Source organism: Saccostrea cucullata, unplaced genomic scaffold, assembly GCF_032062105.1.
Source record: "Saccostrea cucullata isolate Sc308-1 unplaced genomic scaffold, CSIRO_AGI_Scuc_v1 ctg2004, whole genome shotgun sequence".
In the NCBI taxonomy this organism is placed as follows: Eukaryota; Metazoa; Mollusca; class Bivalvia; order Ostreida; family Ostreidae; genus Saccostrea; species Saccostrea cuccullata.
Window position 1 is genome coordinate 10,738 of NW_026938441.1, and position 72,089 is coordinate 82,826.

Sequence of the window (72,089 nt, forward strand, 5' to 3'; positions counted from 1 at the left end):
TGCTTTAGACTATGCCCAACACATGTCCTAATTTTCTCCGCACATCAAACATGTCAAAGTTTCTCAATCAGGATTGGATGAAATATTTACCTCATTCTTCAAACATATTAATTTCATGTTTATTGTGCGTTCTTGTTAAACATTTAGACACTCTTTTTAAAATACTATTGTATAATGTTACGTTAAATATTTTTTATTAAAATTGTTTTAACTCCGCAGAAACGCACAGCGACCTAAAACTTTCATATCATATAACCGACCGCCTCCTGGCGGCCGGTAATTAACATGTTAGTTTGAATTTAGACTTATACCGAGTACCCGGGTACTCTATCGGAAAAACGTCCGAGTAACCGAGTATTAAAAATTGACCGATTTGACATCCCTAATATATATATATATATATATATATATATATATATATATATATATATATATATATATATATATATATATATATATATATATATATATATATATATATATATGACTCCAAAGTGCGATGGGACTCCAAAGTCCGATGGTCACGCCAAACCCCGATGGTCTGCGCCAAAACCCGATGGTTTAACACGCCAAAGTCCGATGGTTTGACACGCCAAAGTCCGATGGTGCTGGAAAACGATACATGTTTGTAACCTCATCATACTATGGCTCCAAATTTTGGGTGTTGAGTCATGCAATGGTACAATGAAATACGAAAAAAATTAATTATAATGAACAACGGTCGATCTAAAAAAAATACAAATATCAATTAATACCAATATTTAATCTAGATCCAGAATAATATAAGCTCCACCTTAATTCTCTTTGCTCCCCATGCGGAATTTTCTGCCTTTAACTTGCATATTTTCTCGACATCTTTCATAACGGACCAAAACTGCTCCGGACTTGGGTCATTTGTCTCCGGCTTCTTCTTAACTTTTTCAAAGATATATCCGTCATCTGGAAAAACTGCCGCATCCATTTTTTTCTTTGGGTTTTGATTGATTGTATACTGTTTAACATCCCTCTCCAGAATATTTCACTGATATGGAGACGTCACCATTGCCGGTGAAGGGTGCAAATTTAGGCGTATGCTCGGCACTTACGGCCTTTAAGCAGGGAGGGATCCTTATCGTGCCACACCTGCTGTGACACGGGGCCTCGGTTTGTACGGTCTCATCAGAAGGACCGCCCCATTTAGTAGCCTTTTACGACAAGCAAGGGGGTACTGAGGACCTATTCTAACCCGGATCCCCACAGGGCGTTTTTGAAAATTAGAAGATTAACCTCAGAATACTATGACGTCATAAACGTTAATAGCTATTCCCGCACCATCGGACTTTGGCGTGTCAGACCATCGCACTTTAGCGTCGCGCGTCTCATAGGAAACCAACCATCGGACTTTGGCGTGACCATCCGACTTTGGCGTCCGTAAAGACCGCGTGCCATCTGGGTTTGGCGCAGACCATCGGGGTTTGGCAAGACCATCGGACTTTGGCGTCACCATCAGACTTTGGAATCTTACATATATATTTGTGTGAAATTAAAATATATAAGTCGTGATATTATACAGAAAATTATTATTCTTAAATTTGTGTCCATGCACCTTTAATGGACAATGATTAAGTTCAAGTCAATTTATTCTTTGAAACCAATAAATGGTACATGATCATGATGATTTTTTTAGTTTATTGAAACGTGTGTAAACAGCTTTGCAAGCACAGTTTGCTTTGCTTTTGTAATGTATTATATCCATAGTTGGGCTTTTGTTATTGAGCCTTGATATTGTATTTTTGACTAAGTCTTCACGGGGCTTTTGTAATGTCGCCTTAATGGTGCATTTTTCACTAAGCCTCTTTAGGGATTCTGTATGTTAGCCTTGAGTGGACAATTTTGACTAAGCCTTATTGGGACTTTTGTTATTTAGCTTAAATGGGCCAATTTTGATTAAGCCATAATGGGGCTTTGCATTTTAACCGTGATGAAGCAATTTTGACTAAGCCTTAATTGGACTTATAGAATTAGCCTTAATAGGGCAAATGATTTAATGTGAGTTGGTCCATAAGGGGCGTTGTAAAATTAATAGCCTGAATTACGCACTGAGAATAATTTTAAACTGTTTAATTACATGTCATAATTATCCGGCACAGTGTTTTAAGATTATATGCTGTATTAATTAGTTTAGGTTAGAACAGCCACAATTTGTTTCGATGATTCTTTTCACTCTTTAGTAATGTACTTATATCTTATGAAATAACTTTATTATTTTTAATTTTACTTCACACGTAGCTTTTCGCATTGGAAAGAAATAAGAGATTCAGGATCCAAGACTTAGGGACATGGTACTCAAAATGAAGGATTTAGTATTGCATTTAAGAGTATAAAAAGCATACAAATACAGAATCATTTTTGCAGTTTTATAAGTCCAAATTGTTTGTATTTTAATACAATTTGGAAAATTAAAAGAGTCAAAGAAACATTTTATGTGTGAACAGAAGTTTATGAACCTTAATACAAAAGCAATCCTCTATTGCATCGTAATTAATAAAGCTAATTATAGCATTTAATAGACAAATACTACAGAGTCTGAAACATCTGTTTCATTTTGGATATTTTACTTAAAAATTAAAAACAAAAAAGCTCTATACCATAAACTTGATGAATTTAACTTTTCTATCCGTCAACTTCCCTTACTTATGCAGCAATATACCTTCATCACCTGCATACGACGTTTAAATATCTCAGCTGATTCGATACGCAAAAGCATGCTTTACGTATGAACAATTTCTAAAACAAGGTAAATTATTGACAAACAGGTTGATGAAACAAGAATATCAGCAGTCTCGTTTATTCATTTCTTAAGTACTATGGTCGATACTATGACCTTGTCAGCAAATACAATTTATCATTGAGTCAAATGCTGACTGACATTTTTTATACTTATTGTTAGTCCCATATTTATACACTGAATTGACGACGGATTTTCCCGTTATTTCCCGACCAGAAGCGGGTGTGACCAGTCGGCAGGGGATGCTCACTCCTCCATGGCACCTGATCCAGGTGTTTTAGAGGTCCGTGTTTTTTTTCTCCTATTTTGTATTCTTTTATGGACAGTGATATTGAATACTGTTCGTTATCTCCATATCCTTCACGTACAATATTAAACCGGGTATTAATCCTTGTAATAATCGGTGTTCTTACAGTCTTCTGACTTTGATTAAGAAGAGGAAAGAACCTTTTTCCAAACCTCTAGTTGAGAAGAAACCCAACACATACATTCCAGTTTCGAATGATAATATTTTTACTGCCGAACTTCAAATATAGTTTTATCTAATATATCATAACGGGTTACTTCACTTGTGTTTTAGATAGCTTAAACAACAAAGTTGCTGATACAGCTGTACTTTGATTCTTTAATTATAATTTTTTCAAGATCTTTAGTTAAATGCATTCAATACCTTAGTTTACCTTATATATGTGTTCTGTTGTTTATTCACCAAGATGCTTATAATAAAAAATATGATATGTTGGGATGAGTGAAACGAAGAAAAAGATTAATAAATTTCTATTAGTTGTATTGTTTGAACCATAATGGAATGTGCAAGTATAATGAAAAGTAGTTGTTAGGTCATACTATATAAGGTGCTGGTCAGGCGTAAAGTTGTCATCGACGAGCAATCAACCAGTTTCAATCAGGCTTATTAAAAAAATTTATTCAAGGAATCACTAGTTTGTTCGGTTTGCCAAGACATTATTGACAGTTGAGAACGTGGAATAATTTGGCCATTTAAGGCCTCCTAAGCTTCTGACCTTTCGTTTAGTGAAATTTACATTCCAGTAATTTTGACATGTATATTTAATATTTTACCTTGAAGTTTGTAAATACTTCTTGGGATAGGCTTTCAGAGCATCTCTGATAATTTTGCGTGTTTATCACACATACGGCGAAACTGGTTGATACCCGCTCAACATACACATTCTTAATCTGTGTTCTGTTGTTTATTCACTTAAATAGTTAAAATAAAATTATTTTATGCTTTGATGAGTGAAACGAAGAACACAAATAAGCCATGCAAAATATTATTCATATTTTAATGTATGACTTGAAGGTTTCTGTATAATATCATCCAGAAATGAAAGTGTTACACGGTATCTCTAATGAGACTGTAGCTCTACTGGTCTGTACATATAACAAAGGATTGATTGATTGGTTGAATATTGTTTAACGTTTCTCTCGAGAATTTTTCTCTCATATGGAGACGCCACAACTTGCCGATGGAGAGCTGAAAATTTTGTCATATACTCGGCACTTAGGGCCATTGAGCAGGGAGGGTTCTTTTTCGTGCCAGCACCTACTGCGACACGGGACCTCGGTTTATACGGTCTCATCCAAAGGACCGGTCTCCACGTTCCACAGTGGAATTCGAACCCGCGACGTAAGGATTGACTCCTTACTTCGCGACTCTAGAGCAGACGCTCTAACCACTGCGCCACGCGGGCGACTATAACAAAGGAAGAGTAGCACTTGGATTTGTAACTTTGCAAAAGGCAGTAATAAATACAATTATGTATCTAAGTGTAGTCTACTTGTGTACTTAGTTACAGATGTACATTGAAATCAGACCACAACTACAGGAGAAGTGGCGTTTTTAAAAAAAATCACCAAAAAATCTATTTTTAGTAACCATAGCAACATCATTTATCGAAATCAAAAAGCAATAAATTAAATCATGTATCTTAGTGTAGCTTACTTGTGTGCTAAGTCAAATTGAAATCAGACCAAAACTGTAAGAGGAGTAGCGTTTTAAATGAATTTCACAGAATATTTTTAGTAACTATGGCAACACCGTATATCGAAATCAAAAACCGATGCACTAAATTTTGTATCTTAGTGTAATCTATTCGTCTGCCAAATTATATTGAAATAAGACAAAGAGAGTAGGAGGTATAGCATTTTGAAAATTTGTTTACAGACTAACAGACGGACAGACAACTAGACAGGCAGACGGACAGACAGCTATTCAGACAGACGGATAGCTTAATAGACGGACGGACGGACAACGGACACCTTACTTTCGCATAAGCTCTGTTGGTCTCTGACCAGTAGAGCTAAAAACTAGTCGGATGAAAAGACGGGCACACGGACGATCAAATAAATATCCTTCACTTTTATTCAAAGCAATTTTTGCCAACTTTTAAAGACATTGTTTCCTGTATCAATAATCACTCAATTACATAAAAAAGGAGAATATTATATTGATTATATCCCGATTAAATTGATACTGAAATGTTAATCTAAACATAGTAACGATTAAAAATCTTCAAAAATGTAAGTATTTGTAACATTAACTTACAAGCATTTCCGGTATACCCTGTGACACTCAAAGTATATAGAGTTTCAGGGCCACCAACAGAGAAGTGGGAGTACTTGGCATAACGGTATTCTCCATTTTGGTCAGTTAAATCAATTCTGAGCTCGAAATTTCCTTCTCTAACTATTTCATGTAGAGCCTGATTACCTGAAATACAAGAGAATAATCACATTTAACATTTTTTTTTATCAACTACAAAATAATTTAATTATGTGCACAAGAAACCAAAACTTTCTAGCAATTGATAAACACTTTACAAACTAAATGATAAAAAAAATAATTTTACAAGTATATCAAAGGTTCTTAGAGATTCATAACACCGTTTATCAATTTCATCATCTTAATCATATAAAAACACTTATTTTTCGTCCAAATGAATATTGTTTTTTTTCAACATGCCTGGCAATTTTTATTGGCATACCATCACATTAGTGATACATTAATTTTGGAAAGACCGTTAAGGATCATTCTAAAAAGTAAGATTAAAAAAATAAATGAAAGAAAAATTGATCAAGCTCACATACCCCATGCTCCCCCAAAATTCGAAGTACTGAAATTCCCGGTAAAAAATGGAATTGGAATGTTTTGGTAATATGTACACCTATACATTAAGTTTTAAATATCTGCAAAGTTTGACGACATTGTGTTTAGCAGTTTATGAGGAGTTCAGAAGACAAACTGTTCCTCTTTATATTCAAGGTATGGCCAAAAATCTTTGTTGAAAAGTGTGGTAATTCCCGGAAAAAATAAAGGAATCGGAATTTCCTGGTAATATGCACATCTACACATTGTGTATGCAGTGGTTTAAGAGGAGTTGCTCTGACAAGAAAACAGGACTGACGTACTGACATCCTGACTGACTGACGGTTGGGTCAATGAAAAAGAAAATTGAGCAAGTTCACATACCCCACGCTCCCCCAAAACTCAAAGTGCAGAAATCCCGGAAAAAATTAAGGAATCGGAAATTCCCGGTAATATGCAAATCTACACATTGTGTCCTAAATATCTGAAATGTTTGATGAAATTCTGTGCAGCGGTTTATGCGGAGTTGTGCTGACAAACTGTTCATCGCTATATTCAAGATATCCTCCAAAATCTAAGTTGATTAGTGCCGAAATTCCAAGAAAAATAAAGGATTCGAAATTTCCAAGTACTAGTAATATACACATGTATACATTGTGTCCAAAAATCTGCAAGGTTTGAAGACATTGTGTGCAGCGGTAATCTCTTTATTCAAGGTATGGACAAAAATCTAAGATGAAAATTGCCCAAATTTCCAGAAAAAAAAGGAATCGGAATTCCCAGGTAATGTGCACATCTAGTCATTGTGTCCTAAATATCTCCAAAGTTTGACGAAGTTCTGTGCAGCGGTTAAGAGGAGTTGCGCTGACAAACTGTTCATCCTTATATTCAAAGTATGGGCAAAAAACTAAGTTAAAAAGTGCGGAAATTCCAGGAAAAAATAAAGGATTCGGAATTTCCTGGCAATATGCATATATACACATTGTGTCCTAAATATCTGCAAAGTTTGACGAAATTGTGTGCAGCGGTTTACATGTATTAGGAGTCGCGCTGACAAAAAAAACCAGGACTGACTGACTGACTGACACTCTGACTGACGGAGGGTCAGACACATTATACCTCACGCAACGTGTTGCGTGGGGTATAAAAATGACTTGATTTTATAAGCTTTTAAAACACTTGTACGATCGTACAGCACAAACCTTGCTTCCAATTTATAAAATCGCCAAAATATGGCTGAAAAATTGCCGACTCGGCGTTAAACGATAATAATCAATCAATTTATAATAAATGGTTTTCCCTGTCCCTAACTGTAGTCACATCTCTGTAACTATTTTCATATTGAAATGAGTGATATATTTGGAATTTGCTGTATATACCTAAGTAGAATTCTGTATCCAAACTTCCAAATCCGTCGGAATACTCATTCCAGTTTCTGTAAAAATCGACACTTCCGTCCATACGCTTTTGAAAGACCTTTTAAAGGAATGTTAAAAACATGTTTATAAGAATACCATGTCTCGCATTGCATATTTTGGAGATTAAGTTTAAACTGAACACAAATTCGACCAAATCCTTAATGTTTAATTTTTTCATTTGATTTCATTTCCATAAAAAAGCACAGACGCAGATTTGCGGATTTGCGGATTTGCGGATTTGTCAAATATTCTGTGTAATATCACGATTTATACATTGCAATAGCATTTCACATGAAAATATATGAAAAATTTTTTTTCCTCTAAAAGTTAATTGAAACTTTAAAATTTCAGGACGGGTTTAATTGACACATCCTTGAATTTTCACAAATTTTGATTATATTCTTAGTGCTTATAATAAGTGGTTATTGTGTTGTGTATTAATGAAAAATGCTTAAATTTTGATCCAGAAAAATAATTCCATTCAGAGTATAAATGTTTGAAAGCAAAACTCCTTCACAAGTATCGTCATTCTGCACTTAGTGTTTTGTATAGAGTTTAGCAAAATGAACACACTTGTGAAACATACACAGATTTTGTAAACAGGGCATGAGGTCGGTTACATATATGTATTGTCAAGGTTTACGATTCACCGGGTGTTTTCGATTATTAAAGTATATTATATATTTAGACAATTTACTGTGTGAATGTTTTACTTTCGAACATTTATTGCTCTGAATTTTCTAGATTATAGTTTTAATATTTTTCTTAAAATCACAACAAGATTGCCACTTTTCCTAAGTATTAAGAATAAAATTTGAGAAAGTGCAAGGGCGTGTCAATCAAAGCCGTCCAGAAATTGAAGTTTCAATAACTTTTAGATGTAATAAGGTTTTTCATATATTTTTGTGTGAATGCTATTGCAATATATTAGTCGTGATATGATATAGAAAATTTTAGAAAATATTAACATAAAAAATCTTAGTCTAAGCACCTTTAAGGTTTCATCAAAGGTCAGCATGTCCAAAAATTTATTTTTACAATACTAGTAGCTCCAAATTATTTGAGGTATAAACTTGAAACGTTTACAGTGTAGAAATATATCATTGATTAACAGATAGAAATCAACTATCATATCAAAACAAATATTTAAAAAAAATATTTGTTGAGAAAAAATATATCAAAAATTTTGGGTTTTTTTCTTAATTTCACCTGTTTAATGCTGTACTTTAAGTGAAAACCATCATTGTAGAAATAATACGTTTATCAATGAATGGCAAGTTGTACGTGAATGGTCTCTGAAAGGCTGTTTTTGTAAGCATTATATGTACATGTATAAAGACAAGACAGTTCATCATTTGCATTGTACTTTCGGTTTCAAGTCTTTTGGAGAAAATAAGCAGGGAAAAGAACTTTCCAGAGGCTATCGAAGTCCTTCTTGTCCTTCATTGGTAATTCCACCACGATTATTGCCGAAATGAAAGAAATTTTGCTGTAGAATAAATACTTGTTTAGACCACATCAATGTATCGTATTTAGCAGTCTAAACACTGTAAATTACATCAAATTGTTGATGAATTTCGGTTTTTATAGCTAAGTGGGACTGTTCAACGCATCTTTCTACACAATTTAAACAACGTGTTTTAGTTCTAATTAAAACACTAAAATAGAAAAAAAATGATTTTGTTCTTGTATGTTTATTGAAATTTTGCAATATGTGTTACAAACAAATATGTAATTTATACAAAGCTATTTTTAATGCAACGAAAACTCATATCGTCTGCATTCCATAACAACAAATTTCCAGTCTGGTATTAAATGGAACAGCGAAACGCGACATTTTGACCTAATTCATTTCTCCATAGAGGTAACGATCAGCTGTATTTTAAAGCTCAAAGTAAGATAGTTATAAAGTCCCTGTTGTCTTGAATGATGTAGGATACCCTACTCAGTCTCGAAATGTTGTTTTGAATGTAAAAGCCTCGGCTGACGCCTCGGCTTATATCATTCAAACAACATTTCTCAACTTCAGAGATTATCCTGTGAAATGTCACGAAAACGCGGACTTTATTTCTTAAACATATTTTGTTTTAGCAATGATTAATTTCACTAAAAGTTTGCATGTACTTAATAGGTTATTTTGTTAAGGTATATGCATTTTTGAAGAGAATTTTCTCGATAAATGTTCTTTTGTAAGTATTTGCTATCAAGTAAGACTTTCTTTCTGTTAATCAATATTATATTCATTAACTGTAAAAGTTTTAACTTTATAAACATAATGAATTGTTTTTGCATCAGGTTTATGGAAAAAAATTGGTCGGAAACTATATATCCCCTTTTGAACTAAGTTTATCAATCTCTATTATTTAGATCAATATTCTCAATTTAACACTTAAACTTTTTCATTTGATTCATGTTGACACATTCTTGAAATTTTCATAGGCATTGAAATAACAAAAAAAAGGTGCATGTATAAGTAATTTTTTACGTCTCTTCCAAATATTTCAAACGTTTTTTTTAAGTTATATGCTTACAATCCATCGGCCTCCATCAGTGATCATGTCACAAAACAGATCACGTGTTATACTATTTGTAAACGTTCTCGAATATACATATGAGGATGTGGCAAGAGTAACCAAATTCCCACTGCAATCTAAAATTACACAATAATTTTAATCATTTTTAGTTATGTTATTAATAATAATCAATGAAAATTAATATTAGCCGTAGAATCTTACCGTATTTAAATTTACATCTCTCTCCTCCACGATTTTCAGGACATCTACAGGGTTGAGTAAATTCGCCTTCACACAAATGCTTCTATGTAAGTTTGAAATTTAATGTCGTATGAATATCTGACATTCATAAAATTGGAAACTATTAAAAATACTGTATTTGATTTTAAAAAATTCATAAACAAAGCTCAATGCAAAGAAGAAGAGATAAATACTTGAATGTTTAAAGATGGATAGGACTTGTGTATTTTTGATGTTTAAAAATGTGTTATACCATATTCTTAATTCTTTGAGTGAGTTAAGATGCTGTTGAAAATTGCGTTTTTCCATGATTGTTGAGGAGGTACCTTGGCTTTGAAATGTATTATTATTTGTAAATTATTGCTTGAAAATCATTTCCTTCAGTGGAATTCATAGATATAGATATTTATAGTTATTTGCTTCATTCACTGAGCATTTTGTAAAGATTTACATTCAAATTTTACAATATTTGATTACATTGTTCAACAGTATTTATGTCCAAAAAATTAAATCAATTTTTGATAAAAAAGAAACTTTAAAACATTTTCAATTCATAAATTTCACAATCATTTAAACTTACTTACGACTAAGAAAGCACTACAATATTTGTTTTAGAATAAAGATTCTATATTAACATAGCTACGATCTTTAGGAAAAGACTGACAAAAAATATTTTAAAAAAATCTCACCAATTTGTAGCGTCGACATGACCCACCGTCTGCCTCATTGGTACTTGTTCTATTTTTGTTGTACTGATAGCAATTCTCAGTAATGCTGTGAGTGCAGAAGTCAAAGGAATAACAGTTGGTGTTCTGTATACATGACACAAAACAGTGACTTAATGTCACTTCCTTACTTGCAGAATCAGAATCGACTGGATTGGAAACATGACCAACGAAATTGAAATAAGACTCTAAATAATCTCCGAGACTGAATGCAGTAAGAAAGAGTATTAAAATATTTGTCATTAACTGCATCTTCTTGGGTGCTTAGACTTCTGTTGCAATTTCTAAAATGTCCAAGTTCCAGGACATCCTGTCTTTTTAGATTACGTGGTCAATAACAAGGAAGCCTTAAATTGGTCTACAGCGCTCACCTCAGTCTCAAGTCTCGTTTTTTTTTTTTTTTTTTTTTTTTTTAAACTGATTATCTAGGTAATCATGCTGATTTTTTCTTTAATGAACTCACTAATTTCAGTCATTTGTATATGAAGTCCAAACAATAAACTTAAGATAATAGACATCTGTTATATCGCTATCAAAGAATGCTTGTCTCCATCATTGAGTAAGCGCAATCCTTCATAAAAATAAATTGCAATTCTATTGGAATTAACCTATTGGTTTTGGAAAATGAGAAGAGGTGGAATATGTTCAGGTGGGCTAAATTCTTACTCTAAGATTTTTTTAACAGAAGAAAAAGGAATAACAATGATGTAAGATAACAATGCAGTAAGTCCATCGCTAAATCCACTTCCTTAAAGGAAGCGCGTGATGAATAGGAAAGCCCTTAACTCTCAGCAGCAATATTGCATTTTGTTGTTCAAATATTAAAATTACTATTAGCACTTTAAACTAAGAGTTTTTGAACCGTTCTTTGATGTCATTCTCTATAAGCCATACAAGATTTTGCTCCATAATAGATTAAACAAAATCGATACCTCAAACAAAATCTCATTAAATTGTGGCAAAAATATCGATAATATAAGAGAAACTTTTATTTTCCCAAAGATACAATAACTAGAATATAGAGTAAAAGAGCTTACCACAGGAAGGACGAATATAGGAAAACACTATGCATTCTTCATCTTCGTCCGCTCAAACTTAAAAATAAAAATGAAAATAAACAGTAAAACTCCTTTTGTTATCGTGTCTGAGTTCGATCAGCTTGAAATCAATTCTAAACGCAAAATATGAAATAAGTTAGACAGATATCTATCTTTTAATTAAAAGTTTTCATGTAAAATATTTTATTTGGGCAAAACAATATGTTATATGCTATTAAATATATTTCAAAAGCAATCCTCGATTCCAAAGAAACGTAGATCTTTCCATTTTTTTTTCTTTTTTTTATAATTATTTATTTGTATTCTATGATTTTTCCATTTGTATTATATAATATCCCATTTGTTTTCTTTAATTTTCAATTTGAATTAAATAAAGTAAAAAAAAAAAAATCAAATTGTATAATTTTTCACCTGCATTCTATATTTTCCACTGGCATTGTATCATTATTGCATACATGTGTTTTATAACTTATTATTTACATTTGATTATTTTTCATTTGCATTTTATCCGAGGGGTTGTTTATTCTTTTGAAGGATTTCACTGATCGAGTTGGGTTTTTTTTTTTTGTAGCTTAGTGTTCAAACTAGCAGTACATCTCATTTTTTAGGAAGTTTTATGATGACAGAATGAAAACCACTGAGCCTTTAATACTGAAACATGTGTCAGAGGATTTTATATATAAAGGATTATGTAATCTTATCACTAGCAAGAGTACTTGTCTTGATGGTATACCTGCAAAATTTTTAAAAGATACAGCAGCTATTATTTCACTTCCTGTTACTTTTTTGATAAACTTGTCTATCTCAGAAGGTATTGTTCCAGATTATGTTAAGTTTGCAAGAGTTAAACCACTTTTTAAAAAGGGCGATAGATTAAGCCCAGAAAATTATAGACCAGTTAGTATACTTAACATTTTTTCTAAAATCCTTGAAAAAGCTGTATACACACAGCTAGAACATTATTTAACTGAAAATAATATTTTATATAAATTACAGTCTGGCTTTAGGAGTTCCTTTTCCACAGATAGCTGTCTTATACATTTAACAGACTACATAAAAGGTAAAACAGCAAATGGTCTTTTTACAGGAATGCTATTACTTGATCTTCAAAAAGCATTTGATACAGTTGATCATGATATTTTTGTGCGAAACTTAGTGCTATTGGTATTCATCTGACAAATGGAAAGTAATAGTAAAGAAATCATCGAACAAATATGGTGCAAGAGCCATAAGCACATTAGGCGCACAACTGTGGAACAACCTGCCTTTAGAACTACGAGAGTTTGAAGCACAAGGAGCATTCCGCAAGAACCTAAAAACACTCTTGTTCAAGCGTGAATACAACCTATGAATGTAAAATTCCAGCATAACATATAGGACTCTATGTGTTACCTCTCGTAAACTACTTCAGAAGTACTTTCCTGTGTAAATAACAGTTTTTATTTTCAATTTATTTTGCCTTGTCTACGTTAACCAATTTCATCTTACTACCATGTTTTATTTAAGGTCCTTTTTGTTTTATCGATTATTTACTTTCCATAACAAATTTATAGGTTTTATTGATATATTGTTATTAAATGTTAGCAAAACCATTGTACAGCGCATAGAAACTATATGTGATTTTTCGCTTTATAAATTAATAAAATAATAATAATAATAATTCAATAAATTTAATGGTTTAATCATATTTGTGCAACAGGAAACAACTTGTAAATGTAAATAATACAAATTCTACATTATTTGATGTAACATTTGGTATACCTCTAGGAAGTTTGCTTGTGCCTCTTTTATTTTTAATTATGTCAATGACTTACAGTTTTGTATAGACCATGAATGTAAATTACTTTTATATGCTGATGATACCGCTATACTTTTTTCCCACAAAGATCCAGATGTTATTTCTAAAAAAACTCTCTTGTATGTTAGAACTCTGTCAAGATTGGTTAGTGGATAATAAGCTATCTCTACATTTGGGTAAAACTGAGAGTATTTTATTTGGTCCTCGACGAAAACTTGATAAGTTCAATCTAGAATCTTTTTCATTACTCTGCAATGGAGTCAAAATTGAAACGAAACATGTGTGAAGTATTTGGCTGTATTTTTAGATAATGTACTCTCTGGTGGAAAAATTGTTGAAAATATTATCAGCAAGACAAATCAGCGACTGATATTTCTTTTTAGATATAAAGATTGTTTATCTTTTTTGTCAAGAAAATATTCATGTACAGCTTTAATCCAGTGTCATTTTGACTATGCTTGCTCTTGTTGGTATGAAGGTTTTACAAAAATATGAAAAATAGAATGCAAGTTGCTGCTCGAAACAAAGTAATCAGGTTTATACTCAATAGCCTTCAAAGGAAGAGAATTACTTTTGACGAATTTGAAAAAGTAGGCTTCTTGAATGTTAGTAATAGAGTTTCTCAACTCCGACTTAATCATGTATTTAATATTTTTCAGGAGAAATGTCCAAATTATTTATCTGAGCATTTTATTCAAAATTCTACAAGATTGTATATTGTTTAACGTCCTTATTGAGAATTTTTCACTCATATGAAGACGTCACCGTATGCCAGTGAAGGGCTTCAAATTTAGACCTATACCCGGCACTCAGGGACATTGAGCAGTGAGGGTTCTTTATCGTGCCAGCGCCTACCGTGACACGGGACCTACGTTTTTAAGGTCATATCGGAAAGACCCGTGACTTTCACTTCTAGCGCAGAGCGCTTGGCGAAGGAACAGTCACTACCTTTGTTTACGTCTTAGGTATGACGCGGCGCCGCGAACGAGAAGCGAACCCGGGCCTCCCGATCACGAAGCGAACGCTCTACCACTAGGCTACCGTGACCGGTAAATTCTACAAGAACAACTAGAACAACTACGCCCAGCAAGTTGAACTTTTTTGTCCCAAGAATTGTTAAATCAGAGTCAGATACTTTCTATTATAATGGTATCAAGGAGTGGAATTCACTTCCAGAATAGATAAAATCCATCAAAAACAAAGCTCTTTTCAAAAAAGGATTAAAAAAAACCTTTTATTCAAAATGCGATCAATATCCGAAAATGAGTTTTTATTCTATTAAGTTTTTAAAATACACATATATTGTCTTAATTATTGATGTTTTATTTATTCTTATCTATATCAAGGCATTATTGCTAAATAGGTTACTGTTACAATCTATGAGGACCCCATTGGAAATAAGCGTATTATTGCTTTCATGGGTCATCTTCGGGTAAATGGCTGTACACAGTACACAAAATATATAGTGCTTCATTTAGTTTCATTTAATTTAAATGTTTTTTTTAAGTACCCGTTTTTATGAAATAATGCTAGTGTTTTATTAATATTGTATTTTTTACGAATTTTTACGATTTCTTTGGATTTTAATTTTCATGTGCCAACTTAGGTTTTTATGTGCCAATCTTATGTTACATGACATGTGCCATTTCCTGAATAAACAAACAAACAAAACAAACAAAATACATGTATCAGGTGAACTTGGCTCCTATACATGTTTTGCCTGGAGGCGATAGTACTTATTGCTTCGCATATCTAGTCGAATTTATTGATTATTTCCATGCTCTTGCATGAGATAATATCGATGTCCAAGATGATCAGTGAGAATAGAAGAAAATTAAAAAAAACGGACCGAACCCGAAAACTCAATTTCTTCGTATGTGGGGTGGGGTGGCTGAGATTCAACCAGTGCAGATCAAATTATTTGCATGTGTATTTTCTCAGACAATATTTCTATGGACGGATTAATGCCAATCTTGCTCCATTTTCATCTACAAAGCTGTCCCCTAACACGTACCCAAATCGCAGTTGATACAAATAAACAATGGATGTCTAGATTTGTATGTATTTTTAGCATATTTCTGTTGTAAAAGATGCAAATAATAAATTTCTAAAGCATTAAGGACAGATGATACAAACAATTATTTTTTTTCTTTGGAGGAGACTTAATATCATGCCACAAGTTGAGAAAAATTGATATTTCTTAGAATTTTTCCTCCAAAGAACTGGAAAATGAAAAATACTTGGAAAATATTAGTCATATTTCAACAAAATTATAAATATGGACAAAACATACTCAGTAAAGGATTAAAGATGAAAACAAATTTTAGAATATGCTAAATTGGTGCTAAAAGTGTAATTTAAACTTTAGAAAAGTATACCAAGCCAGGTGAATTTTATCAGGACAAGCAAAATGGTAAAAATTGGCCTATATGATATTGCTAAATTCTTGTCATTTTGTTTTTCCTCATAAAACTCACCCGGCTTGGTATGTTTTTCTTAAGTTTATATTTCACTTTTAACACCAAGATAACATATTCTAAAGTTTGTTTTCATCTGTAAACCTTTGCTGGATGTAATTTGTTTATATTTGAGTTTTCATTGAAATATTATTAATATTTTCCAAGTCTATTTCATTTTCCAGTTCTTTGGAGAAAAAATTCTAAGAATTATCCACTTTTCTGAACTTGTGACATGATATTAAGTATCTTCCAAAGAAAAAAATTTGTTTGTATCATCTGTCCTTAAGCAATTGTAAATCTTTCATGATAAACATGTATGTACCTTTCTTAACTGTCCTTCATAATCGATATAAATTTTGTCAATTCAAATCCCATTCTTCTAAAACTTTGAATAAACAATTTAAAATATGCGGTTAAACTTGTTAATGAAAAATATTGAGACAACATTTACAGTATTCAAGATCAAAAGTCTATAAAACAATACAAAATAGGAGCAGAGTAAACATGAACCACCAAAAAATCCGACGTAGGATCAGTACCCATGGGATATCCCCTGCCGACCGGTCACACCCGCCGTATGTTCCTTGTCATGATAAAAAATAACGGAAAAATATGTCGTCAAATCAGTGAATAAAAAGTGATTGTATTGACCATCTCTTACGGCGGATTTTCCCGATCATGACAAGGATAACACGGCGGATGTGACCGGTCAGCAGTGGATGCTAACATTTCCATGGCACCTGATTTGCATTGCTTAATGTACTTTTGACCTTAATAAACTGTTCTTTATTTTCATATACAAGTTAATTGAAATGAATAAACTTTAAGTTGCTTTTCAAAATCATATAAAAATTAGAGATTTTTATCGTGCGTTATTACCAAAAACATGTACATGTTTTGTTTAGATGCATTAAAAGAAATGAAATTATTTTTTATTGATTTTTTATATTTTGCATTTGTATATTCCCTACAATGATTTCTTTTATGCATAATTTATTTAAAAAAAATAAGATTTTAAAGAAAATGCAAAAATATAATTAGACTCAATATCCAAACCAGCCAACAACAAAAGAAGGTGTTGAACCATCTACGTTTGTAGCTAGTACTCCTGCGGCTGGAGACCATCTTTGAAAGTAATATCACTTCTTGTTGTTTGGCATTGATGATGTTTTTTCGAGATGTAGACAGTGCTGCATGCATAAAACGCATGACTTCTTCCTCTGTGTACATTTTTCTACATATTTAGGTTCTATTATATATAAATGTTACAAAATTTGTATTTTTAAAAACACCATTTCAACCCTCCTTATTTATATTTAAAAACTTAAAACATTTTATTTGAAGATTTAAACGAAAACAAAAGAAAAATGACCATTTAAGGATAAGCAAATTGCATGAGGAAAAATATTTCAATTTTGTCGCACTCAAATTTCAGAGAGTACATGATTCAAATTCATACGCATACAAGTCATGTATACCTGTAGCTTTTCATTTTTTTCGAGAAGCCAGCATTCTGAATCAAAATAAAGATATGCATTACGAATAATGTATAGAAATCAGACAGAATTATGTACTGCTACCTTTTAGAACAGTGTCAGGACCCCATCTCTGTTGTCACCTTTTGTTTGCATACTACAAAATTGCCGAACCCATTTCTTAAATGGTGGGTCACCCCATCCTACGTGATAGAACTTGCAAAATTATGAAACTAAATTAGTTAATTACACAATTAAATAACCTTTGTTCAACATTTAAATTTAAACATATAATGAAAAGAATGTTTCATGAATAGTGTTTAGTTTAATTGTATTCAAGAAACATTTCTTAAAAATTTAGGGTTATATTCTTTTTATAATATACCACCCAGTGTATCATTCAATTTCTTTTCACATTATTTAATATAGACCGTGGTCTTTTTCTTGCATAGAAATGTAATTTTCCATGGCAATAATGCATACATTAATGATTGCAGATTATGAATGCATCTTTTCGATAATGTGAACATTTATGCAGTTTTGTATATTCCAATGACTAATTCATTAAAACAAGAAGTATCACATGTTTAAAAAAATAATGATTAAAAGTTCAGTTCAGATGGTGCCATCGATTCACAATTTTAAGAGGTACATTGTATGTGTCTTTGTCGGCATTACAATAATTTTCTCAGGGACTAGTATAGGGCAATTAAGGACAAATGATACAAACCATTTTTTTGGGGAGAGACTTATATCATGGCACAGGTTTAGAAAAGTGTTTAATTCTTAAATTTGTGTATTCTTACGACTGGAAAATGGAATAGACCTGGGTAAAAATAGTAATATTCAATAAAATATGGACTAAAAGCACTCAGTATAGGTTTACAAATGAAAACGAATTTCAGAATATGTTAGCTTGATACTGAGTGTAATATAAACCTTAGAAAAATATACCAAATCAGGTGAATTTAATTGGGTAAAGCAAAATGGTAAAATTCAGCCTCTGTGATTTGTCTGATTTTTTGTCAATTTGTTTTTCCTAATGAAATTCGCCCGGCTTGGTATATTTGTTCAAAGTTTATATTAAACTTTCAGCACCAACGTTACACATTTTAAAAATTGTTTTCACATGTAAACCCTTCTCAAGTGTTATTTGTCTATATTTGAGTTTTCATTGAAATATTACTAATATTTTCCAAGTCTATTTCATTTTCCAGTTCCTAAGAGAAAAAAAATCTAAAAATTATCCACTTTTCTAAACCTGTGAAATGATATTAAGTATGCTCCAAAGAAAACAATTCTAAGGCTTATAATTTGTTAAAGTAAATGTGATTTTTACAATTTTCTGAGTTAAAATTTGGGTTGAAACTTAAAATTTGAGCTACAAATTTTAAAATATCATATTTAATTTGAACATTTGAAAAAAAAAACATTCATAATTTATATCCCTCTTTTAAAATGTTGATTTTCATAATTGTACATTCTAACCAAAAACATAATAGAAAATTGATTCTAAAAAAATACGAATAGGGGAATCCTAACTAATAGAAATAAAAACATAGGTAATCAGAGATTACAGAGCTCACCTCAACGAATGTTGTCTTTAAGTAAGGCAAAGTCAAACAATTTAAACAACAAAAAGTGTACATTCCAAAAATGAAAATATTTAAGAAATTTTGATCTGATACTCTGAAATAGACCTATATAAAAATTTTAATTAGTTCTTCTTCAGGAAAATATAATAAAATCCAGCATCTGAAGCAATTTGAGCGTTTTCATCCCTTGATGCATCATTTGTGCAAGTTTAATTTATAGAGTGTTATATAAGCCTTAAAGTTTTTTGGTAATAGACCTGCACCCATAACTTTTACCTTGTCTATTATCTGAAAAATGTATGTTGAATTCAGCATCCGAGGCATGTCCATTATTGTTCATCCTTAGAGGTATCGTCCATGCAAGTTTGCTCATTATAGGGCTCATAGTTAATTGGAAATGGAACCTGCATCAAGAACTAACATTTTTATTCATCCACAAAATGTAGGTCAGATTCAGCATTCGAAGGAAGCCTCGTAGTATGCATTCTTAGATGTATCATCTATGCAAGTTTGGTCATTAAAGAACTCAAAGTTACTTGGAAATGAATCATGCACCATAAACTTTAATCTGTTCACTCAACTGGAAAATGTAGGTCAGATTCATCATCCAAAGCAAGCCTGGTAGTATGCATCCTTAGATGTACCATCCATGTAAGTTTGGTCAACATAGGGCTTATAGTTACTTGGAAATGAAACCTGCACCAAAAACTACATTGTACTCACTTTCATGTTGGACCTGCTTGACCAGCCCTGGTGTGGCTGTTACTTTATTTTGTAAATCACCATGCATCCTATATTTTGAGTGCCTAAATCCACTATGCAAGTCTTTTTATGTTATTTTTATGCCCCCGTAAACGAAGTTTCGTGGGTATATAGTTTTTGTCGTGTCTGTCTGTCTGTTTGTCTGTTTGTCCGCAAAAACTTTAACCTTGCCCATAACTTTTGATTGAGTGGAGCTATGACTTTCATATTTCCTATGTGTATTCCTTGTGACATGACCTTTTTTGGGGTACCACCAAATTTGACCTTTTGACCTTGACCTTGGAGTTTGACCTACTTTTACATGAAAATTTTAAAATTTTACTTTGGGCATATCTTTTGAACAGTAAACACCAGGACATTTATACTTCACATATGTAATGTTTGTTTAAAGACCTTTCAGTGGATACCAACAACCTTGTCCCTTTGACCTTGACCTTCTAGATTTCTGTACTTGTGAAACAACTTTAACCTTGGCCATAACTTTTGAGCTGTAAGGATTAGGGCTTTCATACTTCATATATGTAATCCTTGTGAAAAGACCCTTTATTGGATATGAAGATCCTTGACCCTTTGACCTTGACCTTTGATATTGACCTACTTTAAAAAAAGCAAACTTAACAATAACTTTGAAAGACTTAGGGCTATAGCTGTCATACTTTAAATATTTGATCCTTATGACATGACCTTTCATTTGATAACAATAACTTTGACCCTTTGACCTTGACCTTGGAGTTTGACCTACTTCTTAAGAAAAATTTTATAATTTTACTTTGCCATATCTTTTGAACAGTAAACACCAGGACATTTATACTTCACATATGTAATGCTTGTTTAAAGACCTTTCACTAGATATCAACAACCTTGACCCTTTGACCTTGACCTTGTAGATTTCCGTAGTTGTGAAAAAACTTTAACCTTGGCTATAACATTTGAGCGGTAAGGGATAGGGCTTTCATACTTCATATATGTAATCCTTGTGAAAAGACCCTTTATTGGATACCAAGAACTTTAACCCTTTGACCTTGACCTTTGAGATTGACCTACTTTAAAAAAAGCAAACTTAACAATAACTTTGAAAGACTTAGGGCTATAGCTGTCATACTTTAAATATTTGATCCTTATGACAAGACCTTTCATTTGATAACAATAACTTTGACCCTTTGACCTTGACCTTGGAGTTTGACCTACTTTTTAAGAAAAATTTTTATAATTTTACTTTGCCATATCTTTTGAACAGTAAACACTAGGACATTTATACTTCACATATGTAATGCTTGTTTAAAGACCTTTCACTAGATATCAACAACCTTGACCCTTTGACCTTGACCTTGTAGATTTCCGTAGTTGTGAAAAAACTTTAACCTTGGCTATAACATTTGAGCGGTAAGGGAAAGGGCTTTCATACTTCATATATGTAATCCTTGTGAAAAGACCCTTTATTGGATACCAAGAACTTTAACCCTTTGACCTTGACCTTTGAGATTGACCTACTTTAAAAAAAGCAAACTTAACAATAACTTTGAAAGACTTAGGGCTATAGCTGTCATACTTTAAATATTTGATCCTTATGACAAAACCTTTCATTTGATAACAATAACTTTGACCCTTTGACCTTGACCTTGGAGTTTGACCTACTTTTTAAGAAAAAATTTATAATTTTACTTTGCCATATCTTTTGAACAGTAAACACCAGGACATTTATACTTCACATATGTAATGTTTGTTTGAAGACCTTTCACTAGATATCAACAACCTTGACCCTTTGACCTTGACCTTGTAGATTTCCGTACTTGTGAAAAAACTTTAACCTTGGCCATAACTTTTGAACGGTAAGGGATAGGGCTTTCATACTTCATATATGTAATCCTTGTGAAAAGACCCTTTATTAGATACCAAGAACTTTAACCCTTTGACCTTGACCTTTGAGATTGACCTACTTTAAAAAAAAGCAAACTTAACAATAACTTTGAAAGACTTAGGGCTATAGCTGTCATACTTTAAATATTTGATCCTTATGACAAGACCTTTCATTTGATAACAATAACTTTGACCCTTTGACCTTGACCTTGGAGTTTGACCTACTTTTTAAGAAAAATTTTATAATTTTACTTTGCCATATCTTTTGAACAGTAAACACTAGGACATTTATACTTCACATATGTAATGCTTGTTTAAAGACCTTTCACTAGATATCAACAACCTTGACCCTTTGACCTTGACCTTGTAGATTTCCGTAGTTGTGAAAAAACTTTAACCTTGGCTATAACATTTGAGCGGTAAGGGAAAGGGCTTTCATACTTCATATATGTAATCCTTGTGAAAAGACCCTTTATTGGATACCAAGAACTTTAACCCTTTGACCTTGACCTTTGAGATTGACCTACTTTAAAAAAAGCAAACTTAACAATAACTTTGAAAGACTTAGGGCTATAGCTGTCATACTTTAAATATTTGATCCTTATGACAAAACCTTTCATTTGATAACAATAACTTTGACCCTTTGACCTTGACCTTGGAGTTTGACCTACTTTTTAAGAAAAAATTTATAATTTTACTTTGCCATATCTTTTGAACAGTAAACACCAGGACATTTATACTTCACATATGTAATGTTTGTTTGAAGACCTTTCACTAGATATCAACAACCTTGACCCTTTGACCTTGACCTTGTAGATTTCCGTAGTTGTGAAAAAACTTTAACCTTGGCCATAACATTTGAGCGGTAAGGGATAGGGCTTTCATACTTCATATATGTAATCCTTGTGAAAAGACCCTTTATTGGATACCAAGAACTTTAACCCTTTGACCTTGACCTTTGAGATTGACCTACTTTAAAAAAAGCAAACTTAACAATAACTTTGAAAGACTTAGGGCTATAGCTGTCATACTTTAAATATTTGATCCTTATGACAAGACCTTTCATTTGATAACAATAACTTTGACCCTTTGACCTTGACCTTGGAGTTTGACCTACTTTTTAAGAAAAATTTTATAATTTTACTTTGCCATATCTTTTGAACAGTAAACACCAGGACATTATACTTCACATATGTAATGTTTGTTTAAAGACCTTTCACTAGATATCAACAACCTTGACCCTTTGACCTTGACCTTGTAGATTTCCGTACATGTGAAAAAACTTTAACCTTGGCCATAACATTTGAGCGGTAAGGGATAGGGCTTTCGTACTTCATATATGTAATCCTTGTGATAAGACCCTTTATTGGATATCAACAGGGCTCCCACTGGACCGAAAATATTTTCGCCACTTTTCGCGACACAAGCTTTAAGGAAAGGCATACTTACATCTGATTTCTCGACAATGCAATGCACTTTTTGTTATTCAATTTTTTTATTATGTTTATCTGACACAGATATTGTTTTAAAATTGTAATGTTTAAAGCTTATGGTAGTATCCATTTAAAAAAAAGAAAAAAAAATAATAATGTTGGAATTACACAATTAATTTGATATTGTATTGATATCGGCCAACTCTTGACAGAAAATGTCCTCTTGTTTATATTTTTTTCGCCTAGGAAGGAAGGGGGGGGGCTACAGACCTAGTAAAAATATGACATTGTTTAAAAATAGAAATTTTCATCATTTCATTAATTAATTGTGAAAAGAAGTAAATTAAAAAGTAATGAAAATTAGGTTTGAAACTTAACAACTTGGAGACTCCAGGATTTAATATGCAAGCTCATGTTATTGTAAATAACTCAGTGTAATTTACTAACTAAAGATAATTCTGTTTCCAAACCAATTTCTTTTTCACTCTTTGTCAGTTAATGGTATATTAATGTACACTTTTTTAAATTTACATTAGGCAAAATTTGAAGCCATTCTTTACAATTTTCGTCATGTTTCCCTACTTTCGGTTTAAAAAAAAACGATCTACATAGATCCAGATTTTGTTGATAAAAATCTTTTATTTACAAACTTCATCTCCGAATAACACTTTCTCCCCCCTTGTTTAATCCAAATTATATTATTTCAAGCAATTTTGTAACCCTTTATTGCTCCAGGCTAGTTACCTAGTCAGCATTGTTCGTTCAAGCGAGACGTGATTTCCTGTATGTAGGTTTCAGTTTTCACACCTCTGCTGCATTAAGTAAACAAAGGGACTTATCTGTGTACATTGAATAAACAAAGGAGCTAACCAGGACTACACAAATTTTGTACATGGTACATCTAAAAAATTAATTTTCGCCACTTATGAATTTCTTTTCGCCACTTTTGAAAAAAATTCGCAATTGGCGACAATGGCGAATCACAGCTCGAGCACTGGATACCAAGAACTTTAACCCTTTGACCTTGACCTTTGAGATTGACCTACTTTATAAAAGCAAACCTTGACCATAACTTTTAAAGAGTTAGGGCTAGAGCTTTCATACTTTACATATTTGATCCTTATGACAAGACCTTTCATTTGATAACAAGAATCTTAATAACATATTGCCATTGTAACCTTTTATTTTACCTTTTTGATCCAATACATGTTTTGGGTTTCTAACGGCAAAACATAAAAGAGAGGTATCTCCAAAGCATAACAGACGGGCGGACACCCCGATCACTATATACCCTCCCACTTTTCAAGCGAGGGTAAAAAAATCTAAAATCAAAGAAAATTGAAAAAGGCATATATCATATAAACCCAAAATAGGGAGTAAATAATATGTTCATATTTATAGCGCCGTCATTTGTTGGAATGGAAAGGGGGAGTTCTGTTGATAGCTTTTTCATTGCCAAAAAAAAAAATTCCAACTTCATAAACAATACGTTCAATTTTTTAAGTACTCACATCATTTCATCTGAATGAATAAAGTTTCGTAGACTAGCGTGTTTGGTACAATCGTATGTTAAAAAATTATATATTTCTGAAAATATTTAAACTATTTGAAACTATCAACGATATATGAATTAAAAGATAGTTCAAAATGGTTTACTGGAATATATTAAGTAAATAGTTTTCGGTTAAGAGAATTTACAGATTTCATTTAACGTAACGTAACGTCACTACGTCAAAAGTTGTAATTATTGAAGAAAATGCACCATTTTCCCAAACCTCTGGCGGAAAAACGGTAAGAGATAATTCCAAATAATAAAATGATTTTGAAAGGACACATCGTGAGTATGCTTGTAAAAAACTTCAGTCAGATTTAGAGACAGGGCCGCCTCGTTATGCATACCGTACCCAGTTCTTTGACCCTTTGACCTTGGAGTTTGACCTACTTTTTAAGAAATTGAACGAACGTTGACTATAACTTCTGAACGGTTAGGGCTAGGACTTTCATGCTCTACATAAGTATTTTATGTGGCAAGACCTTTCATTTGATACTAATTACATTGACCTTGACCTTGGAGATTTTTGCACTTATTAAAAACTTTAACATTAGCTTACTTTCAAATTTCACAATTGTTTACCAGTGAGAATACCCTACTTTTGGTACCAATTAATTAAATTTGCATTTAAGAAAAGCTTAATTTTGCTATGTTGCCATACGGGGGCATCAGTGTTTTACAAACACATCTTGTTTAGCTATATTTTCACAGTAATTGAACATATCTTTTAAAGTTTTCATGTTGATAAAGTTTTCATAAAAGTCAAAACATTCTCTAAGTATGGTACGCCATTTTGGTCACTTAATTTGTAATATATTTTTGTGTTTAAATACTATCTCTGTTCAACCACTTTTTGTACATTATTTGTAAGCTTTTGTAAGCTTTTGTTTGTTTGTTTTTCTTGTAGTGTTTTACCATACGCATACATACATTTGCTCACACTCACTCAGGCATACCTGTGCTGTATTTACATGACCCACACATTAGAGGAGAATAAATTTGTTTTCGTGTGACTTTGACTTCATGTGTATACAATGTTACCTACTGCGAGTATATTTGGTTAGCTATCTGCCTGCACCAGGCAGAATAGATACTTAAAGTTTATTTGACGTTACTAATTTTCCTTTTATCATATGATTATTTAGTTAACTTTTAAAACACATTACTTTGAGAATACAGGGACACTTTTGTGAGCTTTTTCAATTAGTCAACGCCTAATTTTCAGAATCTGAGGATTGGAGTACCTCATTAAAAGTTGCAGGCTTTACATCTTTTTGGTCTTTCTTCTCTTTACCCACGATACCCCCTTTCTGCCTTGGATGTGCTGACTATCCCCTGTGTTTATCTCATTTTTTTTAAGGAATTTCCAAGTCGACTCTGCACACATGTAGGTGCATTCGCTGATATTTGATGCAATGCATCGGCTAATGAATATTGCACCGGTGTCAGTGGTTGTCCATAATGCTCTGAAAAAGTTTTTAAAAAGATTTAATGAAGGCCACTTAAGTCTCTTAATTGTTTTGCAACTGTCTCTCAGGGGGTAATTCTATATGTCTAGTTTGTGCAGGAGACCTAATTTGATACTTCGCTTGAAATCATTTTTGAGATTGCACAGTCAGTAGAAATGAAAATGTGAATGTGCAAAAGTCTAATTCGACACAAGGACTGGATGCAGATGTGCATTGTCATGAAATACTCGGCGTTTTTTTTTTTCATTAGGCATTAGAGCAGTTGCTTCATACTGTTGTGCACTTGCACCATGATCTTTGTTGTCAAGATGGATGCATTTGGCCCAGAGATGGAATAAATTCTGTTTTTCTTCTTTGTGTTACACCAGCTGTCTTTTCATTTTCTTTCCAGGGTTTTGCATTGCTTTGCATTTGTCAATACCATTGTCTCTTCTCCAGGCTGGAATTCATACTGTCCGCTGTCGCCAGGTATTGTAGCAACGCCAAAATCGTGCATGGGTCTATTTGTAGGTACAGTAGCAATAGGTGTCAACTGCTTTTCTATCTCAAGGCACAATTACTCGAGGCTCGAGTTCTTTTCAAGGAAAGATCTCCTCATTGAGAATTTCTTCTATCATGCTCATAATTTACAAAGCAATAATACAATTTTTAAGCATATTTTGTCAAATCTTTTAGATGTTATATACATAATTTTCTAATACATGTAAATGAAAGAGCTTCCAAGCCCTAAAGCCCTCTTTTATCCTTAAATTTTTACTTCAATACCTTGAACTTTAATAAAATGTTATTTTTAAACAAACAATACACAAAATACATGTAGATTATTTTTTTTTTTACAAGTTTTATTCGTTCTTGACTTTGAAATAGTAAGAATTGCTTTTTTCTAATGTACAACTGAAAATACTTCATAACATTATGTTTTGTTTTACATAAAGAAGATACAAGTCAAGTATATAGTAATTATAATACAAAAGGATATACTTGTAACTCTAGAATATGATAAAATAAATAAAAATCCCGAGTTCAAAAACCGAAGAAACTAAATATCGCTTTAAATATCGTTCCAACAATAGTCCCTAGGATCTGAGAAAACAATCCTTCATCTTGTTTATTTGCTCGAGTTCTGGACCTTTCCTCACTCATCAGACGTCGGACTTCCTCTTCTGTGTACACTTTTTCTTTGTTTCTTGAGTTTTAAATTTTTTTTTCATCTTCTCTTATCATATTTTCCACTCGTTGAAATACATCATTGCTATAGAATGACCTACCGTTGTCCTTTCCCATTTTCTCGATCATTAACAGTATATGTCTTACTTCTTTCACCCGTTCTTCCTGCTGCCCTCTGTATCCAATGGCAGTATATCTTCCTTGTATTTCATCAAGTAGAATTTTAATGCTTGAACTGTTATCCATTGTGCTGACAAAGTCCTCAATAGTCATATCGTCATTTTCTAATCTATCTTTCCCAGTAAATACTACAATCATGAATTTTTTCGCTTCTTCTCCAAAAACTTTCATGAATAAATCAACGGTCTTTTGCTCTTCCTCAGTAAATCTTCCAACTTGAACAACTAATATTATAGCATGAATACCAGGAGATGTAAGAAAGTAGCATTGCGATATTTCTCTGATAACTTCCATTGCTATTCGATTTGTATCAAATAGCCCTGGGGTATCAACGACGACCAGTATTTTACCGAATCTCCCAGATTCGTTGAATTCTGTTTTGGTTGTGACTGATGTTGCAGAGACTTTAGACTTCAAAGCATTAAATCCAAATATGGTGTTACCAGTGGTACTTTTGCCAACGCCAGTCTTACCGATTAGTAACATCCGCACCTCGCCATCTATTTTTGTAACAGGAATTAAAGAAATTTAACTAAGGTCTTAATCTTAGTATATTTTTATTTCAGAAAAAAGAAATAACTTTATAGAATTCTGTCTATAGGTTTGACTTCGAACCATTAAAAAACTAAATAAATTAATCATAATTTGTATGTACTCAAAATCTGCAAAGATGAAAAACTTCGTTTATTCATAGTTAAGGAATTCAGAATACTAGTACTTTATACTACATGTAGTATTATGTCAAAAATTTTGACTTTATATCAATGAATACTAACAAATTATATTATGTATGAATTTAAAAGTTTAGATTTTGATTATTTTACAATTCACAATACAAAGTTTATTCTTCAATAATGGAAACCAGTACAAACTCTCACATTTCCTACTACCCTTTTTTGCGTGGGTTTTCTGTTCCCTTCCTGTTCGTGCTAACAGTGTAACAGTTCGTGTAAATTTTTTTCTAGCATTCAGTTCAACGAACGTGTACCACTCGTAAAGCCTATGTTTAGGGTTAATAGCACGTTTCAGTGTCTATACTGGAATGCAGAAGTAATAGTACGAACATGTAGTAATGTATAATCTTGTGACCAAACAATAAAAATTCGTCTTTGACTCAGTTTGGGATTTTGTTAACAAAATTCTTAAGTTAAAAATTGCAATTACAGCCCCAACATTTTTTCCTTACATTCCTATGATTACTATTGGAAATGTTCATTGAAAGGCTGCCCCCCCCCCCCCCCCCCCAACTTATAACTTAAGAGATACAGCAGCAAATGTAGTATTACATGTATATGCCAAAAAATTGGTACTGAAAGAAGTTGGCATTCTAACCCCATCCCCACGAAATAGGATTTTCTAGTCTGAGCAATATTCCTTTTTTTTTTTGCTTGTCAAATTTTTCAGGTAAATGAAAAAAATTTCTGCCTGCCATCACCCATCCCCCTTTAAAAACGATGCTACGTCACTGAATTTTAATGTACAACTCATGTCCTTGAAGAAATAAGAAATTCCATTAATATCCCAATCAGAAAACACAGTTTAATTACAAGTAGTAAGAATTTAAATTTTACGCACCTTGCGTACAGTCGACAATTAACTGATCATTAAATTCTTTACATTGTACTTTTATTCTTATCTACAACATTTTCAAAATACAACACAATACAATACTAGTATACAAACATAGGTAATCGAAGATTACGAAGCTCACCTCGACGAATGCTATCAGTGTAAGTAAGTGCAAATCTCACATCATTTTTACTTAAAATTAAGTATTTATCCCAACAAAAATATTTTTGCAAGTTGTGTTTAACCCCTTACATGGCATATACACATTTCTACACATGTAGCATGAAAAACATGTATTATAGTGTAAACAATTATTCATAACTTTGTTATTACTGCAGATATCTAGGACTTCAAATTCATTGGGATTGATCTGTTCCCAAAACTTGTCTCTTGTATGGAAAATATAGGTCAGATCAAGCATCCGAAGCAAGTCTGATAGTGTCCATTCCTAGATGCATCATCCTTGCAAGTTTCGTCAAAGTAGGGCTTATAGTTACTTGGGAATGAAAATAAAGGTCAGATCAAGCATCCAAAGCAAGTCTAGTAATGTCCATTATTAGATGCATCATCCATGTAAGCTTAGTTTGGGTAGGTTCTATAGTTACTTGGGAATGAAAATGCAGGTCAGATCCAGCATCCGAGGCAAGTCTGGTAGTGTCTATCCCTAGATGCATCATCCATGTAAGTTTGGATCAGGTAGGGCTTAAAGTTACTTGGGAATGAAAATGTAGGTCAGATCCAGCATCCAAAGCAACTCTTGTAGTGTCCATCCATAGATGCATCATCCATGCAAGTTTGGTCCAAATAGGGCTTAGAGTTCCTCCTGTGGAATGGACCTGCTCCAACAACTTTAACCTGGTCACTCATCTGGAAAATCTAGGTCAGATCCAGCATCCGAAGCAAGTCTTGTAGTGTCCTTCCCTAGATGCATCATCCATGCAAGTTTGGTCCGGGTAGGGCTTAGAGTTCCTTGGGAATAGACCTGCTCCAAAAACTTTAACCTGGTCACTCATCTGGAAAATTTAGGTCAGATCCAGCATCCGAAGCAAGTCTGGTAGTGTACATCCCTTGACGCATCATCCATGCGAGTTTGGTCCGGGTAGGGCTTATAGTTCCTTGGGAATGGACCTGCTCCAAAAACTTAAACCTGCTCCAAAAACTTTAACCTGGTCACTCATCTAGAAAATGTAGGTCAGATCCAGCATCCGAATCAAGTCTGGTAGTGTGCATCCCTAGATGCATCATCCATGCAAGTTAAGTTCAGGTATGACTTATAGTTACTTGGGAATGGACTTGTTCCTAAAACTTTAACCTGGGACGCCGACACCGACGCTGGGGGGATAGCATAAGCTCATCTTGACTTCGTCGAGGTGAGCTAAAAAGCAATGAATATGTTACACTAAATATTTGAAGGAAAACTGAACAACTTATCTCAAAAACATCAAGTTTGTGTAATTTTTTCGACATTTGTAAAATCCCTTTTTCCATAGCAGGTATGAAAATCGTTTTCGCCAATCTGTTCAATCATTTTCAAAATACTTTTTACTTCCTTATCACGGTCCGTCATATTTCCATTGAAACCGATAGCAATAAATCTTCTATCTACATCATTGATGAACTTTTTGATATTAGAGTTGTCATCCATAGTATTAATGTATTCCTCTATGGTCATATTTTCATCATCCAATTTATCTTTACCAGTAAATACCACGATCATACACCGCTCAACTTGTTGACCAAAGTAGTCCAAAAGAAGATGAACACTTTTTTGTTCTTCATCAGTGTATCTCCCAACTTTTACAACTAATAATAAAACATGAATGGCTGGAGAACTATAGTCTATCATATCTGTGATCTTTTCGATTTCAGCAAATGTGTCTGTATCGAAGAGTCCCGGTGTATCAATAATAACCAAACATTTATTAAATCTCTCTGAGACACCATATTGGGTCTCTGCTGTTTTCGAAGTTGAAGCTGTTGATGTAAAAAACGTATTGGTGCCAAGAATTGTGTTTCCGGTAGTACTCTTTCCTACACCAGTTTTTCCAACAAGTAAAATTGGAATTTCTTTGGCACTTTCTAAATTAAAAAAAGATTCTTCTTTTTGATATATATCTCCATTATTGTCCAATTAAAAGAAAGGCTTTTGGAAGTTAATGTTAATATCTTCGATCAGATGTTATCTTCGATCAGAAAAGTTAAATAACAGTATCATTAACTTCTGTATTTGTAATGTATGAAGCAAGATGATTTGCATAGAATGATTGAAATAACGTGAAAAGGAATTTTATATTGTTCGCCTTAATATAGGATTGAACCGCTTTTTACTCGATGGAAAAAGGGATATTTCTAGAAAGAGGCCTCGTCTTTCGCTAAACATTTTTAACCTGATAGTTCAAGGTCCTACGGTAGGGATATAGTAAGAAGTCAGATCAGAGGCATTTAACTGCTTCGTTGCGGTGTAAAGTATTAATTTTCATATCATGATTTTACTTCACGAGGGGTCTACATTTGATGTCAAACACAATAATGGATTTTAAGAAAGAATAGGAATTGTTGCGTGCAATCCCCTCATATTATGAGGAACAAGGGGCCAATTGTCCACATCATTCACCTGAGAACTTTATCTAGAAAGAAGTGAAAATCAGTTTACTTTTAATGAGTGATCCCCCTTAACTTAGCAGGGCAAGGGGATGATGCATGCTTTGAAGGAACAAATCTTAATAACAACTAACTGAAGATACTTCCGTATACATATTTAACAGGTTATAGCTTTAAATGATTTTACTGTTTTCATTTGAGTTGTGAAAGGTTATTTTGTATAATGGACCCGCCCAACCCCATTGGGGTCGTAAAATAGACAAACTTGAATCTACACTAACAGATGATGCTTCCATATGAATATTACTTGTATCAGACTAATATATATATAAAAATATATTACAATAATGGTTGTGCAGCTCTTGTGGAGATTTTAAAAGATTTTTCCTATGTATTCCTATGTAAAATTTTGATATCCCATTGTGTCCCGCCTTACTTCCGGGGGTCATGATTTAAACAAATTTGAATATACATTACCCGAAAATGCTTCCATATAAATACATGTACAACTTATCATTGCTTTATTTTTCTTGTGGAGAAAATTTTGAAAGGTTTTTCCTACATATCCTTTATGTAAACAATTGAGTACCCATTGTGGCCTCTCCTTTCCCCACTACAGTCATTATCTAAACAAACCTGGCCTGAATATACAGATGATGCTTCCAATTTTAATGATCATGGTTGTGTTGTACTTGAGATTTTTAAAGATTTTTCCTTCATTTTCTAAGTATGACTTTGATGCCATTGTTATGTCCCCGCCCAACCCCGGGGTCATGCCTTGAACAATTAACTTGAATCTACACTACCTGAAAAAGATTGAATATTAGCATGATCAACCCTGGCTTTACTGGTCATGCTCTAACATTTTTCAAGATAATTTCTATATATTTCTGTGTACAACTTTCATTCCCTGTATCTGCACAGCCCTATGCCCGGAGTTTAAATTTTGAAAAAAAAAATTGAATGTACACTATATACAGCGTAAGAAGCTTTCACATATTTCATTCTTTTTTCTGGCCAAGTAGTTCTTGAGAGGGTTTTTAAAAAATGCAATAAAATGACAATATTTCCATTTTTGATTGTTTTCTCTGTGATAACTCTTAAGAGTTAGGTGAGTTAATTTCTTGATCATTCACCCGGAATGTTTATTACGCCAGGTAAAAGGCCAAGAGCCTAATATGCTTGTCAATCTCGTGCTGCTGTCTTTGTGTTGACGTCAGTGTAAGGGGACTATTGAAATTTGAAGAAGGTATGGTTTCCATACAAATTTTGCCCTGTGATTTTCTAAAAAATGAAACTGGTGTAAAAGTTGAAAACTCTTGCTTTTTAAATAATTGACATTCAATGCAGAAAAATCATACAAATCATTTTTCTCACATGTGTTTTTAATTGCTAATTATGACGTCATAAACATGGGTATTTTCCCGTATTTTCTTAAAAAGTTGCAGAAGACACCAATTTTCAATGGAATTTTCTGTCAGATAACATTGTCCACAGGCATCGCCCACAAAGATCTTGAGATATGTGATTTGTTATAATCAAAATATCAAAAAATTAACGTGGGCGACGGCTGTGGACACCGTTTTCTAAAGGAAAATCACCCTTGAAATGTGCCATTTTGAGGCTTTTTCTGTTGAAAATAGAGAAATGCTTCACATTCATGACGTCATATTTGCAGAATGGTAAACCTTCATTCCATATTCTTTCTTGATTTATCAGAGTCATTTATTTAACTAATATTTAAACCAGTTTCAAAACTTTTTGATGTCATTACATTTTTAGGGCGCAATAAAGCTAAAACCATAACTTCTTCTTTATTAACATGCGAGGGCTCATGTCGTTTGTACTCTCTAAGGTGAATGTATGAGCCGATGGTAGAGAGTGGCCTCGTGTATTTTAAATCTATTTATATATTTTTTTAAATTTGTATTTACAATTTTGATTCACATTTCAATGTAAATAAAATGAATCACTGTCTAGTTTGTTGGGTTTGCCTGGGACATCAACGATGGTTGGAAACGTTGGATAATTTATGCACAACAGGCTTCGACGTTATCAGAAAGAGCTGATATGATTAATAATTATGATACAAAAGGATATAATTGCATATATTTCAGCGTGTCTGTAAATATATGTCGTTATCAACGTTTTTGTTGTCATAATATTGTTTGAAGCTAATACTGATGGTGATTTATGTATATTGTTAAATCAAAATAATGGTTTATTTAGTTGATTTTTTTTGTGTATCGGTCAATTGCGTAATCCGGAAATTTTGACCGGAATTTTTGAAACATTCCGTGTTTCACTTTGAACTTACAATATCTACACTTCCTTTTTCTATCAATGCCGATAACCAGCAGACGGTTTAGAAATTCTGAGCTATTTTTTTTAAAATAATGGTTAAGTTAAGGACAAAGTGTAACTTTTGAATTAGTGCGTTTAAGTACGTTTGGGGACCTGGAACGCTTTCGATGGCCTTATATTATTTGAATTTTTGGAGATTCTCTTGTGACAAAAAGTATCATGTTCTTATGCATTTGTCGGTACTGACATTATTCGTTTGTGTATCCATAGCTTTCTTGAAATAACAACCTTAACTTTTTAATAAAATTTATAAGCATGCTGCTTATAAGGTCAAGACGGAGAGAGAGAGAGAGAGAATAAAAGACAGGTCGACGAAGAAGGCCAAGTCCCAGGTTTGATTCAGAGGAATCTGCGACGGAAATAGGAAATTGGCGCCTTCGGGCGACGGAATGGGGACCGAATTTTTCAGCCAATCAAGAGGTACAAATAATATTCTGTCATAGGACGGGGCATCGCTAAATTTAATTAACATTTGGTCATTATGTAAAAAAGATATTCAGACAAAGATTTGTTAAAGGAAAACAATGAAAAATGTGTTGATTTGTTGCTATAATGATAAGAATTCAAATAACAAAGATTCAACTAGTGAGCGATCTTGAGCTCGACTAGTCAGAGACCAGAAGAGCTTATGCGATAGTACTATCTCCGTCGTCCGTCCGTCTGTCTGGTAATATTTATGCAAAATGTTACTCCTCGTACAGTTTTGGTTTGATTTAGATATAACTTGGCACACAGTAAATTGATTGATTGATTGTATATTGTTTAACGTCCCTCTCCAGAATTTTTCACTCATATGGAGACACCACACTACACTAAGATAGCTACTCCTCCTACAGTTTAAGTTTGACTACAATATTACTTAGCCAATGTGTAGATTTCACTATGATATATAATTCTGTGTACCGGTATTTGAATTTCGATTTATTATGTTGCCGTGGTTGCTAAGAATAGAAATTTCTGTGATATACTTTCAAAATGCTACTCCTCCTACAGTTTTAGTCTGATTATAATGAAATGTGGCATGCAAGTAGGCTACACTGAGATACATAATTGTCTTTTTTGATTATGATGAACGATGTTGTCATGGTTTAAAATTTTATTAAAAAACTACACCCACAATTGTAGTCTTATCGCAATCTTGCAACTTAAATAGACTTAATCAAGAATCATTATTCCATTTATTGCTGTTGTAAAGTTTCAAGTCCCAACTGCCACTTTTCTCTTCTTTTTTTATAAGTACAAACCAGTAGAGCTTCAGTACTTCTGGTTATACATGTATATTGGGTAATGCTCGCCAATTGCAAAGCAAACCTGAGAATTAACTAAAATTCAAAATCAAAATACTGAGACATTGAGTAGGAAATTTAGTTACTCTCTAGTATCTTCATCAACACTACTCTTACTAGTAAGGGTCTTTTCTCCTTCCCTGTATTTTGTTGAGACACTCAAGTTATGTTAGAGCAATGGAGCAGGCAAGGAATAGACTAATTATAAACAGGTGGGAAGCAAAACAGGTATTTTAAATGGAAGGAGGGGGATTATCATGCATTCCAATTTTATAGGAAAACCAGTAGAATTGTATCACTCAGATAGAACGCACTTGTCAGAGTTAGGGAATTTAATTTTCCTCACAAACATTCAGGGAGCCTTGGGATATTTTTCCGGGTGGCCCGATGGGGTAAAAGCGAAGAATTTTCCGGTGAATAATAAAATACGCCTATTCAGTCCATAGAATTGAGTATTCCTTTTGGCAGAGGCACATTGGACTTCTTAAAGGTTCCTACCCCCGACATGTGGCGGTGGGAGATGTGATTGTGCGTTTGCAAATGCACACATTCATCACGTGCCCATATAGCCATATCGTCACCTTCAAGTTGGTTGAGAAATATGATGTTGAGAAATATGATGTTGACTGTTGTTACGACAATTTAAAGTAAAGATATGTACGTATATTAAATTAAATGTTAAAATGTCGGTAGCATGATTGTGTAGAACCCAGCATGCTACTTGCCGTTTCGGACGACACATTAAATGTTGTTGTAGGGGTTCAGCCCTGTTTTCTGGCTGCCCCAAAGTTGATGTTGAAATACATTTATCTGACCACTGTGGCCAAAATCTGCCATACAATAAAAAATAAACATTAAATGTTTTTATTAATTCTAAAAAATACATCAGCAATGTTACAAATACAAGCATAGGGCTTGTGTATGCATATCATTGAAGTCTGGGTAGGATAAGGCATTGCTATCTATGATGATTGTAGAATATAATAATGTCAAAAAAGAAAAACAAGTTCAAAAACCGAAGAAACTAAATATCGCTTTAAATATCGTTCCAACAATAGTCCCTAATATCTGAGAAAACAGTCCTCCACTTTGTTCATTTGCACGAGTTCTGGACCTTTCTTCATTCATCAGACGTTGCACTTCTTCTTTTGTGTATGTTTTTTCTTTGCTCTTTGAGTTTTCTATTTTTTTCTTTCATCTTCTCTTATCATCTCTTCCACTCGTTGAAAAATGTCGTTGCTATAGTATGACCGACCATTGTCCTGTCCCATTTTCTCGATCATTGACAGTATATGTCGTACTTCTTTCTCACGGTCTTCCTGTTGCCCTTTGTATCCAATGGCAGTATATCGTCCTTGTATTTCATGAAGTAGAATTTTTAGGTTTGAACTTTTATTCATCGTGCTGACAAAGTCCTCAATAGTCATATCGTCATTTTCTAATCTATCTTTCTCAGTAAATACTACAATCATGAATTTTTTCGCTTCTTCTCCAAAAACTTTCATGAATAAATCAACGGTCTTTTGTTCTTCCTCAGTAAATCTTCCAACTTGAACAACTAATATTATAGCATGAATACCAGGAGATGTAAGAAAGTAGCATTGAGATATTTCTCTGAGAACTTCCATTGCTGTTCGATTTGTATCAAATAGTCCAGGAGTATCAACAACGACCAGTTTTTTACCGAATCTCTCTGATTCATTGTATTCTGTTTTGGTTGTGACTGATGTTGCAGAGACTTTAGTCTTGAATGCATTAAATTCTAATATGGTGTTGCCAGTGGTACTTTTTCCAACGCCTGTCTTACCGATTAGTAACATTCGCACCTCGTCATCTATTTCTGTAACAGGAATTTAATATTTTAACTTAGCTCTCAGTCTCAGTATCTTTATATTTCAGAAATACAAAACAGTTTTATAGAATTCTGTCTGTAGTTTTGACTTCAAACTATTAAAGAATACAAATTAATTACAATTAGTATGTACTCAAAATCAGCAAAGATGAAAAAGTAAGTTTATTTATAGTTAAAGAAATCAAAGTACTAGTAGTTTATACAATGTAGGTGTGATTTTGACTTCATTTCAATGAAAAGTAATAAATCATATTTTGAATGAACTCAAACGTTTAGAAATTTATTATTTTACACGTCACAATACAAAGTTTACTATTCAATGATTGTAATCAGTACATAATGTGACACATCTTTCTACTTCCTTTTTCTCCAGGGACTTCTATTCCCTTTTTGTTCGTGGTAACGCTTCGTGTAAATTAATTTTCTAGCAAGTAGTACAACGAACGTATACCACTCGTGAAGCGTGTGTTTCGGATTAATAGCACGTTTCAGTGTCTATACTGGAACACAAAAGTACTTTAATAGTAGTTAGTTTAATATATATTTTATTCATATAGAAACTTAAATAGTAGTTAGTAGTGTATAAACTTGTGACCAAGCAATCAAAATTCGTCTTCAACCAAGTATTGGATTTTGTTAACGAAATTTTTTATGTTAAAATCAATATTCGTTCAGAAAACAGTTTACTTACAGTGGTAAGAATATAATTTTACGCTTCTTGCTCAATCCGTTAAATCGACGATCAATTTGATTTATTTTGCACAAATTATTAAAATTGTTTTCATTGTACCTTTAATCTTATCTTCAACATGTTCAATATATAACACAATACAATATACAAAAAGGAATGAATATGATACACTAAATATTTGAAGGAAAACTGGACAAATAATCTCATTAACATCAAGATTGTGTAATTTCTTTGAGGACATTTTTTAAATCCCCTTTTGATAGCAGGTATGAAAATCGTTTTCGCCAATCTGTTCAATCATTTTCAAAATACTTTTGACTTCCTTGTCATGGTCCGTCATATTACCATGGAAACCGATAGCAATAAATCTTCTATCTATATCTTTGATGAGCTTTTTGATATTGGAGTTGTCATCCATAGTATTGATGTATTCTTCTATGGTCATATTTTCATCATCCAATTTATCTTTACCAGTAAATACCACAATCATACACCGCTTAACTTGTTGACCAAAGTAGTTCAAAAGAAAATCAACACTCCTTTGTTCTTCATTAGTGTATCTCCCAATTTTTAAAACTAATAATAAAACATGAATGGCTGGAGAACCATGGTCTATCATATCTGTGAATTTTTCGATTTCAGCAAATGTGTCATTAATTGTAGTGCCTGTATCAAAGAGTCCCAGTGTATCAATAACAACCAAGCATTTATTAAATCTCTCTGATACAGCATATTGAGTCTCTGCTGTTTTCGACGTTGCAGCTGTTGATGTAAAAAACGTATTGGTGCCAAGAATTATGTTTCCGGCAGTACTCTTTCCTACACCAGTTTTTCCGACATTTCTTTGGCACTTTCTAAATTAAAAAAAAGATTTTTCTTGTTGATGTATATCTCCATTATTTTCCAATTAAAAGCAGGGTTCTCCATCATTTGAGATTTTACTGTGTTACAGAGTTTACGCGAAGCACTAAAATTTCGCGGCATTTTCGCGATCAAATTCGCAAATGAATCACTATTCATCATAATTACAAAAGAATACATTACACACTTCTTTTAAAAATTACTAATTCGTTACTAATTCGTTACACAAACAGTATGGTCATATATATTGATTGATGTAAAATCACGTGTTCTGAAAAACAGAGGAAATTCTGGTTGATACAGTCGAACAACATGTATTTACCATTTTGAAAGTAAATTTACCGTGATTTTTGTCAGTTTTCTTGATTGAATAAAATTATTATCGAATAACCAAAAAAAAAAAAAAAAAGAAGAAAATTCAGAATAGTTAAGTATACTTTTATGAGCTCCTTGAAAAATTAAAACAATTTATTTACATCAATTAAATGATTTCGGTCAATAGTTATGTTTGACTTACCGCAGTACCAACATAATTCTAGAGCCTCGGATCTATAAAAGACACAAAATAGTACAATGTATTTTGATGCAACTACCACTTTACTGTAATATAGAAGTGTGAAAACAAATTATTTGCCTTTGTTCCTTCATGCGTAAAGTCCGGCGAGGGTCTAGGAGATAATTGATTATGCAAGTTGAAGCCCTAATAAAGTGCTCTACCTGTTATAATTGAAGACGGTAGGATTGTTTGATTAAAGTTTCAATTAGATAGAATTTATGTGTTTTGAACTTCTGGTTATCACAGCTCTTACTGTGTCCGCAAAATTTTTACTGTGTCGCACGCATAAAATTTGAGTCATTACTGTGTCGGACAAAATTTTACTGTGTCGGGAGCAACACAGTAAAACAGCTCATGGAGAACCCTGTAAAAGAATAGGCTTTTATAAGTTAACGTTAACTTCGATCAGAAAAGTGAAATACCGTTAACCAAGGGACCAATGGTTCACATCACTCGCCTGAGGACTTAAGCTAGAAAGTGAAAATCAGTTCAGTTTTCATGAGTGATCCTCTTTAACATATCAGGGCAAGGATGCATGCTTTGGATGAAAAATCCTGAATAACCACTAACTGAAGATGCTTCCGTATACATATATTACTAGTCATGGCTTTAAATGATTTTTACGCTTTTCATTTGAATTCCATTGTAAAAGTTTGATCTGTATTGTGGCCCCGCCCCATCCCAATGAGGTCGTAAAATTACCAAGCTTGAATCTACACTAACAGGTGATGCTTCCATATGAAATATAACTTATATTAAAATACTATCTATAATTATATATTACAATTATGGTTGCGCTGCTCTCGAGGAGATTTTAAACGATTTTTCCTATATATTCGTATGTAAAATTTAGATCGCCCATTGTGTCCCACCCTACTTCCAGGGGTCATGATTTGAAAAAAATTTTAAATAAACATTACCCGAGAATGCTTCCACAAAAATATATGCACGAATAATCATTGCTTTATTTTTCTAGTGGAGAAGAATTTGAAACTTAGGGTTTTTCCTTTATATTCCTATGTAAAAAAATGATTGCACATTGTGGCCCCACCAATACCCACTACAGTCGTTATCTGAACAAACCTGGCCTAAATATAAAAATGATGCTTCCAATTAAGAAATACGCACGCTAACTCTCGATTCCCGCCTACATTTTGCAACCATTTAATTCAATATAAATGGCAATTTGTCAATTCTTTGTTCAAAAAACAGTTCAAAGGAAATTAATGAACTGTCATAATACAACCACTAAATAGGAAATTAGCCATACCTCTAGCTCTTGAAAAAAGAGGGGGGTATACGAAATTTTCCATTGAAATCGGACATTCAGGCATAACCATATTTTGAAATAGTCTCGGATATGATTAAATGTTCCTTATACCTTTTCTTATGTTTTAGGCAAATAAAGGAAATATAAATTTATAAATAAAATATAATGTTTCAGTTGTAAATCGGTTTGGAATTGGTGGTAAATAAGCATTTTTGTGGATTTTTGTCAATAAACATATGTCTCCCCCCCCCCCCCGTATCACACAAAAAGCTTTGGTATGAAATTGTGAAATAACAGTCCATATTATATCCCTAAAAAAGGAATTTTTGTGACAAGGGGGGATAGATGTTTTAAAAATATTTTCCGTTTTCCGTTGCTTTCTATAGTTAAAAAACACAAGTTTCACCAAAATTTGAGAGTCATCTCTTTTTGTTTTCCCAAATAAGTATTTTTTTTAATTATAATCCATATAATTAGTTGTTATGTAAAATTTCGTTGCAAAAGTTCAATGGATTCTCGAGATATAATGCGGAAACGAAAGTGTTATAACAGACAGAATTTGCGAATTTATTACCTTGACCTATGACCTCCTGACCTCAAATTCAATAGGGTTCTTATTTAGTCCATAGGGAGTTACTATGCAAAATTCCATTGCGAAAGTTTAAAGGATTCTCGAGAAATCGTGTGGAAACGAAAGCGTTACAGACAGACAGAAAGACGGACAGACGGACGGACGGATGGTCAGACAGACCCAAATTAACATCCCCCAAGCAGGGGACAAAAATTCATCGAATATGTCAACTTTTGAAAATTGACTTGGAGGAGGGCGGGAGAACACTACTATCGTTCCCAATTCTTTTATAGATTTCACTGATCATGCTTTTGTTGCGCTTGAGATTTTAAAAGATTTTTCTAAGCATGACTTTGATCCCATTGTTATGCCCCCGCCCAACCCCGGGGTCATGCCTTGAACAATTAACTTGAATCTACTCTACTTGAAAAATAGAGTCAGGGTAAATATGATTAACCCTGACTTTGCTGGTCATGCTCTGAGATTTTTCAAGATATTTTCTATATATTTCTGTGTACAACTTTCATTCCCTGTTTTGGCCCAGCCCTAAGCCCGGAGGTCATAATTTGAACAAATTTGAATATATATTCTATATACTATGTATGAAGCTTTCACTTATTTCATTTTTTTTCTGGCCAAGTTGTTCTTGAGCAGGTTTTTAAAAGATGCATTAAAATGAAAATAATTTCATTTTTAATTGTTTTCTGTGTGATAACTCTTTAAAGTTAGGTGAGTTATTCTTGATCATTCAACCGGAATGTTAATTTCGGCAGGTAAAAGTTCAGTAGCCTAATATGCTTCGTGCGGCTGTCTTTGTGTTGACCTCAGTGGATGGGGACTATTGAAATTTATTAACATGCGAGGGCTCTTGTCGTTTGTTACTCTCTAAGGTGAATGTATGAGCCGATGGTAGAGAGTTGCCTCGTGTACGAGGGTTGATCCAAAAGTTCGTGGAATTTCTTTCTAAAATTCTATCGTAATTTGATGAAGGCAAACAATAGGCATATTTATAATAAAGAGTCATAATGCAACAATATTTTAAATCTATTAGATAGCTTTAATAAATATTTTACAATTTCATTTCAATTTAGATGTAAATATAATGAATCACTTTTCGTTTGTTGGGTTTCCAGGGACATCAAAGATGGTTGGAAACGTTGGATAATTATGCTCAACGGGCTTCGCAAATTATCCAAAGTTACTTTTTATCGCCAGTAATGCAAATTATCCCGATTTTCCGACTACAGTGTATCGTTGATGCAAAGAGAATTTATTACTTATTCTAATACGATTATTGCCAAGATCAAAGAAATGCTGCGGACATTATTCTCTAACAAATCAAGAACGTCATAAAAAAATTATCAGATCAGAAACATATATCAAACCCGTGCAGCTGAAATATACATTTGATGTAAGAATGAAATACTTATTTAAACCACATTGATGTAAAAGTTGTGTGAATCAGATGTGGATTTTCATAAATTCTAAAGAACTTTTAGACAATTTGAAATCACAAGAATTTTTCAAAATCAACAGCTTAAAAAATTAAGACTTTTCAACTTTATACACAACCATTCCCCACGATAAATTAAAGTCCAGGCTTTTGATATCATTGACAGCTGCTTTTTCAATAAAAATGGAACTCGTAAATTTACTTACCTGGTCATTGGTCATTTGCTAAATTACTTTGTTAAAACACATTCTGATTGCACACACAAGTACTCTGAAGTTGACATCAAAAAGATGCTTTGGTTTCTGATTGACCAGGTATTCCAACAATCTATTAGAATTCCCATGGGTAACAGTTGCGCTCCGTTATTGCAGACCTATTTTATATTCATATGAAGCAGAATTTGTGCAAAATCTAATGTGTGAAAGTATATCGACGACGTGTTGTCAATTAACAATGGTAAATTCCATTCCTACGTCGATACGATATATCCTGGTGAGCTTGGGATAAAAGATGACACAGAGTCTGAAAAATCTGTTGAATACTTGGATATTTTATTTGAAGAAAACATTAATGTAATCTAACAACCAAGCTATATGATAAACTGATGACTTTAAGTTTTCTATCGTCAACTTCCCTTACTTATGCAGCAATATACCTTCATTACCTGCATACGGAGTCTCAATGCTCTACGTATGAACAATTTCTAAAACGAGGTAAATTATTAACAAGCAAGTTGATGAAACAAGAGTATCAACAGTCTTGTTTAAAGTCATCATTTCGTTCTTTCTATAAAATGACCTTGTCAGCAAATACAATTTATCATTGAGACAAATGCTGACTGTCGTTTTTCATACTTAATGTTAGTATATTATTTATACACTGAATTCACGACGGATTTTCCCGTTATTTCCCCATCATGACAAGGAGCACATGGCGGGTGTGACCAGTCAGCAGGGGATGCTCACTCCTCCATGGCACCTGATCCCACCTCTGATGTTTTGGAGGACCGTGTTTGCTCTGCTCCAACTTTGTATTGTTTTATCGACTTTGATATTGAATACTGTTCGTTATCTTCATACATGTATGCTTCTTCATGTAGTAGAGTAGAAATAAAGTCCTTGTTGTCATGAATGATGCAGAATAACCTCCGAGGTCGAGAAATGTTGTTTGAAACATAAAAGCCGAGGACTTTATTTCTTAAGTAATATTGTCTGCATCAAAAGCGACTTAGTTATAATAGTATATATATATGCATATTTCTGCAAATATAATAAAGTGCAAGTCACTTGATTTATTTCATGAATTTCATTAATTGAAACCAATACATGTAGAATCTCTCTGCTAAAATATGAAGTCACAATGTTTCCTTAACTTAATTGCACCTCAATGTCAGCTTATAATATTTTATGTCATTCCTAATGTCACCCGTTCTATATATTGTCTACGTTTCTTTAACGTGCAAAAAGTACATTTCGATGACACTACCAAGTGATTCAACAAAAACAGGTGATACATAATCTAAGGTATACTATTCAGGCAACTTATTATGATGGATTTTTTTTTAATGAATAAAGTCTGTTTTATCACTATCACCTCCCCACTTTCTGCTGTTCTTTTAAACTCCTACTTTATCCAACCATAAAAAATTACTGTTTTTAAAAAATTAAAACTTGCACATCATTATCCCAACTTTTTAAAATTGCTGTTAAATGCATTTTCAGCAGTGAAAGGACATCCCAGAATATGCATGTTGAGATTGTTTACAAACCTGAATATCTCTTTGAGCAATGTTGATCTTCGTTTCCTTCAAGTGATGAAAAAGCATAATTATAATAAAAAATATCATTTTACGTAAAAACCAGAAGTCTCTGTTGAGACTGTAGCTCTACTGGTTTGTGCTTATAATAAAGGAAGAGAAAATTGGCGGTTGGGAGTAAAACAATTACAAAAAAACAAACTAGAATAATGATCCTTAATTAAGTCTCTTTTTGTGACAAGATTGAAATAAGATTACAGCTGTTGGGATAGCTTTAAATAAAACTTTACAGATTTCTCAATTTTAGTTACCATGAAAACATCATCAAAAACACATGACTGATAATTATGTATCTCAGTGTAGTCTACTTGCATGCCAAATTATATCATTATCAGACTAAAACTGTATTTGGTATACTGTAGTATTTCACATAAATTTCTATTTTTAGTAACCACGGCAACATCGTTCAACAAAAAAAAAAAAAAAAAAAAACCCTGATATACAGAATATTTGTTTCTTAGTTTTGTCTAATTGTGTACCAAATCATGTTGAAATCAGACCAATCTGAAGGAGGAGTAGCAATTTAAAAGTATTTCACAGAGAATTTCTATTTTTAGTAACCATGGCAACACCCTTTTAGAAATCAAAAACCGATACAAAGATTTATGTATCTTAGAGTAGTCTACTTGTATGCCAAGTTATATTGAAATCAGACCAAAACTGTAGGAAGAGTAGCATTTTAAAAGTTTTCACAAAAAATTCTATTTTTAGTAACCACGGCAACATCGTTAATCGAAATGAAAAACCGATAAACAGATTTATACGAAAGCCCAGAAGGCCCATTCGAGATTCAAGTTTCGAATTACGAGATTCGAAATTCGAGATTCGAAATTCGAGTTTCGAAATTCAAGATCCAAACTAACCAATCAAAAGCGGGTTCAACATTTGAATACTCCTCTTTGTTACGTTTTACGTTTTTACTATCAAGAAATCGTTGAATATATTTATAACAAATGGATCATTTGCTAAAATGATAATGCAAGAAAAAATGTTTTATGTATTAAAACGAAACAAAAATAAAATTTGGATTACATTTTGAAAAAAAAAAACAACATATAATCTTATTTTTTTCTAATTAAACAAAATAGTAAATATGTATATATGGAATATTATATGGTCTTATCGTTGACTTGCGGACCAAGTAAGTCAACTATTTTTTTTTTATCAGATCATTGCTGAAGGAGATATTGCATTTGACTAAAATTAGATATGAAATATTATGAATCGTATATGGCGACGCACTTTGATAAAATTACGCACTTTAAAATTTTGGGACAAAATCAACGCACTTTGAAATTTTTTTTCAAAGTGTGTTAAGTTTGGGACCAACTCAACGCACTTTGAAATTTTTTTTCAAAGTGCGTTAAGAGTCTACATCAATATATTTTTCCATGGAGACACTTAACTCACTTTGAAAAAAAAAATTAAGTCATATATTAGTAATGGAAAGATTGTATTTGTTATTTATCTTTCAAAAAACTTATGAATTGATTTACTCCCTTCGAAAAAAGGAGAAGACGGGTAGAAGATCCCTCAGTCCAAATCTTTATCTTTCCAATACATAGATGTCGGTAACAAACGGGGGAGGGGAGCGATAAACCCCGAAAGGGTAAACTGCACTTTCAATGCTTATATGATGTATATACCTTTCAAAATAAGTGGGGGGCTTAGCCCTTCTCCCCTGGCCCTTCGCCCGGTCTCGGTGTCTATCCTTTACCCAAAACGTATATGTATTTACATAACTTGTATGACGTTGAAAACTTTCAATAATATTAAATGAGTTAATGAAAACAGATAAAAACTAGAAATTTTTAAGTACAGTAAAACGTATGAGAGAGAGAGAAAGAATTTTCATACTTTTGAACAATCAAATTGCCCCCCTTTTATTATGATAAATACTAAGTTGTTTAAAGCTGCATGTTCACTGTTAGTGCCATCTTCGCTAGCCAAGGATTTCTAGAGAGAAATCAGGAGAGTAGCGTATCAGAAACCCTTGGTTATCGAAGATGTGTTAGTGCTCCCCTTTACATCTACTTATTAAAGACTAGAATTTTTTTTTAAAAGAAACGAAATAATAATATTAAACAATCGTCACTCTTTTATTTTCAAGACCCTTTTCCCTTTTATTTGTCTTTATCATAAGTGACTTTATCATTTAAAAAAAGTTATCCAAAGAAGGTTTATTATTTATCATACCGATTATTTGTAAGAATATTGATCAATCTTTACATTTTTTTAGTGCGATATTAACGCACTTTGAAAAAAAAAATTTTAAAGTGCGTTAGCTTGGTCCCAAATTCAACGCACTTTGAAAAAAATTTTTCAAAGTGCGTAATTTTTCAAAATGCGTTGTAACAATCGTATCTACACTGCACAGTAATTCAAGGGTATATATTTCATATGTATTTCATTACATTAATAAAGGGTAAATTTGTGCAGTGAGACTTGACTGCTGAATCGAACTGTAGCGTTATAAGGTTTCACGAGTATATTTTAGTCTTTGGCCATAACGCTTTGGTCAGAGACTAAAATATAAAACTATAACGCTATTATAGTTCTGCATCTTATTTAAACTCATCTTCTTTTTGAAATAAGATAAAATAAATGCCGCATTTATTTTAATTCATATTGCAAACCTATATTGTAGTTATGATTTTTAATTAATTCAAGAAATCAAAGCCGTAGATAAAGATAAGTAATCAAATACTTAATTTCTATGTATTTCCCCATTCAGGAAAACGAACGCGATTTTTGTTTATCAATACTACGTCGCCTTTCAAGTTTCAAGCCTTTCAATGTGTTTGGTAAAATGGGCAGTTGGGGTGGGTAGGGTGGGCTTATCGTTAATCTTTAGACACTTGACACTTATTTATAACTTTATTTGTATGTCTTCAACACCATAAATAAAGTATACAATACAAAAATATATATATGCCTGATATATGTATTCTATTTAAAATATTTAAGAAGCCATAATATAAAATGAAGTATATCTCGCTGATCAAAAATCCAATGATTATTCAAATTTCCTTCTAATATATATTACACTCTTTCTTGCATTGTAATTTAATTAAATGCCTCATTTGTTATAAATATATTAAACGATTTCTTGATAGTAAAATCAAATAAGGGGACTAATCAAATCTTGAACCCGGTTTTGATTGGTTAACCTGGATCTTGAATCTCGAAACTCGAATTTCGAATCTCGAATTTCGAATCTCGCATTCTGAACCTTGAATCTCGAATGAGCCTTCTTGGCTTTCGTAGATTTATGTATCTTAGTGTTGTCTACTTGTGTGCCAAGTTATATTGAAATCAAAACAAAACTGTGGGAGGAGTATTATTTTAGACGTATTTCACTGAAACTTCTATTTTTAGTAACGACGGCAACAGCGTTCATCGAAATGAAAACTGATATACAGAATTATGAATATTAGCGTAATCTACTTGTGTGCCAAGTTATATTGAAATCAGACCAAAACTGTAGGAGGAGTAGCATTTTGAAAAATTAGTTACAGACAGACAGATGGACAGCTAGACGGACGCATTACTATCACATAAGCTCTATTGGTCTCTGACCAGTAGATCTAAAAATCAATGTAAGTATAAAATCTTATTAATTGATATAGATATTAAATGGTCTGCATGAAAAGCAATGAAAAATTAACAACTGATCACCATTTCTTGCTTCACAGCTTGATGACGAAATTTCATACATAGTGACAGAAAGGAGGAAGATGTACATGTAAATGGTTTTCAGCCTCATTTCTTCTGGTGAATTCTGAAAAATAATAATAATGGAAATAGAGTTGAATATCATTTGGAACAATTAATGAAAGTACTAGAACACAATGTATATAGAAGATCATTGAAAGAGTTTCAGAAACAAAAAATAACTAGAAATATGTCCATAGGACATGAATGCCCCGCCGAGGGTATATTAGAAATGGAACATGAAAATTTGTTTAACTGTATGAAATTTGATCAGAATATCTTGAATAGTGATGCAGTTGAATTGCTTACATTAGTATGTATGAGCATATGAAGTTTGACACTAATTTCTTTAAAATGAGGTCAAGATCAAGGAAATACCGAGGTCTTTTTGTTGATGCAATTGAAAAGCACCCATCAGCATATGAAGTTGAAAAAATATTGTGGATGGTTTATTTAAAACTGACTTAAAACCAATTTGATAAAATTGAGGTCAAGGTCAAATGAAGACCTATTTAAAAAAAATTGATGCTGTTGAATTTCTTTCATCATATGTATAGGCATATGAAGTTTGGCACTAATTTAGGAAAAGTGAGGTCAAGGGCAAGAAAAAGCCAAGGTCAAAAATGCAGTTGACTATCTCATCGATTTGTTTCAACATATGAAGTTTGATAATAATATTTTGAATGATTTCTTTAAAACTGACTTGAACACAGTTTGATAAAAGTGAGGTCAAGGTCAAATGAAAGGTCAAAGTCAAAATCGTTTTATGCAGTTGAATTCTTACTTTAGTATATATCAGCAAATGAAGTTTGACACTGATTTTAGGAAAAGTGAGGTCAAGGTTGAAGGAAAAGTGAAGGTAAAAAATGTTGATGCAGTTGAATATCTCTCATCAATTTGTATCAACATATGGAGTTTGATAAAAATATATTGAATGATTTATTTAAAACTGACTTTAACACAATTTGATAAAAGTAAGGTCAATTAGGTCAAAGGAAAGGCAAGGTAAAAAAATGTTGATGAATTTGAATAGCTCTGATCAGTATTTATGAGCTTATGACGTTTGATAAAAATATCTTGGATGGTTTCTTAAATACTGAGCTAAACACTAATTAAAGAGACGTGAGGTCAAGGTCAAAGGAAAGGTAAAAAAATGTTGAAGTAGTTGAATAGGTCTCTTCAATATGTATCAGATTATGAAGTTTGATAACAATATCTTGAATGGTATCTTTAAATCTGAGCAAAGCACTTATTTAAGAAAAGTGAGGTCAAGAGGTCAAAGGAAAGGTCAAGGTTAAATGATAATGCATTTGCATAGCTCTTATGAGTATGTATTAGCATGTGATGTTTGATAATACCATCTTAAACGGTATGTTTAAAACTGAGCTAAACACAAATTTAAGAAAAGTGAAGTCAAGATCAAAGGAATGGTTAAAAAATGTTGACGCAGTTGCAAAGCTCTCATCAATTTCTATCAGCAAGTGACGTTTGATGAAAATATCTTGGATAGTTTCTTTGAAACTAAGCTTTGAACAGAGCTAAACGCAAAGTGTGACGGAAGGGCAGAAGGACAGAAGGACGGAAGACGGACATGATAAACACTATATGCCCCGTCCATATTCATGGCGGGGCATAAAAATGCTATACAATATTTCAATATGAATAAACTATTAGGATTCGCGAGGGAGCTTGAGATGTGTGATGTAATTAACCACATGTTGTTCACAGCAGCTCAAAGATTTCTCGAGATATCGCGTAGAAACGAAAGTGTTACAGACAGACAGACATACTGCTACACGGACGGACGGGCAGGCGAACAAAAATTAATACCACCACCTTTCGGTGGGGAAAATAAGACATAGACGTAACTATAAACAAGCTAATTCAGAGAATTCGTGTCCCCCGCTTAGGGAAAAAGTCGGCTCCCCCTGACTGAATTTGTAGAATTATTAAATGTATACATGTATACTGAAGGAAATAAAATACATGTATGTCAATATGCATATAAAGATTTGATTGCTTATTCTTTATTATGTGTATAGAAGATTATTTTATATGGAATATTTATCACACTGTAATGATGATTTTATAACCTCATAAATTTTTCATTTCACATGCTGAATACTATCATTTAGTAAAAAAAAAGTATTTAAAAAAAAAAAAAAAAAAAAAAAAAAGGTTCGACCGAGATTCGATCCCGGGACCTCTCACATTTGAAGCGAGAGACATAACCACTAGACCACGGAGTCGCATTATACAGACAGAAGTATATATGCAGAACTGAAGTCACATACATGTATATATTCATGTTTTCATGTTCGGTATTCTCAAAATTTTACACAATCCATGGTGTTTGATTTATTTAGCCTTTATTAAACAGTTATAATAGATGTAATAAGAACATAAAGTCCGCCGAGAACCTGTTTTATACGCAATAACTCTCCTCATGCCCCTGCGCTAAAAATAGCGACATGTAATACTATAAATACTAATAAAATAAACGGGGCGGGGCACTTTGAGAGGGGCGAGAGACGTCCTAGGGAGTTTTGGTATAAAATTACATTGCATAAGCTCAAAATCTTCTTGAAATATCGCCCGGAAATGATAGTGTTACACACAGAGAGAATGTATAAATTTACGACCTTGAACTTTGACCTTTGACCTCAAAATCAATAGGGGTCTTCTTTAGGCCACAGAGAGTTGTTATGTAAAATTTCATTGCGATAGCTCAAATAGTTCTAGAGATATCGTGTGGAAACGAAAGTGTTTTAACAGACAGAATTTGCTTATTTATGACCTTGACCTTTGACCTTTTGACCTCAAAATCAATAGGGGTCTTCTTTAGTCCATAGTGAGTTGCTGTGCTAACTTTCATTGCAAAAGCTCAAAGGGTTCTCGAGATATCGTGTGGAAACGAAAGCGTTACAGACAGACAGAAAGACGGACGGACGGACGGACAGACGGACGGACGGACAAACCCAAATTAATATCCCCCACTTTTCAAGCGGGGGACAAAAAGGGACTACTGACTCATTTTCGTCCCAAATTATCTTCTTTTTCCCAAGGCCTCCACTGGGAGGCAGAGAAAGGCCTCCTGTCATAAAAGCTGCTGTGAATGGGGTAAATATAATTGCTTATTTATTTTATATTTCATTTAATATATATGTATACTATGTATGCCAGTTACTAATTACATAATTAGGTGGACAAATTTAATGTATTTTTTTTTATCTATAACGAGAAAAAAAATATATAGAAGATTGGAATTGATTTCGCTCTAGAACCAAACTGAACCAGAATATATCTAATTCAAAATTTTGATATATCAGTACATAAAATGAAAATGACAAAATAATTGTTTGTTTAAAAAATGATAAACGCCCTATGCGAGGCTCGAACCAAAAACTTATCACATTTAGTGCAATGAACAGGTAGCCCATATTACTGAGCTATCACCGCATATATATAGTAGGGTTTTAGAAGTATAAAGAAACATCACATTTGTACACAAAGTTGAATTTTTTTGGAAAGAGTTCATATTTCATGGTTTGTGGGTCTTCTCTCTATTTTTTACAAAATGTATATTCGTTTCTTTGAATTAAAATGCATACATATAATGTTTCAAAATCATGGAAAAAAGACTCAGAGATAGATAAAATTTGGAGAAACGTGTTAAACAAGGGTACCGCTAAGCGGAGCATCCCCTCGCGACAGGAACTTCACCGTTAATGGAAATATCTCATGAGAGATAAATTCTCAAGAGGGACGTTAAACATGTTAAAGATTGATAGTACAACGTTTTTTGTTTAATGTCTCTCTCAGGAATTTTTTGCTTATATGAAGACTTGCTGGTGGAGAGTTTCGCATTTTTTTTTCATTTAATAGGCACTAACGGCCATTGAGCAATGAGTCGCCCACGTGGCGCAGTGGTCAGAGCGTCTGCTCTAGAGTCGCGAAGTAAGGAGTTGAACCTTACGTCGGGGGTTCGAATCCTTCTGTGGGACGTGATCTGATATATCTCTGCTAGATATAAGGGATAAAAATAAAATGTTTTTCAGCACTATTTATTATTTTAAACAAAATTAATGGGGGTGGGGGTCTTTTCAAAGAGAAAACAAATTGCATAGCATTTAAGTAGGGAGGAGGGGGGGGCATACGTAATTGGGCAGTTTCCCTTATACATGTACCTTACAGAGACATATCAGATCACGTTTGCTACATGTAAGTTTCGGTATATACCTACCTAAGTATACCTCACAGTCCCTGGCAATATGCATTTTTTTAAAATTAAAAATAATTATGTACACCAAGAAGTTGATTGACTTGTATATTGTATTTACAGCTTTCAGGAATAACGTGCACCCCAAATTCCCATACATCTGTTGGGATTTGGTAATGAAACAGCGACGTTCATCAAATTATTTTATGGACTTTGATACTGAATACTGTTCGTTATCTCCATATCCTTCCTTCCATTACTTAGCGTTCGAGATGACATGTTAATTCATACAGACTGTCTCAAAATACGCACAAATATATGACAATGCGCAAATACGAAGTAAAACTTACTGAGCGAGTCTATCGAAGCGACCCAAATTTACCGTGTGGATTAAACGGAAGTGGTATTTGTCAAGTTGTACATAAAACTTCAGTTTATTGAGGCAACCCGAATAAGTGGAAGTGAGCATTGTCAAGTCATACATAAAATTTCAGGGTTAGAAGGTAGTAAAAACTCTGTATCTTAAAAAATATTTCATCGATTAATTTGAAAATGAATAGGCTTTGTCCTTTTATAATGCCACACAGGCATGTAAAGGCTGAGAGTAGTTCATGCAAAGGTTCTCTGTAAATCTTGCCCACAAGCTGTAACAAACACACTAACACACAAACACACTAACACACACACATACGCACATTCGCGATGTTATATCCCCTCAGCAAATAGTTGCGCAAGGAGATAAAAACGTACCATTGTGTACAAAATGCCTGATTTTGCCAATTTTCAAGGTAATTTTTAGCAGATCAAAATTCAACTTTCGGGAAAATATTTTCTTTTCCTATTACACAGGAACCTGAAAAATAAAAAAATGTTAAAATTTCGTGACATGTCGAAAAAAAATTCACTTTTCAGGTACGCCCCGATTCCTGCCGAATGCCGAATGCGTTCTAATTTTCTTTCATTAATCACTCTATTATCTTCAAAAAAATATAGGAAAGTGAAAGTGCTGTAGAAAAGTTACTGCAAGAAAGATTTTGTAACGATGATGCAAATGAGAGCAGAAATCCAGAAGATGTAAATACAGACGGAGAAAACGACACAGATGAAGCTATGCATTTATCATTTAAATTATTGTATTGGTTTTTGCATTGTATGGTTTATCACAGAAAAAAAAACTGTATGTAGATCTACATGTTTTGTACAGTAGAATTTTTTCAACTACTAGTTATGGACTTTTGCGACGAGCACTGCCTTTCACACTCGACGGCTTACTTTTACATACAAAATGCCTTAAACCGCTGCCTGCCATAAAAAAGGAGGGGGGGGGGTTTACTTTTTCTGTACGTGTATGGAAGATATAGTTCACATGTATAATAACAGCTATACATATTTGCTGGAAACGTGTTGCTATTTTTACTGTCTATAATTTATGAAGAATAGTCTTATTTTGATGAAGAAAAATACAGCTTTAATATACATTTTCATAATGTGTGCGTTTTCTCCTTTTCCTATAAGTTTGGAAAGGTTGGGGGGGGGGGGGGGGTAAAAATATTTTATGAAACACCCTATGCTGTTTTACGCTAATTTTCTTATAGATGAATCATAGATCTTCTATATAACTATCATAGCTAATATGAAATGCAATCAAACCAGAGATCTTCGTGAAAATTGATTATAAATATCTAAACTACATTAAAAAATCTTACAATGTAATTGATATCGGCTTCTATGTATTTTTTTTTTTATTTCAAAGATGAAATTCAATCATCAGAAAAATGGCCAATAATGACCAATCTCTCTCAGTGGCATGCGCACAAAATAGAAATTTTGCCATTTATTTTTAGAAAATTGGATTGTCACGTGACTTCTTGTGATTTTGTCAAAACGAAAAAACAAAAAAAGGAGGGGGGACTTTTTCTGTACGTGTATGGAAGATAGTTTACATGTGTAATAGCAGTTGTACATATTTGTTGGAAACGTGTTGCTATTTTTAGTGTCTAATTCTTTGATTTATGAAGAATAGCTTTATTTTGATGAAGAAACATAGGTAATCAAAGATTTCGAAGCTCACCTCGACCAATGATATCAATTTGGGTTATGCAAATCTCACATCATATTTTCTTAACAGTTAGTATTTATTCTGACAACAATATTCAAGCAAGTTCTGTTTAAATAGGTCTTTACATTTATTGGGGATTGCCATTTTTCAAAAGAATTAATCTCATCACTCCTTTGGAAAATGCGGTTCAGATCCAACATCCGAAGCAAGTTTCCATTTTCCATCCTTAAATGCATTATCAATGCAAATTTTGTCCGGTAGGGCTTATACTTACTCGGGAATAACCTAGTTACTAATCTTGTAAATGAAGGTCAGATCCAGCAACCAAAGCAAGTCTGGTAGTGTCCATCCCTAGATGCATCATTTATGCAAGTTTGGTCCAAGTAGGTTTTATAGTTACTTGGGAATGGACCTGCTCCTAAAACTTTAACATGGTCACTGATATGGAAAATGTAGGTCACATCCAGCATCCGAAGCAAGTCTGGTAGTTTCCATTCCAAAATGCATCATTTATGCAAGTTTGGTCCAGGTAGGAATTATAGTAACTTGGGAATGGACCTGCTCCAATAACTCTATCTGGTCACTCATCTAAAAAATGTAGGTCACATCCAGCATCCGAAGCAAGTCTGGTGGTGTCCATTTCTAGATACATCAGCCATGCAAGTTTGGTCCAGGTAGAGCTTATAGTTACTTTGGAATGGACTTGCTCCAAAAACTTTAACCTGGTCACTCATCTGGAAAATGTATGTCACATCCAGCATCCGAAGAAAGTCTAGTAGTATCCATCTCTAGATGCATCATCCATACAAGTTTGGATCAGGTAGGGCTTATAAATAATTGGGAATGGACCTGCTTCAAAAACTTGAACCTGGTCACTCATCTTGAAAATGTATGTCACATCCAGCATCCGAAGCAAGTCTAGTATTGTCCATCCCTAGATGCATCATCCATGCAAGTTTGGTCCAGGTAGGGCTTATAGTTACTTGGGAATGGACCTGCTCCTAAAACTTTAACCGGGACGCCGCCGGGTGCATAGCATAAGCTCATCTCAACTAAATATACAGCTTTAATATACATTTACATAATGTGTGCGTTTTTTCCCCTCGCCCTAAGTTTGGAAAGGGGAGGTAACAATATTTTATGAAACCTCCTATGCTGTTTTACGCTAATTTTTTTTTATAGATGAATCATAGATTTTTTTATAACTATCATAGTTAAAATGAAATGCAATCAAACCAGAGATCTTCGTGAAAATTGATTATAGATATCTAAACTATATTTAAAAATCATACCTTACGATGTAAAAGATATCGGCTTTATATTTTTTTTTATTTCAAAGATGAAATTCAATCATCAGAAAAATGGCCAATAATGACTGATCCCTCTCAGTGGCTTGCGCACAAAAATAGAAATTTTGCCATCTATTTGCAGAAAATTGGATTGTCAAGTGGCTTCTCAACATTTTGTCAAAACAATTTTTTTACTCGTTCGGTCTTGTTTTATTTATCCCTTTTATTATCATTATTTTTATTTATTTCTGAATTACGATTAGTGTTAAATTTTTGTATTGATAGTCCCATTGACAGTACAGGTTTGACAAACAATCGAAGTAAACAATAGACCTTTTAGGTCAGTGTGCACCAGCTCGGGACGGTGACTTAATTAGCGTCTTTTATTTTAAATTGAAACATGAGTAGAGAAGGGAAATAGTACCGACACGTATCACATTTTATATACACAAAAGTAACAGCTTTTGAAAAAGCTTGCCAGCTGATAAAATCAATCAATATCTGCATGAGGAGTGATAAACCTTTTGAGCAATACTTTTGTGTTCTTACTTTATATTTTGAAAACCCTTTTGTAAATGAGATCCTTGATTTTATTTTACAGAAGAATCATCTTGAAGTTTACACTTCATACTAAAGAGTTGTAATTCCATTGGGAGGGGGGAGGTCTGCAAGTGGAGTCATTTGCCCTTGGATCTACCTTGAAAGCTACATTACACCTGTTATATAATACATGTATCTATAATATATGATTTAGAATCATGCATTGTAAACATTTTAAAAGATGGATATAATTAGAAATACACATTTTATAGTGTATTTATTCCACTGAAGTAAAGAGTTGTAATGTGTGTTCATTAATTTTTTTTCTTAAAAAGGTGTGTGTGTGTGTGGGGGGGGGATAGTGCCACTATCACATATTGAGAATGAAATAACTTCAATGAGAAAATTCAATTTAGGCCTTTGTGGAAAGAATAAATCCAAGATTTTCTGTATAAAATTATAAAACATAAGAATTTTGTGGCACCAGAATCCAAAAAGTTAAAATGGGAGATTTATTTAAATGAACCTAGTACAGAAGAACACTGGGAATTTTTTCTGCGGAATGCTTCAATTTGCACAAAGGACACCAAAATAATTTACTTTCAATATAGAATTCTTATGGGCTTCCTTGCCACAAATTCTTTTCTTCACAAGATAAAAATTGCTGAAAATAGTCTTTGCTCGTTCTGTAAAACAGATCCAGAAACATTGATTCATCTTTTTTTTATGAGTGTAAACATGTAATTTTTTTTTGGAAAAATTTTGAAAATTGGTATCAAGTATTTGAAAATGATTATGTAATTTCAAAACAAAAGGTGATGCTGGGTAATATTGAAAGAAGTTGTTTAGAAAATTTTCTCATCTTGTTAGGAAAAAAGTATTTGTATTACTCAAGAACTCAATGTACTATACTTAAATTTACAGAAGCTGTTAACATTTTTAAGTATTACAGGAAAATTGAAAAATATTGTGAGAGCAATTTTCATTGTAGAACTAAAATGAATAGTAAATGGCAATGTTTGATTTGATTTGTCATACATAATTCCAGTTATTACTTAAGGTGTAATTATGAAAGCTGGTATTTTGGGAAAGGTGCACAGAGTGCGTGTTGTGTGTGAGGGTGTGTGAGGGTGTGTATTTTGTTTCTTTCGTAAGTATAAACATTTTCAAAAATAAAGCATTAAAAAAAATAAAAAGGAGGGAGGGATGGTGCCACTATCATATACTGAGAATGAAATAACTTCAATGAGAAAATTCAATTTAGGCCTTTGTGGAAAGAATAAAAGATATCGGCTTCTATATTTATACCCGCACTTTCTAAAGAAAGTTCGGGTATATTGTTGTTACTCATGTCCGTCCGTCCGTCCGTCTGTCACACTTTTCTTCCCTGAACTCCTCCTACATTTTACACAGTAGCTTAATCATCTTTTGGGAGATGGTTGATGGTGTCATGTAGATGTGCAGTAAGGTTTCGGAATTTTGATTTTGCCCCGGGGGGTCAAATGGGGGTAAAAAAATGACGTTTTTTATGCTAAAAGCCCCGTCTTCCCTGATCTCCTTCTACATTTTACTCAGCAGCCTAATCATCTTTTGGGAGATGGTTGGTCGTGTCATGTAGATGTGCAGTAAGGTTTCGGAATTTTGATTTTCCCCCGGGGGTCAAATGGGGGTCGAAAAATGACGTTTTTTATGCTAAAAGCCCCGTCTTCCCTGAACACCTTCTATATTTTACTCAGCAGCCTAATCGTATTTTGGGAGATGGTTGGTGGTGTCATGTAGATGTGCAGTAAGGTTTCGGTATTTTGATCAAATGGGGGTTGAAAATGACGTTTTTTATGCTAAAAGCCCCGTCTTCCCTGAACTCCTACATTTTACTCAGCAACCTAATCATCTTTTGGGAGATGGTAGGTTTCAGAATTTTGATTTTGCCCCGAGGGGACAAATCAGTAGCCTGATCATTTTTTAGGAGAGTTAAATATTTTGAAAATTAGGTAAAACATCAACATCATAGGGTAAAAAATCATAGCATGCTGGGAAACATCTTGAATTCTTACGAGTATTGTACATGTGAAATGTGAAAGTCATATCTCTTCTCAATCCAAAGTTATAAGCAAATGCAACATTTTGAAAAGTAGGTTAAGCTTCAAGGTCAAGGTCACAGATTCATGATTTAGTTAGAAAGGTCTTATCATAGGTAATAATATACATACATGTACATGTATAATATGAATTCTTTCAAAATGATGAATTTAAAACAATGTAATTTTTTTGCAAGTAGGTCAAACTTCAAGGTCATGGGTAAAAAAAAATCATATATTTAATACAAATGCCTTGTCTCTTCTCATTCAATAGATATGACTGTGATGACCAAGGTTAAATTGACAGACTGACATACAGATGCACATATACTGATTTCAATGTGAATTGGTTAAAATTGGCCCAGTGGTTGTAGACGAGTTAAAAATGTAAAGTTTCCATACAAACAAATGGAAGACAGACGTAATGTGATATAAAAAAAACCTGAAAAGCTCAAATGAGCTAAAAGCATAGGATTCACATGTATTTTGTAAAGGTTACCATGGTTACAGTATTTGAAAAGCTTTTTTTTTCATGCAATGTTTTGAGAAACTGAAAATGTATGACATATGTATAAATCCATTGTTGAAAAAACTGAACATTTCAGAAAACAGTATCATTGAAAATAGTTAACCAAGGTGTTTTGAGTAGCAAAATAAAGCTAGTAAACTTTTATAGCTAATTCAACCACAGAACTTAGTCAATTTTAAGATGCGCAACCATTTCATATCTTATAATACATGTAATTATTTTTAAAATATTTATGTAATCATTTCTGATTCAAGGGAGAACAGGAGATACAACCAACATGTTCATGTTTTATGTTATTTTTAGTAATTTGTTTGTTTGTTGCTAAAACATCTCACTCGGGAATTTTTCCCTCATATGGAGACACCGCCACTTAAAAGTAATGAAGACAAGATGTGTTTTGTTAAACACTGATGCCCACGTATGGCAACTTATGGCGAAGGTTGAAGTTTCTCAAATGTATGTCAAACTCAAACGTCAAGGTCAAAGGGTTAAAATTGTTGGTATCGAATGAAAGTCTTGTCACAAGGAATACACATGTGAAATATAAAGAAATCCCTAGTACTTCCTGTTCAAAAGTTAATTGCCAAGGTTAATTTCTTTTTTTTTTAAGTTGGTCTAACTCTAGGGCCAAGGTCAAACATATTTATACCTGTTGAAAGTTTACAATGAATACACATGTTAAGCATGAAAACCCTAGCACCTACTGATCAAAAATTTAAGCCAAATTACTGATCAAATTTCTGCAGACAAACAGTCAGACATTATCTATAAACACAAGAAACAAAATATGTATATATATAGTCAAATGGAAAAAAAAATTCTATTTTGGAGTCACAAGATCAATTGCAATTTCACGAACAGGGAGTGGCTAGGGAGATTAACCCCCCCTCCCCCCCCCTGGAGTTTGCTTTCTTATTTAAATAAAACTATATACTGAAGCAAATAAAAAATTACTTTGGACATCATCCCTCTTAGAAAACATTGACCCCACGACCCCACTATCATTGTTTTTATTTTGTTTTCAGTTTGTTGTCTTTGCTTGTGAGAAAATTCTGGGCTGACATTTTTTTGGCTGAGATGTGAACCCCCCCTCCCCCTCCTGAAAAAAATCTGGATCTGCACCTGTAACTAAATGTCACATCGACAACGGGAGATAACTTCACAATGTGAAATCCGACTATACTGTGGCATGCGATGATCTTTGAACTTTAACCTAATCTAAATTTTGCATTTCGGTTCATTTTACCCCAATCTATACTTAAACTTGTACTTACCGACTGTCATAGGTCCTGTGAACTTCATGAAATATAATCCAATTATAACACAAAATGATTTTTTCAATACACATCACACTGCAGCATCTGCATGCTATCCTATTTGACAAACCTTGGCTAACTGGAGATGAAGCACGAATCGGCCGAGGTGTGCCGAGTGGTGCTTAATCTAAAAATATGATAAGGGTGACGCAACCCAATGTAATGAAGAAATTTTCCAAAAGGTGTTTACATGTATACCGTAAATCTAGAAATTTTTACGTTGATTTTATTTTGCGAATCTGGGTCAAAATGCTGTTGATTATATTTTTTACGTTTCAAAATTTTGTGAAAGACCACTACTTTGTTTACATTTTCTTATTGTTGAGTTTTTTTTAAGACAAATATTTTTGCGAATGCAATGAATTTGCAAATTTGCTAAAAATATATCTACAGCAAAAATTTCCAGATTTACGGTAGTTCAAAAACAAATTTTAAAATCAATTCATAACAAACTACGTATGTTTTAACATAACTTTTCCATATTCATGTGTATTCTATTAAAAAAAAAAACGGTTTGTGAGGGTGTGTGTGTGTGTGTGTGTGGTGTTTTTTTTTTTTGGTGGGGGGGAGGTAGTCCATGAGCCAGGCCATGAATTTTTCGGTATTGGTACCATCTTGGGTGAATAATTTTCATAGTTTATTTTTGAAGGATATACATCTCTACCTTCAGAAAATGTATGATAGCATTCAGTTGATTGTGGCTTTAATGGTGTATCAATCGTTTATATACATCAACCGAACTTGTTCGTTCTCTCAGCTGTGTCTTTGAATGATGGTTGGTTTTTCAATACGCAATTTCTATTTAATTTCGAATGATATTTTCTTGAAAATTTTTTTGAATGCAGACCATGCTATTTAATCTCAAGCTGAACCATGGTGATAATTGAAACTTGTATGTTCATCTAAGTTGAACGTGTAATTTGTTATATATTTTTGACATCAAAATTAAGTAACATATGTTCACAGTCATTTGTTTCAATATATATGTTCTTTGGGGACAGTGTCTCACGACCTGCAATGACCTGTCGCCCCTTCCATCCAGTAGTCCGAGTAGAGAGAACCCGAATCCTCTTCAGGGGGATCCCTCTAGGAGAGCACTCTCTACACAAAGTGCTGACGCGTCTCAAACCCCTGTCAATTGATTAAGGGATTGCCTACCTACATAACGAATGTAAAGACTGTGCACCGCGGACTCTGTGGAGGAAACCGTCATGGTTCAAATGAGAAGAGGGCGGACACAGTAAACACCGTGGAATGCTTTGAGCAAGGCGCATATAGCACAACTTGGTTATCCGCTGTATCTGTCTACATCTTCAGACGTCCTGCCACTGGATCTAGTTGATTGCTGGCGAGAGAGTGAGGTCGGCGACGCGCAACCCTTCTTCATTTTAATCAAACGCATCACACAGGTCATTGATGATCTTCCATCCCTTCTATCATCCACCCCAAAGCCCTGTGGCATCAGGCGAGGAACGAAGGTGACAGGTGCGAGTTCACTGGAAGTCGCTAGTCGCGGACCTGCACACAGGCGGCACTGGGCATAGGGTCGCTCTTCACCGACCGGAGCACTGTTGGAGTTCGACAGCCACCTGTGCGATTGGGCAGCCCTCTTTAGGAATGCACTGCTCACATCCTTGGCAAGAGGAGCGTATTAGAAAATGTATCCCAATCAGTGCCTGCTCTACCTTTCTCTAGCAAGTTAACCGCGGCTGGTGGGGACCCTACACATGCGGGCGTAAAGAAGAAAACAAGGATCATCCCACTGTATCTTGGATCGTGGAACATTCGAACGCTGCTCGAAAAAGTCATAACAGACATACCCCAGAGACGCACAGCACTGATCGCATGCGAACTCACGAGATATAACATTAACATCGCGGCTCTCAGTGAAACCAGGATGGATGGAGAAGGTGAACTGTGTGAAAGAGGCGCTGGCTACACCTTCTTTAGGAGAGGACGAGGAGCCAAGGAGAGACGAGAAGCTGGCGAAGGCTTTGCTAAAAAGGCACTTGCTGGCAAGCTAGTCGGCGTACCCAAAGGAGTGAACACCCACTTGAGGAAAGTTCGCCACTATTGTCAGCACATATGTTCCTACGCTGACTAACCCAGAGGATGCTAAAACAAGTTCTATGAGAACCTCCACAATGTCATTAACACCATCCCCAACGCCGACAAGCTCGTCATTCTTGGTGACTTTAATGGGAGACTTGGACGTGACACCACCACCGGGGAAGGTGTTTTTGGGAAGCACAGAGAGGGCAAGTGCAACAGTAATGGCCTGTTGCTTCTCCAGACCTGCGCTGAACATGACCTTCTCGTCACTAACACCGTTTTTCTGCCTTCCCATCCATAACAAGACGTCATGGATGCACCCTCGCTCAAAGCACTGGCATCTCAATGACTACGTGATTGTCAGGAAGAGAGACAGACAGTTCGTTTGTTCGCCGAGGCTATGTGCAGCGCGGAGTGCTGGACAAATCCACATGTCATCGTCTCTAAACTTCAACTTTCGGATCAAACTCAGGATACGTCCTCAGGGGACTAAGGCTTCAAAACGTCTCAATGTTGGCAAGCTCAAGTTGCCTTCCACCTCTAAGTACTTTGCTGACACCCTGGAAGAACGCCTGAAATTCACCGTGCTGGATGACCACGACAGGGAAGCAGCATGGAACACACTTTGCAATACAGTGTACAATACAGTCTTCGAGTGTCTTGGACCCTCCACAAAAACACAAAGACTGGTTTGATGAGAACCGTGCAGAGATCACACAGCTTCCAGAGGACAAACATCGCGCTTACATGTACAAGGCTCATAAAGATGATTCCACCTCCACAGCCTAAAAAGATGCTCTGAGGAACGCTCGGAGCAAAGTACAGGAAAAGCTTCAGGATATGCAAGACTCCTGGCTGAATGCCAAATCTGACGAGACCCAAAGCTACGCCGAGAATCATGACAGGAAGAGATTTTATTATGGACTGGGGGAAGTCTACGGGCCAACTCAATCAGGCTCATCCCCTCTCCTCAGTGATGATGGGTTAACACCGATCACAGAGAAGTAAAAGATACTCGACAGGTGGGCGGAGCATTTCAATGGCGTTCTGAAACGCCCCTCTACCATCAACAACGAAGCCATTAACCGACTGCCCAGGTTCCCATTAACCAGTCACTGGACGCCATTCCCACGTTGGATGAGATCAAGAAAGCAATTAGTCTGCTGTCAACTGGAAAAGCACCTGGCGGATACTCCATACCAGCTGAAATTTACAAAGAAGATGGCGTGGCTCTAGTCGAAAAACATTTTCATCTGCTTATGCGAGGATCGGATTGACCAGTCACCTCCGCACCAACTGTCCAGGTCAAACCCCCCCCCCTTCACGAATATGAAACAGTGGTCATCGTCGTCACCGACGGACGAATTACCAAACTAGTATATGTGCGTTGGTACTTATCTTTTCTTTATACAAATTTATGAGGTACATGTAAATGTTAAATAAAAGTTGTAAAAATATGCAATTTCCGTTAGTATCAGGGCTAGTAACTCAGTTAATGCTCTATTAATATGTTCATCATATCTCTGAATAATTCTGGTAGAACTTTCTATCACGGTTGGTATCTGTGTAGTAAATACTTTGCAGGTTGCAAATATATTTAGCTCAAAATACCTAATTTGAGCAAAATGGGGAAAAACTGTGTCTCCAGCATTAAAGCCACAAAAAATGGATTTAATGCTATCATACATTTTCTCACTTGTTAGGGGTATTCCTTACCAAATATCACTATAAAGTTTATTTACCCAAAATGGTACCGACCACCCCCAGTGGCTCATGGACTAAGGGGCGTTATTAAATTCAAAAAGGTACCAATTATGAGCAAAACATTTTTTAAAATCTAATTTACACATAGGCGTCTGAACCGGGGGGCTTAACCCCCCCCTTTTTTTGCAAAGATGGACAATTTCTATGTATTGAAAATTGGAGTTTACCTTTTTTGTTGGTTTAGCTGTTGATTATATTTTTTACGTTTCAAAATTTTGCGAATGACCACTACTTTGTTTACATTTTCTTATTGTTGAATTTTTTTAAGACAAATATTTTTGCGAATGCAATGAATTTGCAAATTTGCTAAAAATATATCTACAGCAAAAATTTCCAGATTTACAGTAGTTCAAGAACAAATTTTAAAATTAATTCATAACAAACTACATATGTTTTAACATAACTTTTCCATATTCATGTGTATTCTATTAAAAAAAAGTACGGTTCGTGAGGGTGTGTGTGTGTGTGTGTGTGTGTGTGTGGTGTTTTTTTTTGGGGGGGGGCGTTATTAAATTTAGAAAGGTACCAATTATGAGCAAAACATTTTTTAAAATCTAATTTACACATAGGCGTCTGAACCGGGGGGCTTAACCCCCCCCCCATTTTTTTGCAAAGATGGACAATTTCTATGTATTTAAAATTTGGGTTTACCTTTTTTGTTTGTTTAGCCCCCTTCCCCACTTTCAATTTCCTTACGACGCCAATGAAGCATATAAAATACATATATTATCATTATTTTTATTTATTTCTGAATTACGATTGGTGATGAATTCTTGCATTGGTAATCCCATTGACGGTACAGGTTTGACAAACAATCGATGTAAACAATAGACCTTTTAGGTCAGTGTGCACCAGCTTGGGACGGTGACTTAGCGTCTTTTATTTTGAATTGAAACATGAGTAGAGAAGGGAAATAGTACCGACACGTATCACATTTTATATACACAAAAGTAACAGCTTTTGAAAAAGCTTGCCAGATGACAAAATCAATCAATATCTGCATGAGGAGTGATAAACCTTTTGAGCAATACTTTTGTGTTCTTACTTTATATTTTAAAAACCTTTTTGTAAATGAGGTCCTTGATTTTTTTTAACTTACAGAAGAATCATCTTGAAATTTACACTGCATACTAAAGAATTGTTATTCCGTTGGGGGGGGGGATCTAAATTGAAAGCTACATTACACCTGTTATATAATATCTATAATATCTGATATGAAATCATGCATTGTAAACATCTTAAAAAATGGATATAATTAGAAATACACATTTTGTTGTGTATTTATTCCACTGAAGTAAAGAGTAGTAATGCGTGTTCATTAATTTTTTTTCTTAAAAAGGTGTGTGTGTGTGTGGGGGGGGGGGGTAGTGCATCTATCACATATTGAGAATGAAATAACTTCAATGAGAAAATTCAATTTAGGCCTTTGTGGAAAGAATAAATCCAAGATTTTACAAGTACTTGTGTCTTATCTATTATGTACATCTGAAACGGGGATACAATTGTTCCATGATTTGTTGAACTGCGTTGTTATACCCGCACTTTCTAAAGGAAGTTCGGGTATGTTGTTGTTACTCATGTCCGTCCGTCCGTCTGTCACACTTTTCTTCCCTGAACTCCTTCTACATTTTACACAGTAGCCTAATCATCTTTTGGGAGATGGTTGGTGGTGTGATGTTGATGTGCAGTAAGATTTCGGAATTTTGATTTTGCCCCGGGGGGTCAAATGGAGGTCGAAAAATGACGTTTTAAGCAAAAAGCCCCATCTTCCCTGAACTCCTCCTACGTTTTACACAGTAGCCTTATCATCTTTTGGGAGATGGTTGGTGGTGTCATGTAGATGTGCAGTGAAGTTTCAGAATTTTGATTTTGCTCCGGGGGGTCAAAGGGGGAAGGAAAAATGATGTTTTTATGCAAAAAGCCACGTCTTCCGTGAACTCTTCCATTTTACTCAGTAATCTAATAATCTTTTAAGAGATGGTTGGTGGTGTCATGTAGTTGTGCAGCAAGGTTTCGGAATTTTAATTTTGCCCCGAGGGGGTCAAATGGAGGTTGAAAAAAGATGTTTATTATGCAGAAAGCCCCGTCTTCCCTGAACTCTTCCTACATTTTACTCAGTAGCCTAATCATCTTTTAAGAGATGGTTGATGGTGTGATGTAGATGTGCAGTAAGGTTTTGGAATTTTGATTTTGCCCCGGGGGTGAAATGGGGGTGGGGGGGTCGAACAATGACATTTTTTATGCAAAAAAGCCCCGTCTTCCCTGAACTCCTCTTACTTTTGACTCAGTAGCCTAATCATCTTTTAAGAGATGGTTGGTGGTGTCATATAGATGAGCAGTAAGGTTTCAGAATTTTCATTTTGCCCTTGGGGGTCAAATGGGGGTTGAATTTTTTTTTTTAAATATTTGATATGTTTAACTTTCGGGGCGGGGACAACCTCACTTGACTAACGCACCGGGATTAGTCTAGTAACATATTATACAAATACAAAAGTTAATATAGAGGATTACGGATAACCAGGAATTAGCTTCCGAAGAAGGGATTGGCTAATTTGACTAACGCACGGGGATTAGTCCATTCAAAGTGATTTCTAGGGAAATATTCACATTTACTATCTAAGTTTTTTATATAGGGAAAAATCAGTAGAGGTATAATAAATTATGTATTTTTTATAATATCAACACTGTATTTATTATCACCATTATTAATAATTGATATTATCTCCTTATTCATAAAACAATTGTCTTTGTTCTTCTGTTTTCATGTATATATTATTGTAAAATTTTGTGAATGTTGTATGGCTATTCAGATGTTATGTATGGGAGAGGACTATCTAAGTTTTTGGAAATTGTGTCCAATCCCTTTGATATATTGTCAATAAAATATGTTCAAAACAATTAATTATGTTATAATACCTGAACATCTGTTAGTTTGACAGATGCCGCGCAAAAATCGAATGCTGGTATGAATTTCAATACATCCGTTGATCGACTACTATAAACAATTGGCCTACAAACATTTCAACTGTGTAATGCTACATGTAAGATAATTTTCTGAAAACGATCAGATATCGCAATTTCAGAAGACATTAAAAACAAGAGGCCCAAGGGCCTCAACAATCACCTGAGTATAATGTAAAGATCCATAGAAAAAAAGAATAAGCTGATACATATTTCAGTTATGCTGCCTATGAGCAAGAGAAATGGGACAAAGAGGAATAAGCAAAATATTAATTTGGTACTTAATAAAACATCTTAAATTTGATCTATTTACTTGCCTGTACTTTCCTCCATTTGTCACTATCCACACGCGAACTAAACCATAAAAAACTAAAGCGCTATTAGTTCTCCCTTAGCTTGCATTGGCCTCTCTTGATCTTTAAAGATTATTTGTTCTACAAAAATATGGTATTATGTCTAATTTTCATTATTTATCTATCATTATTTAAAATTTACTTGACCATTAATAACTGTGCAAGTAATTTTGTATTAACTCTGTTATAATTCTGTTACTCGATTGACTTTTTAAGTTACGTTTTTACAGTGATTATCTATTACATATGAATAGCAAAGGGAACTAGAAGCTGTCATGAGACAGTAATACCAGCACTTAGGTGTAAACATGCCTCTAAATACACACTCCTTAATATTGGGCTTTCTAAGTAAAGAGTAAAAATAAATCCATAATTTACAAATTACATGTTTTCATCAAACTGAGCATAAAATTGTCTGATTACCATGTGACCTATGAGCCTCTTATATGTATTTCAAATACTTAATTCATTACCAGTCTGAAATAACAGAATTTGATTATTGCTGTTAATAAGATTTTGATAAATTTTTAATCCATAATTGATTTTTCTTAAACTTACTTGCTCAACAACAAATAATATTATTTTAGTATAAAGCGTTTTTAATGAATTCATCAAAATGTGCAATTTTTTTAGTATTTGATCAGGCCAAAAAAAAAACCCTTAAAGTTTGAAAATCCAATCCAACCCCCCCTTCTCACCACACACTCCCTCACAAGCACACGTTTTTTTAATAGACCTAGATGGCAAAGTAATGTTAAAACAACGTTAAAACAATGTTTTTCTACTATACACGTTTACATTTGAACACATTTTTGAAAATTTCTACATCACATTCGGTTGCGTTACCCGTTTTAGATATCGCCACTAGACACACCTCGGCCTAATCGTACTTCATCTGATGAAGGCGACAGAATCAGCCAAGGTTTGTCGAATGGGGTAGCACATGCTGATGGTGCTGTGTATATCAGTGAATTCATTTTGTGTTTTAATTGGATTATATTTCAAGAAGTTGATAGGACCTATGACAGTCGGTAAGTATAAGTATTCTAGTTTGTGGTAAAATAAACCAAAATGGGAATGATTAGGTTAAAGTTCAAAAAGAGTCAGAGATCATGGCATGCCACAGTAGATGAATTTCACATTGTGAGGTTATCTAGCTGCAGAACTGTATTGACAGACAAAATATATCGACAGACCGAAGATCTTTCAATATATTTTTTTCTTTGGAGAGCTAGAGTTCTGCAGCTAGAAGTTATCTCCCATTGTGTTGATGTGACATTCAGTTACAGGCACAAATCCAGAGGTTTTTCGGAAGGGGGGTAGGTTCACACCTCAGTAAAAAAAATTCCAGCCCAGTATTTCCTGAGAAGCTAAGAAAAACCAGAAGTCTCTGATGAGACTGTAGCTCTACCTGTCTGTACGTGTAACAAAGGAAAAGTAGCACTTGGTTTTGAAACTTTGTAAAAGGCAGCAATAGAATTATGCATCGTAGAGTAGTCTACATGTGTGCCAAATTTTATTGAAATCAGATCAAAATTGTAGGAGGGGTAACGATTTAAAGGAATTTCTCAAAAATTTCTACTTTTAGTAACCATGGCAACACCATTCATCGAAATCAAAAACTGATGCACTTATTTATGTATTTTAGTATACATGTAGTCTACTTGTGTGTCAAATTGCGATTTAAAGAAATTTCTCAAAAATTTCTACTTTTAGTAACCATGGCAACACCATTCATCGAAATCAAAAACTGATGCACTTATTTATGTATTTTAGTATACATGTAGTCTACTTGTGTGTCAAATTGCGATTTAAAGAAATTTCTCAAAAATTTCTATTTTTAGTAACCATGGCAAAATCGTTCATCGAAATCAAAAATTGATGCACTAGTTTATTTATCTTTGTGTAGTCTACTTGTGTACCAAGTTATATTGAAATCAGAGCAAAACTGCAGAAGGAGTAGCGTTTTAAAGAAAGTTCTCAAAAATTTCTATTTTTAGTAACCATGGCAACACCGTTTATTGAAATCAAACACCGATCTACTAGTTTATGTATCTCAGTGTAGTCTACTCGTGTGCCAAGTAATAATGAAATCAGACCAATTTTGTAGAAGGAGTAGCATTTTAAAGAAATTTCTCAAAAATTTCTATTTTCAGTAACCATGGCAACACTGTTCATCGAAATCATAAAGCGATGCACTAGTTTATGTTTCTTTGTGTAGTCTACTTGTGTGCCAAGTTAAATTGAAATCAGACCAAAACTATAGGAGGAGTAGCATTTTGAAAAATTGTTTAAGGACAGAGGGACAGCTAGACAGATGGACGGACGACGAACACCTTACCATCGCATAAGCTCTTCTGGTCTCTGACCAGTAGAACAAAAAGAAAACAATCACAAATAAATAAAATAATCCAATAATATTGGGGTCAATGTTTTCTAAGGGGGAGGATGCCCATAGTCATTTTTTTTGCTTCAGTATATAGTCCCATTTAAATAACTCTTGAAATTCCAAGTGTGTATTGGGGGGGGGGGGGGCGATCTCCCTAGCAAGTCCCTTTCCATGAAATGACAATTGATCTTGTTATTCCAAAATAGTAGAAAATTTTTCCAGTTGACTACATATTTTGTTTCTTGTGTTTATATTATGTCGGTCTGTCTGTTTGTCCGCAGAAACTTTAACCTTGCCTCTAAGTTTTAAGTGGGTTGGGCTATACACATGTCTTCCACATTTCATAGGTATAAAACTGCTTGTGACAATACCTTTTATTTGGGTACCATAAATTTTGACCCCATGATCTCTTGACCTAGGAGCTTGATCCACTTTTACAAGAAAAATGCCATACTTTAAACTTATTTAAAATTTTGAACAGTTGGTGCTAGGGCTAACATGCTTAAAACGACTGTGTATTCATTGTGAACTTTCAAAAGGTATAAATAATTTTGACCTTGACTCTAGAGTTTGATCCACTTAAAAAAAATTAAGCTTGGCAATAACATTTGAACAGGAAGTACTGGGGATTTCCTATTTTACATGTGTATTTCTTATGTCAAGACTTTCCTTTTGACATCAACAATTTTGGCCTTGTGTTTGACTTCAAAACTTGAACCTTTGCCATAATCTGCCATACAAGGGTATCACTGTTTCAGAAAGACATCTTGTCTTCATTATTTTTAAGTGGTGGTATCTCCATATGAGTGAAAAACTCTTGATAGAGATGTTTTCACAACAAACAAATAATTTACAAAATAAAGGATAAAAGTATACATGTAAATGTTTTTTATTCAACAGATATACTTCCAGTCATATCTCTTGTTCTCCTTTGAATCAGAAATTATGATATAAATATTTCAAAAATAATAATTATAAAAGTTGAAAAGGTTGTGCATCTTAAAATTGACTAAGTTCTGTGGTTGAATTAGCTTTACCAATTTAGCTTTATTTTGCTTCTCAAAGCACCTTGATTAACTGTTTTTAATCATACTGTTTTCTGAAATGTGCAGTTTTTCAACTGATACATGTCATACATTTTCAGCTTCTAAAAAAATGCATAAAAAACCAGCTTTTAAATACTGGTACACTTTTCAAATACTTTTGAATCTTATATTTTTAGCTCTCATTTGAGCTTTTCTGGTTTCCTGATCACATTCTATCTGTCGTCCATCTGTTTGTCTGAAAACTTTTTACATGTTTAATTTCTTCTCTAGAACCTCTGGGTCAATTTCAACCAATTTACATAGAAATATGCTTTTCTCAAAGTCCAAAAAGCAATTTCTGTTAGCGTTTAGAGTTTCCTTAAAATGTCGTCAACAAGAAAAAAAAGTAGTGTACCCAACATTTTCTAGAAAAACGAACTATCAAGTAAATACATTCTTTCCGACAGACTAATAATAACGTTTTATTCGCATTTTTATTCGCATTCAGGCTACATTAGCGTGGGCACACGGGAAGATGGAGTTCGAAAGCTTTAGTCAGCAACTCATTTAGGAGAGATCAAAACCCTGATAAAGTAGGAGACCGTTATCAACTACTATATTGGCCCAAAGACTTAAATTTGGAGATTGAACACGAGGCTAATCAAGTCCTTCCAATTAAAAAAATGATAAGGGAATCTGAGCGAGGTAAGATGGACAGGATTTGGTGAACTAAAGATAACCTCTTGAAATACCATCTTGTACATCATAGAGGAGTGAGACTTGTACTTAGCAGGAAAAGTCGAGATTGGTGGAATGGAATTTTGTTAATGGAGAATCATCAGCGCACACTTTCTCTCCCGTTTTGCTAATATATCATTAATACAAATATACAGCCTAACAATCGGATTAGGCCACGTTCTATATATAAACAGTTACAGAGAGAGATTGCAAAGGTGCCAAAACATGATATACTGATGGTAATGGATGATGCAATGCAAAATTGAGTGAGAGAGTCAAATGTAGACTGGGATCGAAAGAGTCATGGAACAAGAGGCCACTGGTACTATTAATGAAACGACAAGAGATTAGCCGAAATGTGCGCTTTAAATAACGTCATCATACGCGTAAACCTCTTTAAGCATGTTGACATAGACAAGGGAGTCTCCTAATGAAAGAGATAGGGACCGTATTGATCATGTAATGGTAAATGGCAGATACAGTTAGTATGTATACGATGTGACGGTTATGCTAGTGCAGATGCAAATTCGGATCACCATGTAATACTTGTTAAAGTAAAGATGAAGATCTGCAGAAACTCAAAGCCAAGGAAAACAATA

The 72,089-nt window shown here is 33.8% G+C and overlaps 2 protein-coding genes and 1 pseudogene across 2 annotated transcripts; all 3 read right to left on the minus strand.

Moving 5' to 3' along the window:
- Positions 1-27,338: 27,338 nt before the first annotated feature.
- On the minus strand, positions 27,339-28,077 carry LOC134250251 (GTPase IMAP family member 9-like). The gene has a single exon (XM_062732605.1). The coding sequence runs from the start codon at positions 28,058-28,060 to the stop codon at positions 27,422-27,424; it is 639 nt and encodes a 212-aa protein (XP_062588589.1). The 5' UTR covers positions 28,061-28,077; the 3' UTR covers positions 27,339-27,421.
- A 2,507-nt stretch (positions 28,078-30,584) lies between these two features.
- On the minus strand, positions 30,585-32,489 carry LOC134250249 (GTPase IMAP family member 4-like). Its single transcript, XM_062732604.1, has 2 exons — positions 32,381-32,489; positions 30,585-31,222 (listed from the first exon to the last, which is right to left on the minus strand). Exons 1-2 carry the CDS (start codon positions 32,487-32,489, stop codon positions 30,585-30,587), a joined length of 747 nt encoding a protein of 248 aa, XP_062588588.1.
- Positions 32,490-36,313: 3,824 nt separating this feature from the next.
- LOC134250250 (GTPase IMAP family member 9-like) lies at positions 36,314-48,204 on the minus strand (annotated as a pseudogene).
- Between the last annotated feature and the right edge of the window lie 23,885 nt (positions 48,205-72,089).

Excerpts from the sequence above, each read along its gene's own strand:
- LOC134250251 (XM_062732605.1), bottom strand. The coding sequence starts at position 28,060 with ATGTTACTAATCGGTAAGACTGGCGTTGGCAAAAGTACCACTGGTAAC.
- LOC134250249 (XM_062732604.1), bottom strand. The coding sequence starts at position 32,489 with ATGGCATCAAAGTCATACTTAGAAAATGAAGGAAAAATCTTTAAAAAT. Across the intron at positions 31,223-32,380 it reads CATCTGTATATTCAGGCCAG|AAAGTGCCAAAGAAATTCCA; the intron begins GTTTGTTTAGAT and ends TTTTTAATTTAG.